Source organism: Ornithorhynchus anatinus, chromosome 9 (genome assembly GCF_004115215.2).
Source record: "Ornithorhynchus anatinus isolate Pmale09 chromosome 9, mOrnAna1.pri.v4, whole genome shotgun sequence".
NCBI classification, from domain to species: Eukaryota; Metazoa; Chordata; class Mammalia; order Monotremata; family Ornithorhynchidae; genus Ornithorhynchus; species Ornithorhynchus anatinus.
Genome location: NC_041736.1, coordinates 54,548,592 through 54,620,680, shown reverse-complemented (window position 1 = coordinate 54,620,680; position 72,089 = coordinate 54,548,592). Strand labels below are relative to the sequence as shown.

General features: G+C 45.3%; 1 long non-coding RNA gene across 2 annotated transcripts; it reads right to left on the bottom strand.

The window, feature by feature from the left end:
• Positions 1-12,965: 12,965 nt before the first annotated feature.
• On the bottom strand, positions 12,966-68,390 carry LOC114814314. Of its 2 annotated transcripts, none has more exons than XR_003762089.2 (3): positions 68,180-68,390; positions 34,151-34,271; positions 12,966-13,273 (listed from the first exon to the last, which is right to left on the bottom strand). It is a non-coding gene; the product is annotated as an uncharacterized LOC114814314 (long non-coding RNA). The 2 variants fall into 2 exon arrangements; XR_003762090.2 differs by lacking the exon at positions 12,966-13,273 and adding an exon at positions 32,845-32,990.
• Between the last annotated feature and the right edge of the window lie 3,699 nt (positions 68,391-72,089).

Sequence of the window (72,089 nt, the reverse complement as noted above, 5' to 3'; positions counted from 1 at the left end):
CGATAAATGCAACCCAAGAGAAATCCAAGAGTAACAGGCATTGAGAAGTCAGTCTTACATAGTGAGGGCTAAGTACCACTGCCAACTCTCCTAAACTGGGGTGCCCCAGGCAGAAAAGCTCTCCGAACTAACGGAGGGGACCCCGAAAAGGGAAGCGGAAGTACTGACTGCTGAGAATTCAATTCAACCGTATTTTCTGAGCATTTACTGGGTGCAGAACACCGTATTAAGTGCTTGGGAGGGTATAATAGAACAATAAACAGACTCACTCCCTGTCCACGATGGGCTTACAGTCTAGAGGGAGCCAGGATGGTGGGGAGCCAGACGGGCGAGAGGTGGGAAGAGACGGGGCCGGCTTTTGAGCAATGGCAACCGGCAGCTCTTAACGCAAAGAAACCAGCTCTGCAAGAAATATCGCCGGTTGCTAACTAGCTGATAGACGCCAGTGAGGGGAGAGCTGAGGGTCACACAGCACCAGGGTGGTGACACTGTGTCGCCTTTGGCTCTGAAGAAAGGGGTGGGGGTGGGGTAGGGCGAGAGGGTCGAGCCAGGCAGACAGAGGTAGAGAATGAATGAGACTTTAGTCTCACTTCTTCACTGTGGTATTGCCATTTTATGTCCCTTCTTACCAGATGCTTGTACAAAGGAAACCAGAAGTCAAATTCTGGGCGTGGCCCAGTGTTACGTCGGGACTGACGATCCATAAGCGATAATCAGCTTCCTCACCATCTGGATGCCCCCGTATTTTGATGGTTGTGTAAGCCCTCGTAAAAAGAAAACATGCAACTAAATCTCATACCTAGAATCTTTTGGGTAGGACTATAATAAGCTAGAGCAGTTTTTTCACACTTAGTGCTTGACACACAGTAAGTGCTTATTATTTTTATCAATACTATTAATAGAATGGTGGCATGAACCCATGGGGGAAAGGAACTATGTCTGTTCTGCTTATATTATAGCTACCCCAGTGTTTAGCAAAGTGTCTGGCGCAAAGTAAGATTTAGCAAATACGACTAGCAGTGGTAGTGGTAATAAAGTAGTATTTTTCTGATTCCCAGTCAGCTGAATTTACACCCTCTTCAAAATCTGGGAGAATCCAACATAATAAATGACCAACTTGTTATATTATACTCTTCCCGGCTCTTAGTACAATGTTCTGCGCACAGTAAGCGCTCAATAAATATGACGGATTGATTGATAATACATAGCTCATCACAAATGGGCAGAGAGTTATAGTGAGAAAAATGAGTGTCCACTGGCTTTTGGGCCATCCCTTTGGGCAGCAGGGCTTCCTCCCTCCCCCCCCTCGACACCAGAGGACAATGACGGGCTTGTCTCTGGGCCCTGAATAGCCCATGAAATTGGAAACCAGGAGCACCACTGTCCCCAGTGACCCAGGCCCTGCCTGGTGTCAGGCTAGAGAGAAGAGAGGCTGGATATCCGGGGCCAGGATAGGACAAGGCTCTGTCACTTTGGCTAATGGGTTGCTCGACCTGTTTTCCCAGTATGAAAAGCTGATTCTGCCTCATTCCTTACCCGCTTCTAAGGCACTCGGTTAGCTCTCCCCCTCCTAACTTACCTAGCTCATCTCATGCTGCAACCTGACCTGTACATTTCACTCAATTATAATAATAATAATAATATTGCTGTCCTCTAAGGACAAAATGGCCACCTAGTGGATTGAGTGCTTGAAGTCAAAGGGATGTACCATGGCCTCTAGTGGTCCTCCGATTAGAGAAGGGGTGTGGCCTAGAGCACAGGCCTGGGAATCAGAGGGCCTGGGTTCTAATCCCAGATCTGCCATTTGTCTGCTGTGTAACATTTGGCAAGTCATTTAACTTGTCTATGCCTCAATTGCCTCACCTGCAAAATGGGGATGAAAACTCTGAGCCCCATGAGGGACATAGTCTGTGTCCAAACTGATTAGTTAATATCTACCCCAGCGCTTAGTACAGTGTCTGACACATAAGTGCTTAACCAATACCATAAACCAAAAAATGAAAACACCTAGGTTCTAATCCCAGCTCCACCACTCGTTGCTGTGTGACCTTGGTCAAGTCACATCACTTCTCTGAGCCTCAGTTTCCTCATCTGTAAAATGAGGATTCAGTACCTGTTCTCTCTCCCACTTAGACTGTGGACCCCATGTGGATCAAGGTCTATGTACCTCCGAAATATCTTGTATCTACCCCGGTGCCTAGTGCAGTGTTTGCACATAAAAAGTGTTTACTAAATATCACTCTTCCACAATAATCTTGTTAGAACATTATGTAGAGCTTGGTCTGTTTTTCGACGATATCTGTTTCCCATTTATCAGGACACGGACATAAGGGAGAAAAAAAGCTGGAGTTCCCATCATTACTGAGCTTCCCCCAGTTTAAGCATCAAATAACAGCACATCCTACATCCACCACTTCAGCCCAAGCCTAGGTAACCTCTGATCCTCACCCTGCCAATGGATGCTGTTCCAGGTCTGTTGCTTCCCCCAGTTTAAGCATCAAATAACAGCACATTTTACATCCACCACTTCAACCCAAGCCTAGGTAACCTCTGATCCTCACCCTGCCAATGGATGCTGTTCCAGGTCTGTTGCTGAGGTAACAGAGATTGGACACTTCTTCCAAAAGACCTAAGGATCCACTGCCTGGATGTTAGGATGCTTGGAACTTGCATAAAAATACAGGGATAAAAGGGGTCACTTTATTCATCCCCTGCCTTCAGAAAAGCAGCCAAGCACCAGTTTATTCTTAAAGAAGTCCTACTGCTTTGGAGAGCATCACTGAATATTCATAGCACAATAGTAAGTCCTAGGGAATAATATTATTATTAATATCATTATTAATAGCATTTAGGAAAAGCTTACTTTGTGCTACATACTAGTGTAAATATAAGGTTAGCAGATTGGACACAGTCCCTGTCCCTCACAGAGCACAGAATCTATCAGATTTTCATCTGACAGATCAGGAGATTGAGACTCAGAGAGGTTAGGTGGAATGCCCAAGGTCACACAGCAGGCTAGTTCCTAAGCTGGAACTCGAACCCAGGCTTCCTGACTCCCTGTCCTGGGCTCTTTCCACCAAGCTAAGCTGCCTCTCTGAGGCACATTATATAAGAGCCCCAATCTTTAAACATTTCAGAATCTCAACCACCACCGCCAGTGAAACAGACACTGGCCACCCCCAACTCAAACTTCTCACTCTAGGCTTCGAGGCTCTCCATCACCTTGCCCCCTCCTACCTCTCCTCCCTTATCTCTTTCCACTGCCCACCCCGTACGCTCCACTCCTCTGCCGCCCACCTCCTCACCGTCCCCCGTTCTCGCCTCTCCCGCCGTCGACCCCTGGGCCACGTCCTCCCACGGTCCTGGAACGCCCTCCCTCCTCACCTCCGCCAAACTGATTCTCTTCCCCTCTTTAAAACCCTACTTAAAGCTCACCTCCTCCAAGAGGCCCTCCCAGATTGAGCTCCCCTTTTCCCTCTGCTCCCTCTACCCCCCACTTCACCTCTCCACCGCTAAACCCTCTTTTCCCCCCTTTCCCTCTGCTCCTCTCCCTCTCCCTTCCCATCCCCTCAGCACTGTACTCGTCCGCTCAACTGTATATATTTTCATTACCCTGTTTATTTTGTTAATGAGATGTACATCACCTTGATTCTATTTGCTATTGTCTTAATGAGATGTGCATCCCCTTGAGTCTATTTATTGCTATTGTTCTTGTCTGTCCGTCTCCCCCGATTAGACTGTAAGCCCGTCATAGGGCAGGGACTGTCTCTATCTGTTACCGATTTGTTCATTCCAAGTGCTTAGTACAATGCTCTGCACATAGTAAGCGCTCAATAAATACTATTGAATGAATGAGTGAATGAATTTCTCAGTGGTATTTCTTCATACAGAGTGAAACCCAGTTCCTTTCTGGTCATTGTCTTGGACAGGATTTGACCTTCTGCATCTCCTTTCTACAGGCTGGGATGGCACCAGAGTGATCCAGCCTCCTTGAGGGTGAAAGGCCGCTAAATTGGTAAAGCGCCCAGTCTTTATGGACAAAAGAAGGAAGAAAAAAAAACCCTCTCATTATCACACTCCCATTTCCAAAGAAAATGGCCAGAAATAGGTCTGAAGAGCTCACAGCGCTTACTGTATGTAAATACTGTTTTCAGAGTCCTTCCCAGAAAGTTTGCTTTCATATTGTTTTCATTGATGATTTTTTTTTTTCAACTCCCTCTCGGGTATCCCTGGTGATTTCGCAATCTTAGTATGATGCATTGCCGTGGAGTGGATTACAATGTCATAAATAAAAAAAAATTGTGAAATCAAAAGGTCACTTGCATAACTGTCATGGCAAGCAGCGGGAAAATGATTTACAGAACGTAGGGGCTGGAATTCAGCTGTGAGGGATTCCTCTGGCAGTTAATAGAATTAATTCTCCACGGCACACCAGAGTCAGAAACAGGAGACCCGATTAAGAACGAGTCCGATCCAGGACAAGTAAAGGCCGGTTCCGTCGTCCACGGCCGACATCGACCCAGAAGGGACCAAGCCCCCGTTCTGGGCAGGCAATTGGTCAGTTGTATTTATTGAACGCTTACTATGAGTACGAGCGGTATATAAAGTTCTTGGGAGAGTACAATATAACAATAGACATGTTTCCTGACCACAACAAGCTTACAGTCTGTGGCAGCAGGGGGACAAACAATAATATCAATAAATCAATTACAGATATATACGTAAGTGCTGTGGGGCTGGGAGGAGGCGCGAAAAAAGGGAGCAAGTCAAGGCGACACAGAAGGGAATTGAAGAAAAGGAAAAGAGGGCTTAGTTAGGGAAGGCTTCTTGGAAGAGATGTACCTTCAGTAAGGAGAATAATTGTCTGTCAGATGTGAGGAGGGAGGGCGTTCCAGACCAGAAGCAAGATGTAGGTGAGAGGTCAATGGCAAGGTAGACGAGATCGAGGTGCAGTGAGGTTGGCATTAGAGGAGCAAAGTGTGCGGACTGGGTTGGAGTAAGAGAGCAGCAAGCTGAGGTAGGAGGGGGCAAGGTGATTGACCGTTTTCAAGCCACCTGGACACAGGCCTCACCGCCAAGGCCAGGCCAGAGGCCAGAAGGAAGAACCTAACGCGGTAAGAGCTCTGATAAACCGGGCTCTTAAGCACGGCTCCTGCCTCCCGCCTGCCTTCAGAGCCGCTCACCTCAGTGATAATGGGCCTCTGTGGGGCCAGACCGAGCAGAAAGCCACTTAGAAATGGCCCTTCCCCTTTCTCCGCTCAAAGGAACACAAGGTCTATTCTCGGTCTTCAGGTTTTGCCAAATCAATCTACACTGTGACTTCCGGGGGCGGGATCCACCAAGCTTCTCTGAGGCTCTGTGCCATTTAAGAGCCATCTTTTGGGGATGGAAGGGTGCTCAACCTGGCCTCAACCGGTTGGCAGAGGGCAAGAAAACACTGCGTGCCGACCGCAAAGGGTCTTAAAGACTGTAGCCTTTTTGGACACTGACGAGACCGAGATCTTTCGACAGCCCCCCTCATCGAGAGGTCCGACCCTTTACCGAGTATGCGTCCGTGCGCACAAAGGGGAGGGTGCGTGTGTGCTCAGTGTATACCCTCACGGGTGCCTGGGTGATGCATGCCTACAACACGCGTGCACAACTTTCAGGCAAGATTGACATCGAATTGCAGGCCTGGCCCTTGCTTCCTCAGCACCCCCAGATCCTCTCCCTCCCTCCTCCCCTCACCAATCCTGAATGGCAATTAGGAGAAGGTTAACTGAGTGTCTTTCTCCCAGGAATCCTCGGCCTCTTTTCAAAATAACAGCGTTAGCAAAAGAAAATCCCAGATTAGGCTAACAGGTAGAAGCGTGGGGCAGCGCTGGGAGCTGTGGCTGGAAGTGGGGAACTGGGGAGAGCCATCCCAGCAGGAGACTAATTCTCATCATTCCGAAGCTGCAGCTGAGACCCATTTGACTGACAGCCAGCCGAGAGCTGAAAGAGAAGCTCATATCCCACAACTGCTGGCATGCAGACTTGAAAGAGATTTATTTCAGGATAATTAGCTGGGAGTATTAAAGGTGGCGGGAAAGATCTGCAATTACTGTTTAGCAAACAGAAAGGAGACACACACACACACACACATACTCACACTCATACACACTCACAACACGCTCACAAAATGACAAGACCCAAATATTTTTTCCATTTGAAAGTTGCTAAATGATGGAAAAAAGTTCAAAGCAACTTTACTGTATTTGACCACCCAAAAGGGGTGGTGCAGGGAGAGAGAAAAAAACAAAACAAAATCAGAGATAAAGAGTAGAGGCTTGATAATCAGGTTGAGGGCCAAGCTATTCTTTCTGAGTTGGGGACGGGGGTGTTCATGAATTCCAACCCATTCTTCACCCCACCTCAAGTCCCTAGAACTTGTGTACGCTTCTACTTGTAGAAGCGGCATGGTGTAGAGGATAGAACATGGGGCTGGGAGTCATAAAGAAGCAGCATGGCTCAGTGGAAAGAGCACGGGCTTGGGAGTCAGAGGACATGGGTTCGAATCCTGGCTCTGCCACTTGGCAGCTGGGTGACTGTGGACAGGTCACTTAACTTCTCTGTGCCTCAGATCCCTCATCTGTAAAATGGGGATTAAGACTGTGAGCCTTGTGTGGGACAACCTGATTACCCTGTATCTACCTCAGCACTTAGAACAGTGCTCTGCACATAGTAAGCACTTAACAAATACCAACATTATTATCATTATAAAGTCACGGGTTCTAATCCAGCATCTGCCGCTTGTACGGTACAGTGGCTGGCACATAGTAAGGACTTAACAAATAATAATATTGAGTAATTACGGTATTTAAGTGCTTACTATGTGCTTAACGCTGCTCTAAGTGCCGGGGTAGATCCAAGGTAATCTAGTTTGACAGAGTCCCTGTCCCAAATGGGGCTCATGGTCTTAATTCCCATTTTACAGATGAGGTAACTGAGGCCCAGAGAAGTTAAGTGACTTGCCCAAGGTCCCACAGCAGACAAGTGGCAGAGCCGGGATTAGACCCACATCCTCTGACTCTCAAGCCTGTGTTCTTGCTACTAGGCCATGCTGCTTCCCTAATTATTATTATTATTACAAGTTCAATGTCTCCCCTTCCTTCTATCTGTAATTTATTTTATCTGTCTCACCCTCTAGACTGTCAACTCCTTGTGGGTAGGGAACGTGTATACCAGCTCTGTGATAGCGTTCTCTCCCAAGGGCTTAGTACAGTGTTCGGCACACAGTAAGCATCCAAAAAGTATTATTGTTGGATGTCTCTCAACTCTATTATTCTCTACTCTCCCAAGCGCTCAGTTTAGTGCTCTACCCACAGGAAGCGCTCAGTAAATATCATGGATTGTTTGACACTAAACAAGAACTTTTTGCTCCTCTTTGCCTCTTCTTTTTGGACCCTCCACAAGGCTATCGGTGGGTATTACCCCATTTGAAAAGAATCTGGGGCTTCAAGCATCAAAGCCTCAAAGCTGTGGGGTTTTCATACTCAGCCTGAAGGCCCGCAAATGAGCAAACTGGTGATTCATTCTTTGTTTGTGTCCACCTCCTGCTTAGGCAAAATGACAAATAAAGCTTGGGAGGCTATAGACACAGTAGGTTGGCTTTTCTCCACCCTCAAGTCACTTACAATCAGTCGGGAAGCCTATAATCTCTTTGGAGAATGGAATTCCAAGCTGCAGTCTTAGGATGTGTGTCTTGGAAGGCCTGCAGAGTGCAGAACAGTGTATAGAGAGCACTTGGGAGACAGCATTAGGTGTTAGAAGGCAGGGTCCCCATCCTCAAGGAGTGACAGGACGAGAACTCCGCCGTGTGCCTTTCTCCCTCCGTTCCCCGGTGCCTGGTTGCGAGCTCCACGGACAGTAGCTTCTCCGTCAAAGCTGCTGCCATGCAGCACTGAAGATTTGGACTGGACATCTGACTGCCAACGGCTTCATTAATGACAGGATTGGTTCTTGAATATTTCTCTGGTTCCAGAGATAGCTCGTGAATACAGTGTGGGCAGTGTCAAAATGCTGTAGCGACAGATGCCAAACAGGACTCGTGACAGCCCCCGTTTCTACTTCCTCTCCACTTTCTAAAACCGGCTATTCAGAGGCAACATTCTCAATCAGTCCAGGCCCTGACGTGATTTCATTCTGGGAACGTTTGGTTGAAGGAAGCACCTCCAAACGCCCTATCCCCGAGATAAAGAGAGAAGCAATCAATAGCATTTAGTGAATGCTTGTGAGCCCCATGTAGGACAGAGACTATGTCCAAGGCGATTATTTTGTACCTACCCCAGCACTAATTACAGTGCTTGACACAGAGTAAGTGCTGAATAAATACCACAACTATTATTTCTCCAGAGGACTGTACTAAGTGCTTAGGAAGGTGCAATAGAGTGCGTGGATACAGCCTCCGGCCTCATGGTTATCATAATCTCCAGAGGGAAGGGGACGCTGAATTAAACTACAGGTAAGGGGAAGTCCCCAAGTATAAAGATCTGCACCTAAGTACTACGTGGGGAAGCGGTGAGGTATCAAAGTGTTTAGGGGGGTGAAGACTCGAGGGTATAGGTGGTACAGTAGTTGGGGAGTGGGGGAATTGCACAGGGAAATGAGAGGTTAGTCAGGTCTTCCCCATAGAGAAGATGTGATTTTAGTTAGGCTTTGAAGATCGGGAGAGAGAAAGTGGTCTACATGGCCGATGGTGGAAATAAAGGGTTCGAGGGTCGTCTCCCTCTTTTGTTTCTGATCCTTACAATATTCATTCGGTCGTATTTACTGAGTGCTTACTGTGTGCAGAGCACTATACTAAGCACTTTGGGGAAGGAGGCAAACAATAGTGATAGAAATCAATCAATCATATTTATTGAGCAGTTTCCGTGCACAGAGCACTGTACTAAGCACTTGGAAGAGTACATTGTAACAGACACAATCCCTGCCGACAATAACTTTACAGTCTAGAGGGGGAAATGTACTAGACTGCAAGCTTCTTGAGCATAAGAGCTCACACCTTCTCATACTGGACTCTCTCAAGATCTTAGTACATTTCTCTGTTCACTGTAAGTGCTCAGTACAAATGATTGACTGACTGATTGATGAATGGATGGACAAAAATACAATATTGAGTCCCAAAAGGACTCAATTCCCCCAGAATATTTTTTTTCCATAGTAATGTTGAGGAGCAGCATGGCATAGTGGATAGAGCACAGGCCTGGGAGTCAGAAGGTCTTGGACTCTAATCTCAGCTCCACCATTTGTCTGTTGTGTGACTTTGGACAAGTCACTTTACTTCTCAGTCCCTCAGTTACTTCACGTGTAAAATGCGGATTGAGACTGTGAGTCCAATGTGGGACAGGGACTTGTCCAATCTGATTTGCTTGTATCCCCCCAGCGCTTAGTACAGTGACTGGGCACATAATAAGTGTTTAACAAATAATAATAATTATTATTATCATGCAAGGGAGCAGGGTCCTATGCCTCTGGAAAGAAGGGAGTGGGGTAGGTCAGCAATGAACAGTACAGTCACCTAAGAGAATAAACATGTAGACAAGGGTAAGGGAACTGGAAGGAGGCCATTCTGGAAAGACCCAACCTGTCCTTGACACCATCGATGAGCTGTTGCGTGACTCTTCATACTCAGACTTCTCTCCAGTCGGGTCCTCCCTCCAGACATAGAGCAGAACAGCCACAATTCAAGGGTACTTCCTTCCAGAGAAAATAATGCTGGCTTTACCTATTCTGGGAATTAGATAAGGAAGTCAACTTTTTATTTCTGAGAAAAACTGAGACACGGAGAGGGTAGGTGACCTGACTAAGGTCACAAAATGGGTCAAGAGACAAACCAAGAATAATATTAAGCCTTCAACCAACTGCACTCATTCTTCCTAGGCTTCAGTAACTTGAAATAGCCAATCCAGAAAGTGAACTTAGTGGTAAGGGTAAGAGGCTGAAGAGAACTGACTTCCAGGCAAGAAAGTACTGATAGTTGCTTTAGTGCATAACTCCAAATTAAAGTGTAAGAGAGAGAGAGAGAGAGAGAGTGTGTGTGACCAGTCAGCCATCTTCTAAGTACTGATTTTGAGACACCAATTAACTTTTCTCTCTATCCCTGCCAGGTCCATATGATTCCCTGACAATTCAAAGAAAAATCTGCATTTTCATAGTCCAAGACACACTGGTGACTCTGGAGGAAACAGATTGGAGGTTGAAAATGTCAACAACCAAAGTAAGGGAAATCATGAGTAAAGGCATAGAATTCTCTATTTATCAAGTCACTCACGCCACACCCTCCACTTCGAAAATTGGTTTACATCATCCCCTGCATGTATAATGTATATATTTTTCACATATACAGGTTAGCAGCTTTTATCGATCCTATAAATTGCATAGATTATACAAAGTCTTTATGTTTGTGCATATTTTACAAACACATGAGCCATAGATGCAGAAACTCTTCATGCATATAATTATATTCAATTGTACACTTATTTTTATTACTCAGTTTGTAAATATTTTCACCCCTAGATTTCACAGTAGAGTGTAAGATCCTTGTGGGCAGGGAATGTATCACTGATTCATTTTATATTTTTCCAAGAATTTAGTATAGCGCATTGCACACAGTGGTGCTCAATAAATGATATTACTATTACTTATTCAGTGCCATCTGTGTGTGGAATACTCTACTAAGTGCTTGGGAGAGTAGAACAGCTTAGTAGACTCCTTGTCCCCAAGGAGTTTTCAATCTGAGGAGGGAGATAGACACTAAAATAAATTACAGAGCAGAGGAAGTCATAAAAATATGTACACAAGTACTGGAGGAGGAAGTGAATACCGAATACCAAAGCCCTTAGTACCACGACTACCGAGGATAGAAGAAATCCTGAGAAATCACTCCTCCATCTGCCTCCCTTCATGCAGGACTGAGCTTAAACTGTTGCAAAAATAACCAACAAATCTGCCATATTTTGAAAGCTGACCAGGAAAGTGGTTGTTCCGCTAGATAGTAAGTTCCTTGAGAGCAGAGATCATGTCTACTATCTTCATTTTACTCCCCCAAGCACTTAGTATAGTGCTTTATACACAGTAAGTGCTCAATAGATACCAATGATTGATTGGAAGGAGATTAATAAACTCCAGTGCAATGGGAAACCACCTCAGAAGTGATAACTTCTTATCCATCTCTCAGTAAGAATGCCCCACCAAGCTAAATCCACATCTTCATGTCTGTCCAAGGTAAGGACTGGAAACCACTCTTTCTTTCAATCAGCTGATCGATCGACCAATCAATTACATTTATTGAGCATCGTTGCATTCAAAGCACTGTATTAGACCTTTAGGAGAGCACAATAGAGGAAGATCTGTCCGCAAGGAATTATCTGTCTAGCAGGGAAGCCAGAAGTAAAATAAATGACAAACAGGAGGAACTGCTCAACTACTAGCATATGCAAAATGATGAAAACCCATTTTAAAGAAAGAGAAGAGGGGCTTTCAGAGGTCACCTTTTCCACTCCCTCACCCCCACAGAAGACTGAAGCCACACAGACCAACTCTATAGTGGATACTCAGCTTTACTCTTCTACCCAAGGCCCACAACTTCATTAATCAATCTAATCGATAGTATCTATTGAGGGCCAACTAGGGCCAACAAATGAAATGGTTACAGCCTAATGGGGGAGGGAGTCAGATACAAACCAATCCCAAATAGTGGAAGGGAGAGGAACCAGGCTAGAGCTGCTGATAGGAGAAGTGTGGAAGGTTACAGAGATAAATGAATAAACACATGTTAATGTCAATCGTGATTTGACAAGAGTGTTAAGGGTAGGAGAATAAATATAAATGTTGGGTGTGGATGTTGGGTGAATCTGGCCTGGGTGGGTAGAGCTAAATTAGGGAAGGCTTCCTGGAGGAGTTGGGGTTCCAGGAGGGCCTTGAATTGAGGAGAGCAGCGGTCCAGCAGATTTGAAGGGGGAGGGAATTCCAGGCAGAATTCCATGAGCAGGAGGTCGGAGGTGGGAGAATTGAGAACCAGACTCACTGAGATGCTGTGGAGGAACAAAGAGTGCGAGTTGGGGGGCAGTGGGAGGAGAGAGCAGATGGGTTCGCTTATGGCACGCCTTAAAGCCATTGGTCAGGAGTTTCTGCTTGGCGAACAGCTAACCTGCTTTTCAACAATATAATTGATTGATTGATTGACTGATTGATTGATTGATTGATTAATAGATCAACCTGAGGATGGAGAACCTACAGCCAGTCTTGGAAAATCATCCATGGCCAGGATATTCTTTCTTTGATATAACCTGAATCCCTACCACTGTATATTAAGTCCAATTCCTTGTGCACTGTTCTCAGGAGCAATGGAAAACAGCTGTTCAGCGTCAGCTATTGCTTCTGCAGGTAACATTTTTTGATAAGTCATTTCCCAGGTCGAATGTGCAGCTCTACTTCTGCCCACGCAGAGTGATCTTCGGGCATCTGTTCAGAGGGGCGTAAACTGAGCCAGAATACCCCTTTGCCCGGCTCTTTGAAAATGAGCCTTTAAATTTATGTCTTCTGCCCTATGAGAATCTATAGAAACCATATGGGAAATTTGCGTTTGTTTAGATTGCCTCGCTCTATGGCGTCCCGTGCCGAGACGCATATAGAATTTCAAAGATCACTCAAAGCAAATTTCTGCAGCACAGTCTGCGGAAGAGATTGGTCTGAGTGTTTCCATTTCTCCCAGTAGAGGGACCATACGGGGATGAAAACCTCTTCTCTGGTTAACCTGGAATCACCACATGAAAGAACATCACGGAAACCTGAAGATAGGGGTCAGCACGAAGGGGCGTGGTGTTGCCAAAAGAATGTCTGACTGGAAAATTGTGACGGTCAGATGTGGGGAAGAGAAACCAAACGGGATTAGGAAGTTCAGGGGTGTAGAATATCAGTACGATAACGATAATAAGGGAGAGTCATCACATCGACTATCGTTTTTATTCATAGAGTGTGCTCGTGGTTGGTGCCAAAGGAATGTGCAGAGAGTTTATACTGTGGAAACAGGTTGTAAATATTCCTGTGAGCTTCGCCTCCTTAAACATCAATCCATTTATTAGTTGACTGGTAAAATATCCAGGCCCTAGTTTTCAAGAGAGGATAAGGATATCTTTTCACTGTCAGGCTCAGAGGTTTGAGGTAACAGGGCAGTTCCTTCTCAACCAGCTTCGTTATATTGGCCAGCCACTTCCGTTGGATTCCAGTTGCCCTCCATTCTGAAACCAAGTGCCTGCTGAATAAAAGCTCTGGTTTAACAGGAGTTAAAACCATTATGATACTGGTTTCCTTTAACTGCCAAGATTCCGAGTTTTTAACACAGTCCCATAATCAATTCCTAAATAGTACTTATTGAGCACCTACTAATTCTAATGTCTGTCTCCCTTTTCACACTGTAAGTTACTTTTGGGCAAGGAACATGTTTTCCCATTCTACTGGATGGCAATCTCCCAAGCGCTTAGTACAGTGATCTGCATGCAGAAAGCACTCAATAAATGCCACTGATGAGCCACTGTGTACAGAGCATTGCCCTAAGTGCTTGGGAAAGTACGACAGCTCGAGAAGCTGGTGTGAGTGAGCAAGGGTCTCCTTTCTGTCTGCTGACTTCTTTGCCCCCCCTCCCCATTTTGACCCCCCATTCTCCATCCCGACCCACTGACATGGCTCTTTGAAGGACAGGGGCCTGGGAATCCTAGGATCTCTGTTCTAATCCCTGCTCTGACCCTTTCCGGCTGTGTGACCTAGGGCAAGTCACTTAACCTCTCTGGGTTTCAATTTCTCCAATCTGCAAAATGGGGATTCAACCCCTGTTCTCCCTCCCACTTAGAATTCATTCATTAAATCATATTTATTGAGCACTTACTGTGTGCAGAGCACTGTACTAAGTGCTTGAAAAATACAATAAGCAATAAAGAGAGACAATCCCTGCCCGGGTTCCCTGTGGGACAGAGACTGTTTCCTACCTAATTATCCTGTTTCCACCCCTGCTTTTATTACAGCATGGGGCACACATTAAGCACTTAACAAATGACATAAACATTACACCAAGAGTTAGAAGGCATGCTTCCTGTCCTCAGGGAGCCTACAGTCTAACGGATGATGAAGAAATGCTGAGGCTTCTTGCAGGAATAGCTTCTGCTTTAAATATTTCCCAATGAACTGTTCCCTGAGACAGATTTGGGGCCTGTTTGCATCCCCAACAGAATTTGGAACAGTTTTTCCTGATGCTACACGGCACATCTTTCTTCTCCTTCCCCCTCCTCTCTCTTTTCCCTGGCCTCTTCAGGAAGGCAAACGGCACCCTCATCAACCTTGCTACTGTATTTAAAAATTGCAGCTGACTGCCATAGTAAATTCACGTCATGTTTTTTATGATAGATAATATTTCAGAAGCACAGTTCTGAATAGAACCAAAAAAGAAAAATCTGTTTAGAAAAACAAGTTCTGTTCCCAGCTCAACTACTTGGGTCTCAGATGTTCCTCGTACAGAATATCACTCTGAGTTTGGGCCTGGATTTCTAGCAGGAAGGATTTTTCTCTAGATATGATGACAGATCATTTTCCACAGAGAAGATGCTTTCAACGTATACCCGGGGCATCCTGGTGTCGGTTAATGGCCGCAACTTTAAATCTAATTAAGTGATCGAGTATCCAAAGCAGCTTCAGGACAGCATTTTGTGTCCTGTCAAACACAGGTTAAGTGGAAATTGCAGAAAAAGAGCCCATTAGCCTCGTTGAAATTCACACTCATCCTGTTATTAGATGCTGCCTGACTTGATCATCTTCATAATGTATCAAAACTCCAAAAGGATCATCTGCTTTTAAAAGCCCCCCACCCAATTCCTCACCTCCCAAGTCCCCAAATTCATTTTCACCACTTACTCCTCTAATAATAATAATGGTGGAATTTGTTAAGCACATACTATGAGTCAAGCACTATTCTAAGCACTGGGGTGGATACAAGTAAATCGGGTAGGAAACAATCCCTGCCCCTCATGGGGCTCACAGTCTCAATCCCCGTTTTACAGATGAGGTAAGTGAGGCCCAGAGAAGTGAAGTGACTTGCCCAAGGTCACACAGCAGACATGAGGCAGAGCCAGGATTAGAACCCCTGACCTTCTAACTCCCAGGGCCGTGCTGTATCCCCTGTGCCATGCTGCAAAGTCTAGGCAAAGAGGCTGATGCTGGGAGCTGGGAGCAGACTAAACAACCATGAGACTTTTCTACCTGGAAACTGTTCCCTTTGATTCGAGGATGAATGTCACCACTCGGTAAACAAAAGAGATGATTAAAAAATGCCTGCATTTTTTTTTCCTAGAGGGTTCTCACAGCGCCTCGGGCCTCTCCAGACTCCATTAGGAGTTCCAGAAGGATACGAAAACGCAAGTACGTGCTCATGGTGGGTTTTGTTTTATAAAGCCTGGGCCATTAAAAGAAAACAGAGCATCCAGCCCAGGTGTCCCCGCTTGGCAAAATAATGGTTGCAGATTGATATGATCTAGAGGTAAGGGACATTAACCATCCACAAGCTTTCCTCAGGCACCATGCCAAGGTAACTCCAGAGAAGGCTTGCAGAGAGAGACCAGGACTATTTTGCTATCCCAGACACCTCGCGACAAGGGCTCTTATTACTGGCCTGGGCTGCGAAGCAGGTGCTCTGACACGTTACAACAGAATAAATAAGGAACTGAATGGACAGGCAAGATGGACCTTTTGCATTATTGATTTCATCCGGCCAGCTGACGAAACCGCGGGCCCTCTTTGTATTTATTTCCACAAGGTACATCTTTTTCCAAACTGAATTGTCTTTGATTTAAGAGCCACGGTTTTTTTGTTTTGTTTTGTTTTGGTTTGGGGTTTTTTTTTTGTTGTTGTTTTTTTTTATTCTTTCCCCGAAGAAACTGAATCCCATCTAGGCACAGCTGTCAGGCTGACTGGTCTCTGCTACCTACTGAGGCAAGCTTTTGTGCCACAGAACTGAAGACAAGGACAGCGCTGTGAACATAATTTTTGATCATCCCTGTTTAAATATGCTACCCGTCAATCAAAGAAGTTTGAAGCACATTATAATTACAAAATATATCTCTGCTATATAATCAGTATTGTTTGTTATAGTGGATTGAACTGTGAGAACTATTTCAATATGTAATCCACAGAACTTGCCCATGACGGGTTTATATGTATATTTAGAAAATGCATTGTGAATAAAGAGGCAGATAAAATGGGACCAAATGGATTGGAGTTGAGTTTCTATGCCTTTAAAGCCTTACAAAACACATACTTGGAAAATGTTCTTCATGGGGACCTTTTCCTCCACGCCACGTCGTCAGAAGTTTTGGATGATCTAACGGTCCAAAGTCCTTTTCGGCCACTCCTTAGCTGCAGAATCTCCAGGTCTGCAGCTGTGGGTCTTTCTGCAGGGGCGGTGGGGGTCTTGGCGATGCTTATTAAGCCAGGCCACCACTGACCCTCCCTCTGTGGTGAAATCTCACTAGCACAAGCCCGGCTGTCTCTCCTCAGCCGCATTCCCTCATTTGAGGGTGGGGTTAGGGACGGTGTAGGAGGGTGTATGTGTGTCTGTTTGTGTGTCTGTTGGGGGTGTGTGTGTGTGTGTGTGTGTGTGTGTGTGTGTGTGTGTGTGTGTGTGTTCCCAATAGAGTTCCCCAGGATTGTGAAAAATACCGTGACCAGTGTTCATCTGCTCCAAACCGGAGCACAATGTGAAGGAGACTGTGGGACCGCACGCTATGGAGCCCCTTGGCCAGTATTTGACAAGGAAATCCCTCTGTTTCTGCCCCCTTCTGTTGGCTGGGGAACACTGGCACAAATGCCAACTCTGTTTGAATTTGGTTATTGCCCATCGCATCCAATTTTCAATTTCCGTTTCTGTTCCGTGAAGCCCTCATCCCTGCCCAAAATCCCCGGGGTCGGGCAGGAAGGGGCTCAGACCTTGGCTTTCCTTCCAGCCCCCAGAGTGCGACTGGTAAAGGGCAAGGATTTTGTTCAGGAAGATGTCCTTGGCTTCAGTCCACTTCCCCCTCATAGTATCATAGCCATGTGGGCCGCTGGACGAGAGATCGAGATGGAAGAAAACAGACCTGGAGCCGTGTGGGCGCTGAACCATCGGCTCTTATTCTGTACAATTAGAACTTGGCTGGACAGCCAGTCTGAAAAGGAAGAGCGAACCAGGGCTCAGATAACTGAAAGTCTCCAACTAAATTCTGATGATGTTGATGATGGTTTATGTACTAAACACTATGCGCCAAGCACTGTGCTAACTGCTAAGGTAAATACAAGGTAATCAGACGGCTCACAGTCTAAGGGGGAGTGAGGAACAGGTATTTTATCCCCTTTACAGATGAGAAAACTGAGGCACAGAGAGAGTTAAGTGACTTGCCCTAAATCACACAGCAGACAAGGGTGGAGCCAGGATTAGTCGCGGTCTCCTCTACCCTGGTCCCATGATCTTTCCACAGTTTTTGTGGGCTGTTCTGGGACTTACTGGAAAAACATACAAAAGTCCTTACTCCCATTCCTAGGGAACTTTCTACTAGGTTATGCTGCTTCCCTGGGACCCACTAGACTGTAGCTCATTGTGCACGAGGAACATGCGCACCAACTCTGTTGCACTGTACTCTCTCAAACACTTAGTATATAGTCCTCTGCCTATAGTAAGTGCTCACTCAATACATACCAATGATTGCTTATGGCTCATTCTGGGAGCTGGTACCTAGGTAGGCTTCAGTTTGTCTGCCTGTAAAAAACTGAGCATTCCCTACCCTCAGAAGGGATTGCCAGCTCTTAGGGAATCTTCCAACAACACACAGTTTGGCTCTGACCCCCACAGGACTCAACAACCGTGGCTTTCATTCAGTCTTACTGTCTGCTTAATATCACAGTTGGACACTCTCTGGGGTCTGGATGCTGAACTGTGTCATCTCAGAGACACAATCCCACCAAAGAAGAACAGAGGGGCCATGGCAGTCTCTAACCTTCAACATTCGAGCAGCAGTGTTCCCACTCAGGTTGGTCCACCGAAGGGAGCATTCAGAGGAAAGTCACTAGCATTTTAATAAAAATTGACTCTCCCTCTTCCTATCCCTTTCTCACACGCCTCATTCGTCTCCCAATCCGCTACACCAAAGCTTTCCTCCTCTTCAAGGTTCTTCTAGAAATGAATGTTCTCTGATTAAGCTTCTCCTTCCTGGTTCATGACAATCCAACTCCAGCCATTCACCACAGCACACTTACAGCTTGTTCTTGACTTAGATTAATTTCCACTGATTTATCTAGTCATCGTTCCCCATTCTTGCTTTCAACAGCCGAAGCATCTGTGAATGTCTTGCGTCTGTCAATCTCCCCATTAGACTCACAGCTCCTTGAGGGCAGGGACTCTTACTTCATGATTATCCCAGGAGCTTAGTTCATGTTAGTGCTCTGCCCACCTTAGGTGCCCATTAAGCACTACTGATTGATAAATCATCATCTGCATCCTCTAACTCCACAAAGAAGGCCACTCCCTGGCCAAATACGAAGTCTGTATAACCCGTACTGCCAGGCTTACAAGTATTTGCCCGTCATTCATTCTTAGTCACAGCAGGCAGGTAGATGTCATCTTTGGGTGACCTTTCGATAGTGACCTAGATGGATTGGGAGGATCCCATAGCCGGGGGAGGAGGGAAGGAGCAAGGGGAGAGATCCAGTTGCAAAAAAAAGCCATCAAATGTCACTTCTGGGAAAATCTGAAGTAAGTGGCCTAGTGGGAAGAGCCCAGGCATGGAAGTTACAGGACCTGGATTCTAATCCCAGCTCCACTACGTGTCTGTTGTGTGACCTTGGGCAAGTCACTTAACTGTTTTTTGCCTCAGTTACCTCACTTGTAAAATAGGGATTAAGACAATGAGCTCTATGTGGGACAGGGACTGGGTGCAATCTGACTATCTTGAATCTACCCCAGTCCTTAGTATGGTGTCTGGGATATAGTATACGCTTGACAAATACCATAAAAAAAAAAACAGCCAAAAGCAAGGGGCCATCTTGGATCTCAAGACCAGCATTGGAGTGGATACAGAGAGGGCCTTCCCTGCCCGAGCCCTTCCTCTGCCTTCGCCCATGTTGTGGAAGGGACAATGAAATATTCATTCCATCTGCTCTCCGGTGACACGAGCAGGATCCTGTCACACGATATTTTAATGAACGCACAACAAGCAGCTCAGCCTGGGTGTGAAGCTGTCCCTCTCGTCCCCACCTGATTTCCTTTCCGTTCTCACAGCTTGGAGAGGTGCTGAGGTGGACCAGTGTTGTGGCTCCCAGGTGACCCAGTGATCTCTGGGGAGGATTCTCCCACTTCAGGAAGAAAGACACATGTGCTAGGTTTTTCCTTGCTCCGGGCCTCGCTAGAGTGAGCTGTTCTTCAACATGTGCTGTCACTCCAGGACTAATAAAAAGTGAAAGTCTAATTGTATTAGCAATTTCCCATCATATTATATTAATATGTATCATATTGGTATCCATTTTCACTAATGTGACATGAAAGGCAGTAATATGATTACTTTTTTAGTGAAAACAAATGCTAATATAATTAAATGTTGGCCACATTGGTTTGAAGATCTGCCTACCTACAGGTATTTTCAACTTTTTTTCTTTTAAACCTAGTAACTTGGCTGGGGGATGAAGAGGAAGAATGGTGTCAATCAGTCCGAGGCAATAAGGATCTTAAATCTGCCGGGCATAGTCCTGGTCAAAGCCCATCAGCATTTCTGTGAGGGGAAGTGAAGAGTGTGATTCAGACCACCGAGAGGTGGGTCATTTCATGATGTTCTCAGCCCCCGACCTTTGAGAATGTACCATAGGCATCTGCTCCATGGGGCCGAACTGCCTTCTACCACCAGAGATTTTGGAGCTAGCTTCTCAGGCTGGCTCATCTCAGGTCTTTGACTAGATCTGGGAATTTCCACCAGGGATGGAGAGGTTCAAAATGGTGGCTTTCTTTGACCTCGGTCCCCTCCCATCCCCGCTGAAATCCCTGGAGTCTATAGAACACATTATGTCCTGACTCTATTTTGTCCTGTCCCAAGATCACTGACCATCGCAGCCAACATCCAAGGAAAAGAGCCAAGAATGCCAGGGCAAAAGGGATGTCCATGATATTTCTCTTTGAGTGATTCACATGGGGGTCTTAACAACTGGTCCCCACCCATCTCTCCTCAGGAAGTGGAGCAAACAATAAAGAGGGACTGTTGAGAACACCGAATATTTTGGTAGGCTGTTTCTCTCCCTATCCCCTTCCCCACCCTGTCTTGTCCCTTTTTCCAGGCAAGATCAGAGACAAACGTCCGAGAACAACTTCCGAGAACAGTGAAAACAAGGAGTCGTCGTCTCCTGAGTCATCTCTCTGGCAATAGCTCTGAACATCCAACAAGCAGCTCGTCACCATCAGCCACCCAAAAGGTTCAAACCAGTCACCAAGAAAAATTCTCAAGCTTCCGACTCACTGAGGGAGAGGACACGGTCTTAAACTGACTCAGAGGTGAGTGAGGCTGGATAAAAGGAAGAACTTCCCTAGCAATACCTTTCCACAGGGAGCAGAAAAAAAAGGAATGTTCTCAGAGATGCCTGACAGGAGGTGGATTCCTTTCAACCCTTTGTTTCTGTGACTTGGTGTAACCCAAGCAGTGCTAATTATCACCTTTAAATTAGCTCACTGCTGCATTCCCCCTAATCTCTGAACACATATTTCCACAATTTCTTGCACTCTTCGCTCCTTCCCTTCCCAATGGCACCCTGTGCCTAATCTCTCCCTTCCTGCCTGCCTCTTAGCATTGGCCTTGGAAACCCAGCTCAACATTAAAAATGGGTGGAAAATGGTCAGGACTTCATGCCACATGAACATAGAGGTGGCACATGGAGAGAGCATTGCTCTGGCCATTAAGGAGATCTGAGTTCTAGTTCTAAGTCCGCCTGCAGCTGGCTAATATCGGTGAAGACCACTCATGCGCTTTACAACAAACTGCACCCCTGCCTACCTACTCATTCGTGGCACACCATACTTCAGAGCAGACCAGAGAAGCCACTAGCTCAAAAACCAATTTCGCTGGACAGTACCTCAGCACCAAAACTCCACCACTGCCTTCTTTTTTTTCCTGTTTTGAAGAGTGATTGATTGCCCCAAGGTGGTGAGCAATTCACATTAGGGATTAGAGAGAACAAGTTGACACAGGGCAAGCCACTAGCACTATAATGCATCCATTCCTCAGCTCAAATCCTCAGTCCCGGTGTCCAGCGCTCATAGAATTTCCCACATTACTATGGGATGGAACTTGAGACAATAAAGGTTTTCTAGTAAGGATCCTGTTTTAGCTCACAGATTAAGTTGTATGGGAGGGTTTTGGGTTGTGCAATGATTTCCTCTGATTTTTTTATTTTTGCTTTCATCACAGGCAATTATGCTATTACTCTTACTCTGTAAAACCATCTCTGGGAAAATTAAGAATGAAGAGAAGAAGAATATGAGTGGTACCTGTTAAGCACTTACTATGTGCCAAGAAATGCAATAGATACAATACAATCAGAGCAGAAATAGTCCAAACACAAGGATTTATATTAGCTGGAAATAAGGAGTGGATGTGACCTCATGAGTAGTCTCCCAACCAGGCTGGAAGATGATAAAGAGCCAAATCAAAGGGACTTGAATTTGCCAGAGAGGAAAAACGAACTGCCCCGGCTGTGCCACGTGGTCCAGGTACACCAGGCTTCGACCCAGAGCGGGTTGAGGCATTCAGAAATGTGATGGGGAATCCTCCCCTCTGAGTGCCGCTATTATAAATCAAAACCAGTTATGTAAAGTGTAAAATTCTCATTTGAAAATCACTCTCTGAATAATTCGATCATTGACTTTCACATCAAACAAGCAGTCCAGCCACCCACCCACACGTGCACAGTTCAGCCTTGCACTCAGCCCTAAACTCTCTTTAATTATCAGCGTTAACCTATCACATTATATTTTCATTCCACTATCATTCTGGAGGAGGAGCCCGTGGCGATGATAAATCAGATTGAACGGGGAGTCTTTTGGCCATCCTCCTGCCTCTCCTCAGTTTCCCTGGGCCTGGCTGGGCCCCAGAAAAGAACGAGGGTGGATAAGAGGCATCCCCTGTGCAGGATATTTCAGTCGAGACAGTTTGCAAAATCAAGACTCGTCCTCTAGACTGTAAGCTTGTTATGGGCAAGGACTATGTTTATTATTGTATTGTAGTTTCCCAACCACTTAGTACAGTGCTCTGCACATAGTAAGCTCTCAATAAATACGATTGACTAACTGACCTGAAAGCCTCCCTAAACCTCAGTAGAATCCTCTGCACAAAGTGCCCGAGAAATACTTTGCTTGATAGAAAGAAAATATACATATCCCCTTTTCCTTATTCTTCCTATATGTGAAAGATTTAAATGTCTGTCTCCCAGTTAGAATACGAACTCCTCAAGAGCAGGGATTTTGCCTCCTAACTCTGCTGCACTCTCCCAAGCACTGAGTATTCAGCGTACTGCAGGTGCTTATAAATATATAATAAAAAAAATGTATTGCTATTAATATCTGCATCTCCCTCTAAACTGTAAGCTCGTTGTAGGAAAGGAATGTTTCTGTTTATTGATATATTGTATTCTTCCAAGCACTTAGTACAGTGCTTTGCACACAGTAAGCGCTCAATAAATACGATTGAATGAGTGAAAGAATAAATACTCATGGTAGTAGTGGTATTTATCAAAGCACTTACTCCTGACATTTGTTGATTACAACCTGTCAATTTGTTGCCATTCTGATCATTTGCTGGACACTTAGAAAGAAATGACTCCTTGAAGAAGTTGCCTTGTCCTCCAGAGGAAATGCTACTGTAATCTTGAAGGGGGAGTGGGTATGGGGGAGAATCTTCTATCAAATTGTCCTCCAGAGTCTCCTGCTGCTCCCCTCACCCAGAACCATTCTGTGTTTTGGGGGGCTGCGACTTAAGACCCTAAAATGAGTCCTTGTTTCTCCGGGGAGGGATATCTGAGGTAAGATTGGGGTTTCCGTGGTCTAGGTTGGCAACCCCACTGCTAATATGTCCCCTTTGGATGCTTTGTGCCTCAGTTTCCCCATCTATATAATGGAGCCACTTCCGGCCTTTCGAATACCCTACACCAGGTGGGCTGGGACTTCCCAGAGGGACCAGGATTTGGGGCTTCAGCTCAGATCTCGGCCTAAGTCCCGATGGAAGCACTTCTAGCAGGGAGGGGAGAGCAGAGAGATGGAGACTGTGTGAGAGAGAGAGGGAGAAAGGGAGGGAGGGAGAGGGAGGGAGGGAGGGAGAAGGCGGGGGGAGCCTTGGGAATGGAGAGACGGAGCAATTGCTGTCTTTGCCCTGGACTGTGTGATTAAGTGACTAGCTTTTCTTTCTCCCAGAGTCAGGCTCCAGTCAAAGACCTTGGGGAACATTTTAAAGAAAAGTTATTCCTTTGTTTTTAATTGTAATTAAGCTGGTATTTTATAATTTTTAAATGGAGCAATTTATATGTCACTTGCATGATGGGCTGTGTACCCTACACCAGAGGGAGAGAATGTAAGTTTAAGGGGACTGTGGTAGATTATTTTGTGATTAGGGAGGGCATTTATGCAATTGCAAGGAGAATGGGGAGGCTGGGATATTTCAAGCCTTCATTAAACATGCCAGAAGTTGAACGTATTTACTCAGAGCCAAAGTTTATGCACTTTAAGATTTCATTCATTATTTTTCTATACTTTGACAAAATGTTTAAGTTAGTTTCGCATTTTATTTGTCTTCTGAGTTCCCTAAGTTAGGGAAATTAGTATTGTGTGTGCGGTTTGATTTAATTAGCAATTGGGGAAATGGGCCTGCCATGTTTCACGGAGGCTTGGGGAAATTGTCAATTAGCATTGTGTTAATTGGTGTCTGCCATCCTTGCTTTTTAGTTTTTAACCCCTTTTACCTTGTTCCCTCTTTCGATGTGCAAAATCTGGCTGTTTATTATTCTTTAAATAAAGGATTAATTGCTTAAATCCCTGCTTGGGTTCTCTGGGCTCCTGTTCCCTGTTTGGTGATTGGGTGCCGGACTGAGTTCCTGAAATTTCCTGATTGCTTCCCCCAGCCCGGAACAAGGGGGCCGCATCCCATCGCCCCCGGCCTGACAATGACTTCCACTGATTTTCATGGCTCACAGCAAATAGGTGTTCCAGCAGATGCCAGCTCTCATCTCCAGCATTGGTCGTTCCCCGGTAGCGGCAGCGAGGATGAAACCCAGCGAAGCTCCTTTTGAGGAGAGGCCCCTGCTTCCCTGCCCCAGCCTGCCCCAAATGAAACATAGTAGCACTTCAACAAATACCCATCATAATAACAATAATAAATATCAATAGAATAGCATTTAAGTATTCATTATGAGCCAAGTACTCTACAAAGCACTGAGGTAAATACAAGATAAGCAGATCAAACACAGTCTCACACTCTAAAGTGACAGGAGAACAGGTGTTTCAACACCATTTTACAAATGAGAAAACTGAGGCACAGAGAAGTTTAGTGACTTGCCCAAGGTCGCATAACAGGAGAATGATGATGATGATGATGATGATGACAGCAGAAGGACCCACATCCATATCAGGGGTAGAGAGATTGGCAAATCTGGGCTCAGAGTTGGAACTGCATTATTCCCAGGGCTTCAGAGCCCAGCTCCATACTGTGACAAAATTAATTGTCTCCCACCTCCCAGAACCATCTTTTTTTGGTTTTTTGGTTTTTTTATGGTGATTAAGTACTCACTAAATGTTTCGAACACTGATCTCAGTACTGGGGTAGGTACAGGCTAATTAGATCAGACACAGTCCCTGTCCTGAAAAGGGCTCACAATCTAAGTATGAGGGAGAACAGGCATTTAATCCCCATTTTACAGTTGAGGAAACTAAGGCATAGAAAAGTTAAAAGTGACTTGCCCAAGGTCACAAAGAAAAAAAACGGGCAGAGCCGGGATTAAAACCCAAGTCCCCTGATTCCCAGATCCATGCTCTTTCCACTAGTAATAATAACAATAATTGTGGTAATTTTTAAGTGCTTAGAAGCAGCGTGGCTCAGTGGAAAGAGCACGGGCTTTGGAGTCAGAGGTCATGGGTTCGAATCCTGGCTCGGCCACTAGTCAGCTGTGTGACTTTGGGCAAGTCACTTTTCTTCTAGGTGCCTCAGTGACCTCATCTGTAAAATGGGGATTAAGACTGTGAGCCCCACGTGGGACAACCTGATTCCCCTGTATCTACCCCAGCGCTTAGAACAGTGCTCCGCACATAGTAAGCGCTGAACAAATACCAACATTACTATTATTATTATTAAGTGCTTGTTATGTGCCAGGCACTGTACTAAACGCTGGGGTGGATACAAGAAAATTGGGTTGGACACAGTTCCTGTCCCATGTGGGGTTCACAGTCTCAATCCCTATTTTACAGATGAGGTATATGAGGCATAGAGAAGTTAGGTGACTTGTCCAAGGTCACACAGCAGACAAGTGGTGGAGCTGGGATTGGAACCTATGACATTCTGACTTTCAGGCCCTTGCTGTATCCACTTCGCCATGCTGCTTCTCTTACTAGGAGACACTGCTTCTCAATTCCCTGCAATCTTTCAGGACCCCAGACTCCATTTGCATCCAGATGCCACCCAACTTCCCGACCCCTATAAGGGTTCAAATCCTGTCTCCGCCATTTGCTGTGTGACCTTGGGCAAGTCATATGACTTCTCTGTGCCTCAGTTCCTTCATCTGCAAAATGGGGATTAAGACTGTGAGCCCCATGTAAAATATTGACTGTGTCCAACCTGATTAGCTTGTATCTACCCCAGCACTTAGTACGGTGCCTGGCTCCTAATACGTGCTTAACAAATACTATGAAAAAACATAGTAAGCACTTTATATGTACTAAAATTATTATTATTGTTTCTTAGATTGCTAACCCTCTGAAGGCCAGGGACCGTGTTTCCTTTCTCCCCCATGTGTTCTTTCCTACAGTATAATTCTCTTCTCCACACCCGGTAAGCACTCAGTTAGTATCTTAAATTACTATAACATTGCCAGGGACTAAGAGGAATCAATCAATGATATTTTCTGAGTACTTACTGTGATCCAAGCACGTACTAAATGCTTGGGAGAGAACAATACAAGAGTTGGCAGATTCTGTTTCCTGCCCACCATGAGCTTAAAGTCTAGAAAAGTCCTCTATTTACCCCTGGACCGGGCCAGGATTGTTCATGGGAGAGGAGCTTTTTATCTGATGTCTTCAGGAGTCTGATTCAGTCAATCAAATGATTATATTTATCGAGTGTTTACTATGTGCATAGTAGTGTATTGTTTGGGAAAGTACATTATAACAGATTTGGTAGATACATTCCCTTCCGCTCTCAGGGTCACACCTGGAGAGTTTCCAGTACTCTACCAGTCTCGACTATGGGAGAGAGAGTCGAGCAAGAGGCCTACCCATTCCAGTCCTAGGTTGGCCAGTGGCTAGCGAGTGGATGGCAATCTGCTAATAGTCAAAACTCACCTGTGCTGGGCAGCAGCGGCATGAGAGAGAGTGGGGGGTGGAAGCTCAAGTTGACTGCATGGAAGAAGGCAATGGTAAATCACTTCTGTATATTTACCAAGAAAACTCTACGGATACACTTCTAGAACGATTGGAGATGGAGGTGGGGGGTTCTGGGAGAGATGCATCCCTAGCGTCGCTATGGGTCAGAGACAACTCAACAGCATAAGACAGGACAGATACATTCCCTGTCCACCATGAGCTTATATACCTCCATCCTAGTCTGTGACTTCATTTAAATAGTAAGCTCCTTGTGGGCAGGGAATCTGTTGCCGACTTGTTCATCCCAAGCGCTTAGTACAGTGCTCTGCACATAGTAAGCACTCAATAAATACTATTGAATGATTGTTTATCACTGCATTGCTTAGTACAGTACTCTGCACACAGTAAGCCCTCAATAAATACTATCAACTGACCAACTAGGTGTCTTTCCTCTTGAGCTTCCATTTAGCATGCAATCTGTAAAGTGATAATATTCCAAGGGTTAAGTTTCCTGTAGCGCCTAGATGGCAGACGGAACTCTGGCAGATTCCCCCGCCTTTTTGAAAACACGGTTTAAGTTTTCTCTTTAGAAACATTAACCTAAACAAGGCTGCCTGAATTTTATTTTCCTGAAATCACTCTGAACACATTTTATCGCTCCTCTAACAGCATCTCTCGGCCCATGGTCCCAATCTGCCCAAGAAACAAAACGAACTGAGAGCTCTAATTGTAGCTCTGCTGGCTGAAAACCGGGCTCCTGGGATCTCCAGTCTGCCCTAACCCCCACCCATTTCTTCTTTTTCAATCCCTTTCCTTTTCTTGTGGGTATGGGGAATTTGCTGCTCTCAGCTAGGGCAGAGAGGTAAGGGATCTGTTCTTTAAAATGAAGCCAGCCATGTAAATGCCTTGAATTTATACGGTTCCTTAATTTCTAGAACCTTTCTTATTGGTTACCTCGTTTCATCCTAACATCCCTGGGAGGGAGAAAAAGACTGCCAGTGTTACCCCCTTCCAATGTTGAGGAAACTGGGGTCAGATGGAGGTTAAGTGACTTGTCCAAGAACAATGGTAGAGCCAGAACCAGAACCCAGGTCTTTTGACTCCCACCAGACCACACTGTCATATTGTTTTTTATTAATAATGGGAGTTTGTAACACCATTCCTCATTTATCTACCTTCCTCTTCCCACTCTGAGAATGTGATTATGAAGAAATGAGGAGAAGTGTGGAGATAAGACTGCAGGTATTCCGGGACAACCGCAAAAGTCTCAGAATTCTGTACAACATAAACCGAGCATGTACTAATCATAACCTAGCCTGGACTGGGACATCCAAACATTGAAAATGAGCAAGAGCAGTTAAGGAAGGGTATAAGGAAAGGAGGAACTTGTTTAACCAAAACACCCCAATTCTGAGACTTTTTCTATATTTTTCCCATAATGGCCCAAGACAGCCCACGAGAAACACTGGGGTTGTAAGATCTGCCTGTACTAGTAGTAAGACACTGAGACTTGGAGTCAGGAGAACCGGGTTCTAGTCCTAGCTCTGCCTATTGCATTCTGGGTGATCTGGGGCATGGCACTTAATTTCTTTGTACCTCAGTTTCTTCATCTGTAAAACTGGGATAGAACACCTATTTTCCCTCCCTCTTAAGGCTGGGAGTCCTGTGCAGGACTGGGTCTGTGTCCAATCAAAACAGATCTTTCCAAAGTTAAAAACGTGATAAGCATCATCAATAACGACATTCATTCAGTAGCTCCTGGATATAGAGGTGTAGTACTGGGAACTGGTACACATAAAGTGAAAGGAAATGAAAGAATTCCTCCACCCAAGGAGCTCATAATCTTATGAGAAATCCAGGAGAATAACAACAATCACATTCACAGTGGGTGAAGGAATAAGAGCAGAGTTTAAAGGGAAAAAAAAATGAACGATTTAGGAATTATGGGCTACGGTGGTTGGTGAGCCGACAAGTCAGGGAAGCTGAGGGGTTAGTCAGGGAAGGCCTCATGGAGGAGGTGGCTATTTTAGAAGGGCTTTAAATATGAATTGGATATAGTTTGGCAGATTGGGTGCAGGCAAATTGAGCTAAGTGACTATCAGCACAACACAACAATAAGATAAATAAATAATAATGACACTTATAAAGCACTTGCGATGTTAAATACTGGGGTAGATAAAAATTAATCAGATCAGACTATGTCCCGGTTCCACCCCGAGCTTATAGTCTAAGAGTAGGAGATAACAGATATTTTATCCCCATTTTACAGAAATAATGTTGGTATTTGTTAAGCACTTACTATGTGCCAAGCACTGTCCTAAGCGCTGGAGTAGATACAGGGTGATCATGTTGTCCCTCCTGAGGCTCACAGTCTTCATCCCCATTTTACAAATGAGGGAACTGAGGCACAAAGAAGCTAAGTGACTTGCCCAAAGTCACATAGCTGACAGGGGCAGGAGCCGGGATTAGAACCCATGACCCCTGCCTCCTAAACCTGTGCTCTTCCCACTGAGTCATGCGACTGAGGCATAGAGAAGTTAAATGACTGTCCAAAGTCACATAGAAGGTCAGGGGCAGAGCTAAGACTCGATCTAGGGTCTCCTGACTTCCAATCCTATGGTACGTGTGCTTCTGTAGAGTGCATTCGGGAAACAGATTACTGGGATTAATGAAGTTAGCTGGGAGCAGCCCATTCAACTCAATCAATCAGTAGTATTTGACGAGGATCTACTGAGCACTAAGTACTGTTATTAAGTGCTTGGGAGAGTATTCCTGCCCTCAAGAAGCCTACAATTTAATGGGTGACAAACAGCAAAAGCAAGAGGAGAAATTAGGATACAGCAAGATGTAATACCAACCTACCCAGAACTCCTTTCTCTAGGTTTCTTAGGCTGTCATGTGGTTAAATCTCAAAACACCCCCTGGCCTCTTAATAATAGATAATAATTGTGGTGCTTGTTAAGTGCTTCCTGGGTACCAAGCACTGGGTTGCTAATAATAATAATTATGGTATTAACTTTTACTATGTGCTCTGCACTGTACTAAGCAATGAGGTAGATAAGATCAGATTGTACACTGTCCCTATCTCACATGGATGTTAGTTATATTAATGTCTGATTCGCCCTCTAGACTGTAAGCTCCCTCCAGACTGTAAGCTCGTTGCGGGCAGGGAACACATCTTTTTATGATTGTATTGTACTCTCTCAAGCGCTTAGTACAGTGGTCTTCACACTGTAAGTGCTCAATAAATATGATTGAATGAATGTACAAAAATGAAGAAATTGTAAGCTCGTTGTGGGCAGGAAACGTATGTACCATCTCTGTTGTACTCTCCCAAGCACTTAGTACAGTGCTCTGCACACAGTAAGCACTGAATAAATCCCGATGATGATGATGATGATGACTCGAGGCTCAAAAGTGGGAGGAAGAACAGGCTTGAATCTCCATTTTACATATGAGGAAACTGAGGCACAAAACAGTTTAGTGACTTGCCCAAGGTCACACAGCGGGCAAGTGGCAGAACTGGAATTAGAATCCAGGTTCTCTGACTTCCAGACCCATGGACTTCCCAGACGCCCTCCTCTTCCTCCTCCTCCTCCTCCCAGTTCATCTCAGGACTGTGTTTTGACCTGTCCTTCAGCTGCTCTCCAGTCCTCGATGTTGCCCAGGGTGGGTTTGGGGCCAGAGGCCTGACGAGACTGAGCCGGTGGGAATCTAGATGTCCAAAGGATGCTTCCAGTGTCCAGAGGAGGAGGCGGAAAAAGAAGGAGAGGGAAAAGAAGAGGAGAAAGCGGGGAGGAGAGGAAGAGATCAAGAAAGAGGAGGAGACACAGGCATTAAGGAGGGAAGAGTTTTTAAATGCTTCCAGTGCCTTGGGAGAAATCTTCAAATGGCAGAACAGGCTACACCTTGCAGCCTTTTGAAGCATTTAAGCAAGCAGTGGGGATTGTTTGTTCCACCCCTCTTTCAACGCTCCACCTCTAAGGCCACCAGTCCACTTTTCCTGCACACAGTGACTAACTTGTGGACAGGCCCTGAGCCATCTCCTGGAAATCTCTTCCGGAATATTACGGCAGAGAAACATTCCTTACTTTCCTGTGCGATCTGAAGACATTATCCGAGGGTTATTTTTGTTTGGTATTTTTGAGAAGTGGGGTTGTTGGAGGATTCCTCTCGGACATGTTCGGATTTGAATTAATTAGAATTCCTGTACAGTTCTCTTCGGTTATAATTATAGCTTAATTTGATTGCTTAATAGCTCTGGTTTTCGTAATGTTTAGCACCTGTTGTAAATTGCTTAAGATAAATCACCTTCTACCATGTTTACACCCAACTTTTGCATCTTCTTTGCTGCTTGCAGGCTCCGGATGGAAGCTGGCTATTCTGCTCACAGGTTCCTTTGTAACATGCCTTCCTGAGAGAGTAGGATTAGCAGTAAAAGCACTTGGGAAGCACTGGGTGCGCTTGGGCACTAGGGAAGTACAATCCAAGCAAACACATTCCCTGCCCACAAGGAGCTTAGCCTGGAACAGAGGAGGAAAACAAAAATATTTAAACTCAAAGCTCCTTAAGGACAGGAATTGTGTCATCCACCAACTTTGTGTATTGTACTCTTCCAGTAAGCCCTCAGAAAATGGCTCTGAGTGATTGACCAAAAGGAAATCACTGCATGCACAACTGAATGAATGCCTAAGAACTGAGGAAGGGGTACAAACAAGTTCTAGAGACAGCTGATTTAACCAGAGAAGTGACTTTCATCGAAATGCATCTTGACAATGGCAATTTGGGGGGAAAAAACCCCAAGAAGAGCAAGAAAAAAAAACCCCAAATATTTCAGCCCCAGTGAACTGCGAGAACGCTGACCTGTGGTATTCTGCAGACTTCCACTTATGGGTCACCTTTTTTTTTTCACCTTTCCAATGCACAAGACAGAGGGTTTTTCATCCTTTCTTTCCAGGATTTTTAGACAGGAGTGGGAAGCCTGCATCATTAATTGATTTCTTCCATACATTGTGCTATGATACAATTTTTCAAGGCTCTGCATAATTGTGTTCTCCGTGGCAGTGTTCTGTGTTCTGTCCTTGTCATATTGTCATTGAAGGCTGTTTCCACCCTCTGTAATTGGAGATGTTCTACTTTTGGACAAAGGTGTGGGAGCAGCTCAGGGGAACAGCACTGACATTTACTTCATCAATTTATTTTTATTGTTCCTACATTTATTGCAGCTATAACAGCCCTTTAATAGTTATATCTCCTCCCTGTAGGGTATTCTGGTATTTGAAATTTTTTTAACTCATTTGTTCTCATAGATAACAGTAAAGTGCATTTCACGCTAACCTTTAGGTTTCAATCTCCTCTCTTCCTTTGGCTGTGAAGCAGTTGCAGCTTTAAACTTTTACTGCTTTGCCAGCCTAAAGGCCACCTCCCGCCAAGTCCATTGTGCACTAGACGCTCCACAAATTAGTGGTCCTGAAATTTCTAGGGAGGTGAATCCTCGACCGGGAGCGCGGCTCTTCCTGGCGTTCAAAACTGGCCGCCCTTTTAATGGGGGTGGGCAAGGGTGGGCGGGGAGAAAGCTGGGATCGAGAGGCTGGAGAAATGTAAGTTTGTGGTAAATATCGACAGCTGTCTCTAATTTTACACGCTCCACTCAACCAAGGCGTGGCCTAGTGGATAGAGCACGGGCTTGGGAGTGAGAAGGACCTGGATTCCAATCCCCTCTCTGTCATTTGTCTGCGGTGTGACCCTAGGCAAGTCACTTTACTTCTCTGTGCCTCAGTTACTTAATGTGTGAAATGGGGAGTAAAACTGAGAGCCCCAGGTGGGACAGCAACCGTGTCCAACCTGATTAAGTTGTAGTTACCCCAGTGCTTAATACAGTGTCTGGCACATAGTGCTTAACAAACACAATTTAAAAAAAATTGAGGATGGTGAGATGATTAAATCTTTATAAATGGGAAACAGCACACTTGACCAGTGATGACGCTGCTCCAGGAGTGGATGGTGAATGGATGGATGAATGGATGGATGGATGGATGGATGGATGGATGGATGGATGGATGGAAGGAAAATGGGCTTCTTTTGGGGTACTTGGCCTTCTCCCTCACATCCCCTCACCCAAAGAAATAATAATAGTTGTGGTATTTGTGAAGCACTTCCTTTGTGGCCAGCACCGTCCTAAGCACTAGGGTAGGTAGAAGACAATCCACCTGAAGTAGTGTTTTTTCTTCTCTTTTTTTTATGATATTTGTCAAGTGTTCTTCCAGTCTTCTGCTGCACTCGGGACTCTTTCAGGGATCAGGCCATACTTGCTCTTCCTCACGGCATTTACACTGTGCATCCAGTGGGTGCTCAAGAAATACTGCTGACCAATTGATTCGAGTAACAAGAAAAATGCAAGCAAATTCAGAAACTAGGAAGGTCGGGGGCTTGGGGAGGAATCTATGATTCTTTTTCCAAGAAGAGACCTCTGGAGGTCATCGGACCCCATCCCCTGCCTCCCACCCAACATCTACATCTGCCTAGGCCCAGGAAGGCATTTCCCAGCCACGGGGGTGTTGAGCCACGTGCAGCCTCCCTTGGGATGGGTTGGATTTTTTCCCTGGGCATCAGTCGCTATCCCTGGGGAGGGATCCGGCTTCGGGGGAGACGCCAGCAGGGCGCTGATCCAGCGTGAGGGATTTTGTGATTCCCCCATGGCGGGCTTGGCCTCCCAGCCACACACTAGTTGCTCTCCAGGTTCTGACTCACTCTCTTCGCTCGCTCAACAGCCCCGAGGGGAGGCTTGCTGAGGCAAACGGGTGGGCTTGTTGCAGCTTGAGCATTTAAGGGCTCAGAGAACACGCCCAGTGCACTGTGGGGGCCTGGGGGACTACCCATTTGCTACCCTCCCAGGCCGGTGGCTGCTGCCCTCTGAGAGGGAGCCCCACGGGGGGACCGAGACTTGGCCGGAACATTTTGTTTGGCTCTACCCCAGCACTGAGCACAGTGCTTGGCACACAAAGAGTGCCGATCAATACCAGTCAGCGTCATCCTCCCCGCACCAGTCAATTTTGCAGAAATGACTGTAATAACCAGGCTAATTAATAATAATTGTGTTTGTTAAGTCCTTAGTATGTGTCAAGCACACTACACTAAGCGCTGGGGTTGATAGGAGACAATCAAGTCGGAAACAGTCCCTGGCCCACATGAGGTTCTCGGTCTAAATAGGTGGGAGAATTAGAAATGGATCCTCATTTTTCAGACAAGGAAATGGAAGCACACAGAAGTGACTTTCTTTGGATCACACACCAAGCAATCCGCATAGACAGGATTTGAACCAGGTCCTTCCAAAGGCAGGACTGGCAGACCCGACTTTTAGAGGAACAATCCAACAAATCAAGAGAAAATCCTGTGCCTGGAGAATGCTGGTCAACCGTGCCTGCTGGGGAGATTCAAACTCCAAGAGACCATGGGGGCCGGGGGAGATACAGCAATGCTACCGAGAGTGCAGAGAACCAGTGCTGACATTCACAAACTCACTCTGATGGGTCATCTCCAGAAGCGGGGCGAGAGGCTTTAGCTGCTTCCTCCCAGGATTTCACTAGGATTTGGAGCTTTCTAGAAAGGGAGGTTGTTTCACCAGCAGTCAGACTCAAAGGCTCTAAAGGAGGAAAGGGAGAATCAACCAATCAGTTGTAACGATTTAGTGCACACTGTGCGAAGAGCACTGTACTAAAGGCTTGGAAGGGTACAACGCAACAGAGCTGGTAGACACATTCCGTGCCCTCAAGGAGCACCAGCCGATGGACAGAAGCAAGGACTAGACCCAAGGACTGGATCCAACTCTGCTAAGAGAGTGCAGTGGGTCTTTGGGAGACTGTAAGCCCATCAGAGGGCAGGGACTGTCTCTATCTGTTACCAATTTGTACATTCCAAGCGCTTAGTACAGTGCTCTGCACTTAGTAAGCGCTCAGTAAATACTATTGAATGAATGAATGAATGAATGAATGAATGAATGGAAAGTCACTTAATCTCTCTGTGTTCTGTTTTCCCAGCTGGAAAATAGGAAGAAGACTTTTGTTCCTCACCCTTCGAAGAGCTCCTAAGTGGGTGAAAGGAGATGGTTTGAGTTCTTCAGAAGACCCTATAAAATCTGAGGTACCGGTATCGATGTTGTATTGGTATTACCACCACTAGATTGAAAGCTCCACATTAGATGTGAACTCCTTAAGAGCGGGGATCAGGTCTACCGAAATTCTTGTTGTACTCTCCCAAGTGCTTAGTACAGAGTAGGTGCTCAGTGAGGAGAAGCACAATGGCTTAGCGTATAGAGCACGGGACTGGGAGTCAGAAGAAACTGGGCCCTAATCCTGGCTCCACCACTTGTCTGCTGCGTGACCTTGGGCAGTATGTCTCCCTGCCTCTAGACCGTAAGCTTGTTGTGGGCAGGGAATATGTCTGTTTATTGTTACATTGTACTCTCCCAAGTGCTTAGTACAATGTTCTGCAAATAGTATGTGCTCAATAAATATGAGTGAATGAGTGAATGAACTGAACTTCTCTGTACCTCAGTTGCCGCATCTGACAAATGGGAATTAAGATGGGGAGCCCCATGTGGGACATGGACTGTGTCCAAACTGATTTGCTTGTATCTATCCCAGTGCTTAGTACTATGCCTGGCACAGAGTGAGTGCTTAGCAGATACCATTAAAAAATAAATAAAAATCAATTAAATACCACTGATCAATTGTTGAATAAATACAATTGAATGAATGACTAGATCATTTCTCAGGAACTGGGTAAGATATGAGGATATTAATAAGGAATTGGGTAAGATATGAGGATATTAATAAGCTTTCAGGTTGAGGGAGAAATGAGTTTGGAGGAACTGAAAAGCATTGGGAAGATTTGTGTTTTTCCCATCAAGCAATTGTAATTTTTGAGCTCCCACTGAGCGCTAGACAGTATATTAATTGCTTGGGGGAGTACAACCATAAGAAGACACAGGTTTCCTGCCCTCAAAGAAGCTTACAATTTCCAAATGACTGCTTGGGCTTCATAAAATATGAGAGCAATTCTGCGCCTCTCTGTGGAAGGTTCACTTCTGATTTTGAAAGCAGAGTAAACACAGCTCTAGTTCAGATTTGAAACCCATTACTCAACATTCGATCACCATTAATTCCTCTAGACTGTAAGCTTCTTATGGACAGGGAAGGTGTCTACCAACTCTATTGTATTGTACGTTCCCAGTTGCTCAGTACAGTGCTCTGCACCCACCAAGTGCTGAACAAATCCCATCGATTGATTGATTGGAGGAGGCAACAGAAACGAGGCAGGACCCCAGATCTCACACAAATCCGTACCGCCTCAGCATGAACGTCTTTAAATCAATTTCTCCACCTACTCCACATTTCTCTGTGCAATTTTTTAATCTATAATTTATGAAAGATGTCACTGGATAGGGCCTTCACTCTGCCTGGCTGGAACTTCTTCTAAAGTGCTTCCCAGTGGGCGGCCTGACTCCTCTTTGATTACCATGTGATTAGTTTGTTCAGCTGATGGCCTTTCTTCTCTAAGATACTCATTGTGTCTTCTGCCTCCTATGCAGTTCTGAAGAATTTAAATGAGCCATTTTATTTCTCCCTACAAGCCCAAATCGACCAGATCCAGCCACACCCCTTCTGCTTTCCCCATTTAGTGCAGCTAATAAAAAGTTGTGTGAATTTGGAGGACTCCAGCTAAGGAAGGATGAGTGTATGCAGCTTCTGACTCTGTCCTCGTACCATCCAAGAGTCTAAATGCTGCTAGAGCAGGAAAGCCAGGACGGGGATGGCGAGGGATGTACTGTGGCCAAGTGGATAGAGCACGGGCCTGGGAGTCAGAAGGACCTGGGTTTTAATCCCGGCTCCATGGTTTATCTGCTGCTTGACCTTGAGCAATTCACTTCATATGGCCGTGCTTCAGTTCCCTCATCTGTAAAATGGGATTAAGACCATGAGTGCCATGTGGAACAGAGACTGTGTCCAACCTGATTTGCTCGTATCCTCCCCGGCGTTTAGTACAGTGCTTGGCACATAGTAAGAGCTTAACAAATATCACAATTATTAGCATTATCATTATTACTATTATTATTATGTCTCTCAGCTCAGGGAGATTAGATCTTGGCACTTGGGAAGTAACACCACCCACTTTGGCCAGAAAGGGACCCACTGAATCAAAATGCAAAGTGAGAAGCCGTGTGGCCTAGTAGAAACAACATAAGCCTGGGAGTCAGAGGACCTGGGCTCTAATCCTGGCTCTTCAAATGCCTGTTCTGTGACTTGCATCCCTGAGCCTCACATTCCTCATCTACAAAAAGGGGATTCAATATTGATTTTACCTCTCCTTTAAGCTGTGAGCCCCATATGGGACAGGAACTATGTTGGATCAGATCGTGCTGTATCTACCCCAGTGCTGAGCACAGTGGTTGGCACATAGTAAACATTTAAATGTCAATGTTATTATCATTAAATCTTGAAGAAACCTTGGCTGTTTCAGAGAAAGGAAAGAAATAAGCTAAATCAGCCCCTTTCCCCCAACCATTCAAAACTTCTCGTCTTCCTACCAAAACCCTGCCCTCCCCATCACTGTAGACAACATCTCCTGCTCCCTGTCTCAGAAGCCCATGACCTGGACAGTATCCTCAATTTGTCTCCCTATTCATCCCACATATTCAATCTGTCACCCAATCCTGTTGGTTCGACCTTCACGACCCCTCTGAACAAACAAACCCCTGTCCTTTCCTCTCCATCCATGTTTCTGCACTCCTTGAGAACGTCCAGTGGTTGCCCATCCACCTCCACATCAAACAGAAAGTGCTTACCATTGGTTTTAAAGCACTCAATCACCTTGCCCCTCATCTTACCTCACTGATTTCTTACTACAACCCAGCACACTCCTCTAATGCCAACCTACTCACTTTATCTTGATCTTGTCTATCTTGAATCTGGCTATTTGCCCTCTCTCTGGCTAGGAACTCCTTCCCCCTTTAACAGACCACCAATCTCCACATTTTCAAAGTCATCCTAAAATCCCATCTCCCCCAAGAAGTCTTAGTCCTCACTTCTCCTTCTGCATCACCTTGCACTTCAGTCTGTGCCCTTTAAGCACGGGATATTCACCCTATCTTCAATCCCATAGGTACATATCTGTAATTTATTTAAATGTCTGTCTCTGAGGTACTCTCAAGCGTTTAGTACGGTGCTCTGCATAAAGTACTCAATAAATACCATTGAGTGAGCACTGGGTGAACTAAGAGAGCCATCCTGAGCTAGAACAGGGATGGGAGATATCAAGGAGGTGGTTTGTGGGGAACGATAATGGCACAGTTCCCTCGGCAGACCTAAGAGTCCAGGGCCAAGAACTTGGCGGCCGGAGACAATGACGGTCTTGAAGATGGGACTCCAAAGGGATTCCTCCCTCCCAAGTCCAAGGCAAATTCCCCTTGGAGCCTCAGATTCCCCATCAATCAATCAATCAATCAATGGTATTTATTTCGTACTTATGGTATGCAGAGCACTATTTTCATATTTGTTAAGTGCTTACTTTGGACTGTGTCCAAACTGATTTTCTTGTATCCACCCCAGCGCTTAGTACAGTGTCTGACATATAGTAAGTACTTAAAAATACCATTATTATTATTTTTATTATTATTACTGTTATACAAGCCAATCGGGTTGGGAACGGCCCGTTACCCACATGGAGCTCATAATCTTACTCCCCGTTTTACAGAAGAGGTAACTGAGGCCTAGAGAAATTACATGACTTGCCCAAGGTCACACAGCAGAAAAGTGGCAGAGCCAGGATTAGAACCCAGGTGCTTCTGACTCCCAGGCCCATGCTCTGTCCACTAAGCCACATTGCTTCTCACTGATCTAAGTGCTTAACAGAGTACAATATAATAGAGTTGGCAGATGTGTTGCCTGACCACAAAGAGCTTACCGTCCTGAGGGGGAGACAGACATTAATATAAATAAATATATTATATATATGACCACAAGAGTTGGTTCTGATAGTGCTGGCTGCTGTTGCCCCAGAAGGTGGCACTGGGCAGATGGCTGGGCATTTGGGGGCAGCCACCCGCACTCCTTTAGAGGGGCCTGGGCTCCAAGCGGGAGCAGAGACTTGCACCCGGGACAGTGAGTGAGAGCTTGGGGTTCAGAGGGCTGTGGGCAGAGGAAGAAGCTCATCCTGGGCCGACCCTCTCATACGACACTCCAATCTGCACTTCGCTTTAGTCGGTCAAGATTGTTCACTGAGATTTAAGCCTCAATTCTCTCCCTGAGGAGACATCTCTCCTGTCTCCCCAATCCCCGTTATAAATAATACTAATAATTATGGTATCTGTTAAGCGCTTACTATGTGCCAAGTACTGTTCTAAACGCTGGGGTAGATATGAGGTAATCAGGTTTCATTCATTCATTCATTCAATAGTATTTATTGAGCGCTTACTATGTGCAGAGCACTGTACTAAGCGCTTGGGATGAACAAGTCGGCAACAGATAGAGACAGTCCCTGCCGTTTGACGGGCTTACAGTCTAATCGGGGGAGACGGACAGACAAGAACGATGGCACTAAACAGCGTCAAGGGGAAGAACATCTCGTAAAAACAATGGCAAATAAATAGAATCAAGGCGATGTACAATTCATTAACAAAATAAATAGGGTAACGAAAATATATACAGTTGAGCGGACGAGTACAGTGCTGTGGGGAGGGGAAGGGAGAGGTGGAGGAGCAGAGGGAAAAGGGGAAAATGAGGCTTTAGCTGCGGAGAGGTAAAGGGGGGATGGCAGAGGGAGTAGAGGGGGAAGAGGAGCTCAGTCTGGGAACGCCTCTAGGAGGAGGTGATTTTTAAGTAAGGTTTTGAAGAGGGAAAGAGAATCAGTTTGGCGGAGGTGAGGAGGGAGGGCGTTCCAGGACCGCGGGAGGACGTGACCCAGGGGTCGACGGGAGGATAGGCGAGACCGAGGGACGGCGAGGAGGTGGGCGGCAGAGGAGCGGAGCGTGCGGGGTGGGCGGTAGAAAGAGAGAAGGGAGGAGAGGTAGGAAGGGGCAAGGTGATGGAGAGCCTTGAAGCCTAGAGTGAGGAGTTTTTGGTTGGAGCGGAGGTCGATAGGCAACCACTGGAGTTGTTTAAGAAGGGGAGTGACATGCCCAGATCGTTTCTGCAGGAAGATGAGCCGGGCAGCGGAGTGAAGAATAGACCGGAACGGGGCGAGAGAGGAGGAAGGGAGGTCAGAGAGAAGGCTGACACAGTAGTCTAGCCGGGATATAACGAGAGCCCGTAATAGTAAGGTAGCCGTTTGGGTGGAGAGGAAAGGGCGGATCTTGGCGATATTGTAGAGGTGAAACCGGCAGGTCTCGGTAACGGATAGGATGTGTGGGGTGAACGAGAGGGACGCGTCAAGGATGACACCGAGATTGCGGGCCTGCGGGACGGGAAGGATGGTCGTGCCATCCACGGTGATGGAGAAGTCTGGGAGCGGACCGGGCTTGGGAGGGAAGATGAGGAGCTCAGTCTTGCTCATGTTGAGTTTTAGGTGGCGGGCCGACATCCAGGTGGAGACGTCCCGGAGGCAGGAGGAGATGCGAGCCTGAAGGGAGGGGGAGAGGACAGGGGCGGAGATGTAGATCTGCGTGTCATCTGCGTAGAGATGGTAGTCAAGGCCGTGAGAGCGGATGACCCTTGAGGAACTCCCTCGATCTCGTCATCTCCTACTGCTGCACTATCTCCTCACTCACCAACTCTGAAATCCCTCTCTCTGACCATAACCTTCTCACCTGCCTCATCTCTCACACTCCCTCCCCCTGCAAATCTTCGCTACTGCCCCACAGAGACCTCCGCTCTCTCGATCCCATCCGTCTTTCCAATAGCATCTCGCCTCACCTTGCCGCCCTGTCCTCTCTTCCCACTCTCGACGATCAGGTCTCCGCTCTCAACTCCACCCTCTCTACTCATCTCGACTCTCTCGCCCCCCTTTCCCTCCGCCGCTCTCGCTCCACTAACCCACAGCCCTGGATCACCTCCTCCGTCCGCCTCCTACGCTCCTATGCTCGAGCTGCTGAGCGCTGCTGGCGAAAGTCCAAGCACCAAGCCGACCTCACACACTTCAAATTTATCCTTTCCTGCCTTAGGTTTCCCCACGTGGGGCTCACGGTCTTAACCCCCATTTTTCTGATGAGGTAACTGAGGCAAAGAGAAGTGAAGTGGCTTGCCCAAGATCACACAGCAGACGAGTGGCAGAGCTGGGATTAGAACCCACGTCCTCTGACTCCCAAGCCCGTGCTCTTTCCACTAAGCCAGGCTGCCTCTCTGGTAGCAAATGATAAGCTCCCCCCAGCCTGTAAACTCACTGTGGGAAGGGAACATGTCTACCAACTCTATTATATTCTACTCTCTTAACGCTTAGTACAGTGTTCTGCACATAGTAACGACTCAATAAATACAATCAATTGAGCTCTCAGCACCTCGTGGAATAAAATATCAGAACAGTTTGAACTTGGAATCACTGAGGACCATGTATTTCATTCAATTGCAAGCTCCCGGAGGGCACAGAACGTGTGGTTCTTTTTGTAATTTTATATAGCTATAATTTTATTTATCTGTATTGATGTCTGTCTCCCGCTTTTAGAACGTGAGCTCATTGTAGGCAGGGATTGTCAGTGTTTATTGTTGCATTGTTCTCTCTGGAAAGGTATTCAGAAAGAGAACTTGGCAAGACTTAGAACAGTCCATGCTCTGGGTCATGGGTGACCCAGTCGTTGCCAGAAGACGTTACAGTTACCCTCCCCTCGTGGACAGCCTGTGACTAAGTCCCCCACCAGCCAACCCCAGTGCCCTCTGTTTCATGGTGAGATTCAGATCTCGTGCAGATCTGACCCATTTCCAAATGAGTTCCTACTTCCCAGAGCTCAACATCTGCAAAAGTGCCTTGAACATCGGAAAACTTTTATTCAAAAGTCTTCTAAGTGGCAAATGTAAAGGACTGAGAGGGAAAGAAATGGCACACTTTAGTCCATTAGACGCTAAACTCCTTGAGGGCAGGGACCATATCTACAAATGATATTGTACTTTCCCAAGTGCTTAGTACAGGGCTCTGCACACAATAAGTGACCAATAAATTCCAGTGATTGATCCACCAGTAAGAGGTTGGTTTCTCTCCAAGAGGCAGGCAGAAGGAACACACTCCGGGCTGGATCAGGACTTCAGGTCGGCCCCACCCCTTGACCCAGCTCCGTCTCCCCCAGAACAGCCATCCAACCTCCTTCAGCTTTCCGATTCCCTCTCCGAGGTGAACCCAAGACAAAACAGCCCGAAGGGACCCTTCCCATCTCACATCTCATAAACACAAACAGCTCAGTAAGGAATGCCCCCAGATCTGCTGCTAATTCTTTTTCAAAGGTTTCCTCCACAAACATAATGACAATCACCGCCACCGTCAGATTTATATCAAGGTGCTATTTCACACTCACATCAGCACCACCCATGTAGAGAAAACAGACACACACACACACACACACAGGAAAACATGAAAGTCGCAGGCAGTACTGAGAATGCTGATTATAAGTCATCTGACAGATATAATTACAGGAATTGCTCCCTCTCCCCAAACTGTTATTTATTTCTGTAGCTCTGACCCCTTTGCCGGGTTCTCCCGCCAAAAGCTGGCTTTGCTAACTGAAAGCAAATCCAAGCCAAATTCTACGCGTCCTCTCGGCCCGACGCCAGGAAATGTGTCGATTTTCGTGAGCTGGGGTGATTTTGCCCAAAGTCTGCAATGTGTCTGGACATGAACGGCTTTTCCCTTGGTGAGCCTAGCCCTGACCAACCAGGAAGTTAGAGACGGAACGAGAAAGATTCCGCCCCTGAAAATAATTCGCTTTCATTATACAAGGACTTTCCTGTAGGTCCTTTTCTGTCTAGATTCATCAGTTCCCTTTTTCCCCCATCTTACCTGACTTTTAATCTTCTAAATAATAATAATAATGAGAGTGGTATTTATTAAGGGCCTACTGTGTGCCAGGCACTGTACTAAGCTGAATTGTTTCTATCGTTCACTAGTAATTTCTCCGCTTCTAATATCTTTGCTAAAGCTTAATTCAGCTTTATCATAGAAATAACAATCAAACTGTGCATCAATTTTTTTTTAAATGGCAGGGAACAGTCTTGGATTCACTAGCAGATTGGTTCTGGCTAGGAAGGGGGGAAGGGGTCACTGAGAGAAGGAAAAGAAAAGAAAAATAAACAGTGACCTTCATCCAACAAAACAGCATTTGTTAGACAATCAGCATTTCCAGCTGGAGTGAGAACTCCCATTATTGTAATTTTGTTCTGTCCTTTTTGAGGGGGTCTTCATCCCACCCTCTGGATACCTGCAGATGAAGCAGAGGAGCCTAGTGGAAAGATGCAAAGACCAAGGGCTTGGGCGTCAGGAGTTCCAAGATCTAATCCCGGCTTCACCTCTTACTTGCTGTGTAACCTTGACCAAGTCACTTAACATCTCTGTTCCTCAATTTCCTCATCCATAAAATGGGGATTCAATACCTATTCTTCCTCCCCTTAAGATTGTAAACTCCTTGTGGGACAGGGACTGTGTACCATCTGCATTTATTATATCTACCTCAGCGATAACTATTTATTTATATTTATGTCTGCCTGACCCTATAGACTGTAAGCTCATTGTGGACAGGGAATGTGTCTGTCACATTGCTCTCCCAAGTGCTTAGTACAGTGCTTTGTACACAGTAAACACTCAAAAAAAATAGACTTACTACTACAGTGCTTGCCGTATAATAAGCAATTTAAAAATACCACGATTATTATTACAATATATTATTAATGGAGAAGCAGCGTGGTTCAGTGGAAAGAGCCCAGGCTTGGGAGTCAGAGATCATGAGTTCTATTCCCGGCTCTGCCACTTGTCAGCTGTGTGACTGTGGGCAAGTCACTTCACTTCTCTGTGCCTCAGTTACCTCTCTGGAAAATGGGGATTAAAACCGTGAGCCTCATGTGGGACAACCTGATTATCCCGTATACCCCAGCACTTAGAACAGTGGCCTGCACATAGTAAGCGCTTAACAAATACCATCATTATTATTATTATTATTATTATTATTAATGGGGATGATGTTTGCAGTTAAATAGAAATTCAGGGTTTTAAGGACCACACTCTTCCAATCCTTGATAAGATTTACAACTTGGTGAAACCCCATAGTCTCTCAATTCTTCACTTTTCCATTTCATTCTTCACTGAGGAAATCAATAAACTTCAATGCAAAGGATGCAATTATTTTCTGGCCATGTGTGAATTTCTTAACAAGCTAGTAGGTCTGGCCTCAAGAGCACAGATCATCAGAGGTGCTTGGTTTCTAGATGGTGGAAATAGAGTTTCACCATACTCACAAACACCCATCTGCTCCAGGTGCTTTCGGGACCAAACTGTGAAATTTGGGCCCGAGAGACTTTGGTGGAATGTGCATTTACTGACCAGACTTGTTAAAGAACCAAGAACTGATCAAATTCATTCAAGGGAGTGAGAAAGCAACAAAGGAGAGAAAGAGTGAAAGAGCGAGAAAGAAACTGGATGCAAGAAAGAGAGAGAAAGGCAAGAAAGCAAGTGATGAAAAAAAGGAATATCATGTTTTTCCCAGGTCCAGTGTCTACCTCCAGGGGGCTGGGGAAATGAAGATATGACAGAGGTTTGCAAGTGAAAATAAAGAAAAGAGAAAGAGAGAAAAAGATCCTCAAGTTCACCCAATGAATCGGGAAGATGATGATGCCTAAAGCTTACATGATGAAGACAGTGAGTGGATAGCATGCCAAAAGGTTAGATTGCCAAGCTGAACGATGGAAAGAAAGAGCTAGAGGGGCAGAGGATGAAAATGAAGAGGGAGAATTAGACAGGGAGCAATGTGGATTAGAGGAAAGAACGTAGGCCTGGCAGTCAGAGGCTGTAGGTTCTAATTCTGGCTCTATCACTTGCCAACTGTGTGAACTTGGACAAGTCACTTAACTTTTCTGTCTCAGTTTCCTCATCTGTAAAATGGAGATTCAATTCCTTTTCTCTTTCCTACTTGGACTGTGAGCCCCATGCAAGATAGGGACTATGTCCAATCTGATTAACCCCAGTCCTTAGGACAGTGTTTGACAATAGAAAGTGCTTACATACAATAAGAGGGAGAACTTAGGAAAAGGGATTGAGGAGAGACAGAGAGCTCAACCAAGCTGTTCACTAGGCTGGCTTGTTTGGTGTGTGTTGTGTTTTTTCCAAATCTCTCCCACTGAAAGCCTCACCTTGCCCTGCAGCAAATGAAACCAAGCTACAGCCCTGCCATTGTGACAGCATTAATACATAGTGGTCTATGTAATTTGTTCCACCTTTCTTAAAGCCATAGCACCCTTTCAGTCCAAATAAGGCTCAAAGTCCATTTCACAGTTCCAGAATGAGGTCACAGACACCATCAACCAGAGAACACAGAACCTGAGCCCTGGGAATGGGGAGAAGAGTGGAGAGGGAAGGGAGGTCGAAGGAAAAACCAGGGAGAAAAGGAGAAGGCCTTCACCAACTTTGAGTTGAGGAAGATGGAAAAATAAAAACGAAAAGTATGTTCAATTGGATTCCTTCAAGCAGTTAATATCCACAAAGAGAAAAATTGAAACGTGATCCAAAGAAAATGCTTTGTAAAATTTGCTTGGTTTCCATACTGGGATAGATTGCCGCCCCATGACCAAAGTCGATTCTTCAGAGCAAACCGGAGTTTTTGCACTCCATGGAAATCTCCAGAAAACATATATGTACTATCTGTACACTATACACCTTCTTTCTCCTCCTCCCTTTTTCCCTTTCTCTCATTTGTCAGGCACAAATATAATTTCTTTTTAAGAAAAAGAAAAAAATGCTTCACAAAACCACTTCAAGGAAACTGGCTTTTCTATCTCCAAAACCATCTGCCGGGGTAGAGGTTGGTTTCAATGGACAAGATATTTCTATCAGGCCTCATTTTTTGGTTTTCAATTAAGGAATTTTTTTTTACTACTATAAAATCTTTGGAGATTTGAAAACCACTTTAAGAAAAAACCCAAAGAAACCCGTCTTAGGATATTAGTCACTGAGACCAGGAGTGAGGAGCTCCAGCTATAAACTGATAGCAACTCTGTCTCTAAAACAGGAAAAAAAAGACTAACAAACTACTTTGAATTTTAACAACTAGAAATAATGCTGGCAAACTAGTTTCCTTTCCTTAAAATGCAATAAAAAGATTCAAATTGACTCCCAATGGTTACTTCCCAATAAAGAAGGTGGCTAGGGATTTCAAGCAAAGGCAAGGATGAGCCACTGGAGAAAAACAGTTAGCTGTGAAGGAATAAAAATATGAGCTGGAAATAAATTTAAAATCACAGGAGAACAGATTTGGTATGCACTGGACCTCTCATATTTCATCAGTGAATGAAACGAAATGCAAATGAATGGTGGGGGCAGGAGGGAGAGGAGGGGAAACAACAGAGAATTGGGGAGGGGTTATCCTAGAAAAAAACGATAGAAGAAATGGAAAAAAAATCCTAGTGGCTAAGTGCCTGTTCCCCAAATCAGGACATTTCCATTTACAGGGAATAACAACTGTCCTCTTATCTCCCCTTTGAATCTTGCAATCACCTTTTCACACACTATTAAGGAATTTGCCTTCCCAGCTGTCCAAAACCCCTTTCCGGTTTGAATTTTCCTCATTCAATTTCTCTCTCTTATTGTCCCTCATTTTAACAAAGCGTGATCCACCATCCAAAAGCCAGGAGGCCATTTGCATTTAGACAAGAGGAAGTCCCTTCACCTGCCATGGAAACTGCTTGCCGAGAGGGCACACACCCGGATGGATAGGGAAGGAATGGCGAAAACCGAAAAGAGGCCTTCAGTGTCTAAGTCGGACTCCTTGGACTGTACAGAAGTCCAAGGAGCATTTGGACTATACAGGCTATACTTCTGTATAGTAAATTCAACTGTAATTCCCTGACTTTCTGCTTTGACAGACTCTCTCCAGAGAGATTGGAACCTAGAATGCCCCCACCATGAATAGTTCAATCAATCAATAGCATTGATTGAGCACTTACTGTGTGCTGAGCACCATACCAAGTTCTTGGGAGGGTACAATACAACGGAAACATGAACCTTCTCCCTTGAGACCCCAGTCCTGGAAGTCTCCTCTCCCACAGTTTTAACCCCCATTTTAAGGTGGAGGTAACTAAGGCAAAGAGAAGTTAAATGTCTTGCCCAAGATTATATAGCAGACAAGTGGCAGAGCCAGGACTAGAACTCCCAGGCCTGTGCTCTTTCTCCTGCAGAGTTTCTTCCATTATTATTGACCTACTTACCCATAACTCCCTCAGTCACCACTGTTCAATCTCTAACCCCAAAATAGTAACCTTTCTCCAAATTCAGAAGCAGGATGGCCAGGTGAATAGACCACAGATCTCAGAGTCAGAAAAACCTGTGTTCTAATCCCGGCTCCCCCATTTGTCTGCGTGATGACCTCGCATAAGTCACTTAACTTCTCTGTGCCTCAGTTATCTCATCTGTAAAATGGAGATAAAGATTGTGAACCCCATGTGGGACATGGACTGTGTCCAACTTGATTAGTTTGCATCTACTCCATCGCTTAGTATATTGCCAGACACATAGTTAGCTCATAACAAATACCATAAAAATAATAGTAAATATCAAGCGACTCATCACTATTTTCCAGAACCCTACCCAGTGAACAACTGAGACTCTGAATTAGGAACCATCTCTTGCAAACAGTCACCAGCCCAAATGGCTGAGCCTGGGATAATCAATGTCTGGCTCAGGGATGGAATTCCCTTTTTAACTTCCCAATACAAATTAAGGAGAATTTATTCTAAACAGCATTTATTGACCACCCACTGAACATGATGCACTGTTCTAAGCACTTGGGAAATGCCAAAGAAATGACACGTTTCCTGCCCCCAAAGAGCTTATACTTTAATGGAGTTGGGGAGACATAAAAATATTAAAAATAGAGAAATGAAAATTAAATTATTGAATGTACAATTGAATAAACAGATAGGCCAAAGTCCTGAGGGATTATAAATAGGTGCATAAATTCTAGAAATGGCGGATTATTTTTTACTACTTCAGGTGCTAAGAATTAATCGCAGAAGACATGTTGGAGGAGAAGGGATTTCAGAATGATTTTGAAAATGTGGAGGGCTGTGATCTATCAGGTTAGGGGAGGGAGAGGATGAGTTCCAACCCTGGGGAACAACATGAGTGATTTATGGGTGGTAGAACAGAGTTTATTTATTTATATTAATGCCTGTCTTTCCCTCCAGACTGTAAGCTCCTTCTGGGCAAGGAATGTATCTACTCTGTTGAACTATACTCTGCCAGAGGAAACAGTGTTGTCTAGTGGATAGAGCCCAGGCTTGGGAATCAGGGGACCTGGGTATATAACCAGCTCCACCACTTGCCTGCTGTGTGACTTTGGGCAAGTGGCTTCACTTCTCTGTGCCCCAATTTCCACAACTGTAAAATGGAAATTCAATACATGTTCTCCCTCTACTTAGACTGTGAGCCCTATGTGGGACAGGGACTGTGACTGACCTGATTGATTTCTTATCTAATAATAATGTTGGTATTTGTTAAGCGTTTACTATGTGCAGAGCACTGTTCTAAGCGCTGGGGGAGATACAGGGTAATCAGGTCGTCCCATGTGAGGCTCACAGTTAATCCCCATTTTACAGACGAGGTAACTGAGGCACAGAGAAGTTAAGTGACTTGCCCACAGTCACACAGCTGAGGAGCGGCAGAGCTGGGACTCGACCTCAGCGCTTAGTACAGTGACACATAGTAAGTGCTTAACAAGTTCTATTTTTTAAAAAAACTTGCTTAGTACAGTACCCTGTCTACAGTACGAGCTCAATAAATACCAATAATTGAGAGAGTCAAGAGCAAAGTACAGTTAGGTTAGCTTGAGAGAACAAAGAGAGCCAGTTGGGAGCTCTGAATGAAGAGAATAGACATATCACGCAATTTACTTCCGTGTGTGTCTTCCCCACCAGATTGTTAGCCTACTGAGGGCAGGGATCATGTATACTAGCTCTACTGTGCTCTTCCAAGCATCTATTTTACTTCAGGCAGTAAGATCTCAATAAATATTATTGATTGGTTGATTGATTTGGATGAGTTGGTAGAGAGCCTTGAAGCCGACTGTGAGGAGTTTAATCAAGATATGGAAGGACAAGGGAAGAGAGTTTTGCAGGGTAGGAATGCCATTTTATTTAATTTTATTTATTTGTATTGATGTCTGTCACTCCCCCTGTTGACTGTGAGCTCGTTGTGGACAGGGAGTGTCACTGTTTATTGTTGATCGTACTTTCCCAAGTGCTTAGTACAGTGCTGTGCACACAGTAAGCGCTTAATATGACAATGAATGAATGAATGTGCCAAGCAACATCGCAAGAAGATGATCTATGCAAAGGCATCACTCAATTAATCAGTGGTATTTATTGAGTGCTATCTGTGTGCAGAACACTGTACTAAGTGCTTGGGAGAGTACGATGCGGCCAAGTTGGTAGACACACTCCCTGCCCATGACCAGTTTACAATCTGGGAGGGGGGAGAGACATTAATGCAAATAATTTATAATACATAATTTATAGAAATATCCATGAATGCTGTGGGGCCAAGGATAAACTGGAAAGGGAAGAGAAGGCAGGGAAACTAATAAGGAGGCTGATATGATAGTCTAGCGATGGTATAATCACAACTTGTATCACTGTGGAAAGGAAGGGATGGAACTGGGAGATTTGTGTAGGAAGAACCTTCAGGATCTGGCCATTGTCTACATGTGAGAGTTGATGGACAGCAAGGAGTCATGGAAGTTAAGGGCTTCTAGGACCGAAAGGATGGGGGTGATATCAACTGAGATAAAGTGAGGATGCCCAAGGCACCCTCCACAAAGTATGTTTATAACAATCTCATCTCATCTCTATTGCAAAATCCACCTCCAGAGCTCCTGACAAGCAATCTTTCCTGCTACACAACTCCTTTCGGGGAGAACTCTTGCCTGACTTCTTAATTCTAATTTTAAAAAGATCCCATATCTTCTCTCTGGCCTGGAACTCCCTCTCCCTCCATATAAGCCAGACCACCACTCTCCCCAGTGTGAGTGAGAACTCCCTCCCTCCTATGTTTCCTTCCCCTCTCCCTCTCTATCCCTTCCTCTTGCCTTCCCTTCTTCCATTTCTCTCCAACCACCAAGTTATCACTCTCTCCAAATTCTGAACTATTTCTTCCACTTTTGCTTCTTGGTCTTCTGCATACATTGCCACTGACAACTCTGGTAACTTTGCCAGCAACCTCCTTCCTTTCTTTTCTCATCTCTAAGGGTCTCTCATCATCACATCAAGGATTGTCTTCTCCACAGGGCCTGTTCCCCTCTTGCTCACAGAGATCATATCCTTCTGTCTCAAAGCCCTGTGCTTTCTGGACCCACCTCTCTCTCTCCCTCCTTGCCTGATCATCACTTTCCCCTCTCTATTCTCTCCCAAATTTCACCCCGACAAAGTGCCACTCATCAATCAAATCAACAGACTTTATTGAGCACCTTCTCGGGGCCTAGAACAACAGAAGAAAAATGTGTCTCCTGTCCTCAAAGAGCTTGCAATCTAACGGGAGACTCAAGCAAATCGGGTGGGACACAATCCCTGTCCCACATGGAGCTCGCAGTCCTAATCCCCATTTTACAGATGAGGTAGCTGAGGCACAGAGAAGTTAAGTGACTTGCCCCAGGTCACACAGCAGATAAGTGACGGAGTCAGGATTAGAACCCTGGTCCTTTCATTTCCAAGCTCATGCTCTGCTTCCAGATCCATCACCTTGCTATACCGGGGTTGTCTCAGTCTTCTGGGACAGAGTCAGTCAGAATAATAACGATTATAATAATAATATTTGTCGAGCACTTACTATCTGCTAAGCACTGAAGTAAGTAGAAAATCATCGGATCAGACACAGTCCCTCTCTCACACAGAGCTCATTAGGAGTGAAGAGTTTCCACTTCTGCCACTGACTTCCTCTCACTCCCCCGCCCCCGACTGCAAGCTCATTATGGCCAGGGAACATGTCTCCTAATTACATTGTTTCATACTCTCTCAAGCACTCAGTACAGTGTTCTGCACATAGAAAGCGCTCCATAAATACTTCTGATCGATTGATTGACTCACTGGGCATATGTGGGCCAACCACACACCTCCTGAGCCTCCCTTCCATCCGTTAGTGGAGAGGTCATTGGGCTGCTTAGCTACTCGATGCCCAAGATTGCCAAGAATTTTACAGAGAGAAAGTTATAGCAATAGCTGGTGAGAATCATTGGTTACAATAGTAATGACAATAACCCAGACTTGCATTATTAAAGGAGAAACTGTCTTTTCTCTGGCCCCTTACCTGGTTCTTGTCCAAAATCCAGTTAAAATTTGGTTTATGGACTATTTCACATCTTAGCTCTTAACCACATCTTCTCAACTGGAACTTCTCACCAACAACCCCACCAACCCCTCTGTCTTGAATGTTGCCCCTATCTTTAACTCCGTATCTCCTTGGATTCATAAGGATTTTTCTATCTCACCCCTTGTCTGCTTGCCTGCTCTCGCAAGGCCGTAATTTTCCACTGCCAACTCCTAGTTAAAAAGCTTTTGCTCTGTCACTCTCTTTGATTCGAGACCATAACTTTGTTTGGCATTCTGACCTCTTCAGAGCACCATCAACCCCTTATATCTCCTGTTGGCTCCTTACAGAACTTTTCAGTGGGAGAGCCCTGATCTAAAATGTGTACTTTGATATTTCTCTCTCCTTCACCTTGCTTATTCTGCCCAACAACTCCTGATTTTTTTTCTTCCAGCAAGAGTTCAAATATCAATTAGTTCATTGTATGTCACTTTTGCCTCCCACACACATTTCCACAATAAATTTGCTCCCATTTCTCAGAAGTCTTTTCTGGCATTCTCTCTACCCCCCAGTGGGCAAAAACCATCACATCCTAGTCTTCCCCTGGTCTTTCCATTAAGAAATGGAAGCCTCAGTTCTCCTCTGGGCTATTTTCCCTCTCTAAAACCTCCCTGAAAAATATCTCGTCCTGTAGCTGAGAAGTAAAACTCTCTGTAAATCCAGTTCCAGACTCTCGCAGTAAAGAGACCCACGCACACATAAATGATTTTACCATAGGAAATTACATTTGGGGCTTCATGACAGAAAGCAGATTAATCAGTCATATTTATTGAGTGGTTTTGGTGTGCGGAGCACTGTACTAAGCACTTGAGAAAGGACAGTATAACAGACTTGATAGACATGTTCCCTGCCCATAAGCAGCTTACAGTCAAAATTGACTAGTCAAGTCAGTTCAAGTCTTACTGTATTTCAGCCCTTAAACTGGACTCTCAGTCTGTAGAATGAAGCGGGGGCTGGGGGGGAGGGAATATGTGTGTGTGAGTGTGAGTCTGATTCTTCGCTAGGTCCTCTAACCAACACATGTTTCCAGGCCCTTGACTTTTTTAATTTTTATGTTACTTGTTAAGCACTTACTGTGTCTCTGGACTACATAAAGTGCTGGAGTAGATACAAGCTAATCAGTCTCAAAAAAGCCCATATCCCACAGTCTTCATCCCCATTTTACAAACAAGGTACCTGGCACAGGTAAGTTAAGTGACATGCCCAAGGTCACGCACCAGATGAGTGACAGAGCCAGGATTAGAACCCAGGTCCTCTGACTTCCAGGCCCCTGGTCTTTCCACTAGTCCACACTGCTTCTTCAGGGCATCATTTCCCAACCTCGAGCAAACCACAGGGTCACCCTCACTTTGGTTCCTCCCAGCTTTCCGCCGTGAGATTCAGTGCAGGCTTAGCTCTTCTGCCCTGATGCCGGCTAAGAGGGATGCCATTGTCGGCTATCTTTGTATGCTAGTCAAGAGTTTTGGGTCTTCCCCACAAGACTGCACACAGAGAGACTGTAATCAGTCAGTGTTGCTCTAGTAGGTCGAACTTTGCTCCCCATCTTTTGTGGAGTATAAAAATGATTAATTGCTTACATAGAAATTGATCTAACCACTGTTTTATGAAAAATGCAGGATTTCCATATCTTTAGGAGGGCTGTATGGAGAAGTTTAAATTTAGGGAACAAACTAATTGAATTTCTCTGTCTTTCCTGGCATTTTTAGATACTGATTAATGTGGAGTCCTGGGCATCGGAGAGGCCCGGAGGAATCAATAATAATATTAACCCTCGGGGAAAGGCTCGTAATGGGACAGACGGGGCCCCGGAAAAACGGTGCCAGGAACCTCCACCCACTTCCGCTGTCAGCGTAAAAGCGGGCAAGCTCACAAACCCAGGGGTGTCTCCCACCCCGTGACTATTTCCTTGAGCATCTCCCTTTGGACTCCACAGGTGCCCCCCTACTGTCAATAGTATTTACGGAGCACTTACTGTGTGTATAGAAGTGTGACCTAGTGGATAGATCACAGGCCTGGGAGTCAGAAGAATCTGTGTTTTAATCCGCCACTCATCTGCCACGTGACTTTCTTTCAATGGTATTTATTAAGCACTTACTGTGTGCAGAACATTGTACTAAGTGCTTGGAAAGTACAATTCAGCAACAAATAGAGACAATCCCTGCCCGCCACCTTGGACAAGTCACTTCATTTCTCTGTGCCTCAGTTACCTCACATGGAAAATGGGGAGTAAGACTGTGAGCCCCATTTGGGACGAGGAGTCCAACCTGATTACCTTGTATCTACCCCAGAGCTTAGAACAGCGCTTGGCACAGAGTAAGTGCTTAACAAATACATTAATTATTAGTATTACTAAGTGCTTGGCAAAATACAATAGGAGTGGGTAGAAACGTTCCCTGCCCACAACAAGCTTACAGTCTAGAAGACCCTCCACTGCCTGGTTGCCAGTGTCGGTCAACGGAAAATCTGATACGTCATCTTTTCTCTCAGCTCTCCATCTCAGTGGGGCAACTGCATAAGAGGAGAAAGGGGGATTGGGTGGCTTCCAAGCCCCCTGCTTCACCGACACCCTGGATGGGAAGGGTTAACCTCCCCCCCCCCTCCTTCCCAGAGTCCTGGCGGGTTACTGTGGCTGAGGAGAGGGCCACAAGCGATGATGTCACCGAGAGAGGGGTGCAGTGTGTCCTGCTAAACCATCTTTCACTCCAGTGGACTCGCCTTCACAGACAAATTGATTTGCAAAGGTTCAGGCTGGCAGCTCAGCCTGCTTTGCATACAGAACGCTCCCTTGTGACACAATAAAAAGTAGCCCGGCAAACAGAGGAACACAGCGGGGACTGGACGGTTCAAAGTCCAAACTCCACACCCCCTCACCCCAGTCTGGTTTGAAAGGTCACTGTGTGTCTGGGAAAATAGTCTCAGGATACAATCCTTTATTAAAGGTCACTATTTTTCAACGGCACTTAACACACACTTGCACACAAATTGAGGCTGGAAAAAAAAAAAACCTGGGGTCTGTCTCCCATTGTACATTGTGCTCGCAAGATTTATGTCTTGTGGTCACCAGCAATAAACACACACTGCTTCAGTATTAAAGTTCACATTAATCCACAGTTTTTCCCCCCCTTTTTAAATCAGCCTCTGTCTTTGCAAGGCAAACAGTGGCAAGCCAAGACTTTTCGTTAATCTCTTTTGTTTCTGCCTCCGTGCTGTATCATTACCTTCCCTCTTTAGAGATATTGTTTTTGTTTCACTGCCAGCCAAACTCTCCACGTATTGTTCGGCATTTTCTCTTTGACGGGCAACCATGTGGGTTCCTTGTGTTGCCCTAAACACCTTACTGTCCGTGTGTGATCAGTGTACAAAATTCAGTGTGTGTGTGTGTGTGTGTGTGTGTGTGTGTGTGAGAGAGAGAGAGAGAGAGAGAGAGAGAGAGAGAGAGAGAAAGAGGCGCTCACATAGGATGAGAAAGAAGTTCTTTTATGAGCTTCCTTGAGAATATGCATGGGGGCATTAAAATAATTAGGCCAGGCACCAGAAAACCATTAGGAAAAGAGTCATTCCCAATGTATCTGTTAGGTTTTAGATTTTCCTTGAGTAAATACTTCCAATCAAAATAAAAACAGCAATTGTATTTTTTTACCCCAGTAACTGCGGTTCACATTTGGCTCCCAACCCAAGATAACAATAGCGATCTCGGCATTCATAACAAAGGAGATTATAAGGAAGAGGGCCAGAGTTGCTGGATTAATTTACGCAAGAAGCAAAAGAAAATATTTAAGGGAAATTCTATGAATTTCAAATATCCAGCCAAATAGGCCATGCTGAGGATTTCCACTCTATTACGGAGTATACTTTTGTGAAGCTCCTGCCAGTGACATATTTCCAAACTAACCAAAGCACATTCATTTTTCTGATGAAAACAGCTGTGAAAATATACACGTGTAACTGTGAAAAATCCAGGGCTTATTGTAATACTTACAACAAAACCATGATGAAAGATCTTGTCAAAATCGGGCCTCGTCAAAGGTAAAATACAGAACTGATTCTGCGGGCCTTTCGAATATTTTGTCAGAAATACTTTAATCTTCTTCTCGGTCCATTCCACACCCCATCAGGATCTGACTTGTTCAGGGCCAGGTCTTCTCAGTGATACTTTCTGCACCTCTCTCTATAGTTAGTATTTGTCCTCTCATTAAGGATTGTAAATACCAGGCAGCAGAAGTGAGAAGATCAGCTCCACTCATACAAAGGTATATACAACAGCAACAAGGAAGAAAAAGAAATGAAATTACAGCCTGGAAGTGAAACTCTGACCCAGGAATGCCAGTAGGAAGGTGGACCGAGACCCTCAAGCTTGATTTCAAGTTTTTCTTTGTGTTAAGAAGAGCACGATGTGTGCCAGGTTTCTGATTCAAGTTGTAGATACCGATGACACTTCACAGGTCATATAAAGATATGAACCTCCCCCCAGCCCCTGCACCCCAGGTCATGTATGTCCTTTCTTCCTCTTATGTCTCTTTGCTTAAAAATCGCTTTCTGGAGAATGGGCCTCAGCTTCTTCTTTTGCTTCCCTTTTGCTCCCTCTTGATTTCAGTTCAGATGATAATGACTTCACTCTCTCTTCCAGAATCTGTTGTCCTGAAAAGGAGTGACTTGATGAATCACGTCATTATCAGATTGAAAGACACTATCGACCCCAAGGGAAAAGACAGGGCACATGTAGACAAAACTGGGTGGCTGCCTAGGGGAAATACCCCCAAATTATTTCTCAAACTCTTTAAAAAAAAAAATCACACCACAAAACCCTGTCCCCACCTTCACAGGATGTTATGAACTTAATCAGGATCAGGACTCATCTAGCTTTGGCCCTCAGGTGATTTGGTTTCAAAGAAGCACTGGGGGATTGGATGGTCAAGGGGGAGATGGCCTATTTATCCTGTTGTGTAGTCCAGACATGGTGAAGTTTCTCTCCTTAATACTAACCTGACAATAAGAATGATAGCATTCATTAAGCCTTTAAACACTGTACTAAGCACTGGGTAGATACAAGCTAATCAAGTTAGACACAGTCCCTATCCCAAATGGGACTCACAGTTTAATCCCCATTTTGCAGATGAGGTAATTGAGGCACAGAGAAGAGGAGTGAATTGCCCAAGGTGACAAAAACAGACAAGTGGAGGAGCCAGGATTAGAACCTGGATCTCTCTGACTAGCAGGCCCCTGCTCTATCCACTAGACCATGCTGCTTCACTTTCCCTCAGAGCTGTTAGGGGAAGGGTCTGGAGTCACACTGTAAACAAAAATACCTGCTGGAATTCCAGCTTATGGCCCCAAAGTGTTGAAAGTCATCCCGTTAATATGTGAAAAGCTTGGGACCTATCAGCCTGTTCTCATCTGTCTTGGCAAATGAGGCTTTTAGGACAGCTGAGAGGGGAGGTTCAGGAAGCGGTTAGGGAATTCTGCAAGAGGAAATAATTCTCCCAGTTCTCTCTACCTTCTTCTTCTCATGCCATTTCCCTTCCCAGCTTCCAAGTCATTCCACTCTCACCCAGACAGGGGAGAAGGAGAAATTCTTCTACTCCCCACCTGGCTTTGGTCTATGCTCCCTATTGCCTCCACTGTTTATAAATATTTTTTATGTCTGCTTCCCACAGTGCCGGATAAGCTCCTTGTGTTGGGGAAAGTGGCCTCACACTTTTTTATTATTATATTTCTTAATTTCTTACTATAAATCAGTGGTATTTATTGAGTACTTTCTATGTGCAGATCTCTGTACAAAGCACTTAGGAGAGTACAATACAACAGAATTAGCAGATATTCCCTGCCCATAATGAGTTTAAAGTCTAGAGGGGACTAAGTGTTCTAAGTGCTGGTGTAGATTTAGGTTAATCAGCTTGGACTTCCAGTCCAAGTAGGAGGGACCACAGGGATGGAATCCCCATTTTATAGATAAGGCACAGGGAAATAAAGTGGCTTTCCCAAGGTAATTGGCAGAAATGGAATTAGAACCCAGGTCCGCTGACTCCCAAGCCTCTGCTCTTTCCAATAGGCTTTGCTACTTCTGCTGTACTTAATAAAAATGATAATTATGGTATTTGTTAAGCACTTCCTATGTGTCAGGCACCTTACTAAACGCTGGGGTGGACACAAGCAAATCAGGTTGGACACAGTCGCCGTCCCAGGTGGGGCTCACAGTCTCAACCCTCATTTTACAGAACTGTGAATTGCACCATAGCTACACCATAGCTACCACTTCTTGTGCCCTTTTAGAATGGTTAACACAGTCTATATTAGTAGTAGTGATGCCAGGGTCGAGATCAGAGCTGATTCTCTGGCAGCAGGGGTTCTGAACTGAGTAGCCTACTAGCTCTCACCTGGCAACCACCTATCTGCTTTATGCCCCCCAGCTTCACTGGCATGAAATCTTGTCAGCGCCAGTTGCAGCAACTTGCCTCCATTTGCAAACATCCAGCTCAACAACCAAATGGTCTGCTAGGTGGCATTAACTGTGGGATTTGGTAAGCACTTACTCTGAGCAGATACAAGATAATCAGGCTGAAGACAGTCCTCTTCCCTCATGGGGGTCACAGTCTTAGTAGAAGGAGAAAGAGGTATCGAATCCCCATCTTACAGATGGGGAAACTAAGGAACAGAGAAGCTAAGTGACTTGTGGTCAACTTGCCACCACCACCCTTCTTCCATACTGTCTCTCTGCAAGCTCTTCCGGATACGGGCAATGGGAACCAATTCTGTTGCACTGCATTTTCCCAAATGCTTAGTACAGTGCTCTGCACACAGTAAGCACTCAATAACTATCACTGATTGATTGATTCCATTCAGACTACCAAAAAAAAAAATTTACCCCAGATATCAGAATCAGACTAGGTATGCTCTCCCAGCCCTTGGAAAACTATGTTCCACTCCAGCTCCATGCTGCTTCACACCTCCTCCACTAGATTCCTTCAACAAGTCACTTGCTTGAATGAAGGAAAAATCCCCTGCCAGACTGCAGTTAGTATCTCTTATTCTGCCTGTTTGGGCCTATACGGATTTTCATTCCATTCCCCAAGGGCTCCTATTCCTTTCCCCTCGATTGTAAAACACACTAGCCCTATCCAGTTACCTCGCAATTGGACAAACTTTCATTCTCCCTGCTCCCCCAACCACCCCCACGCCCACCAAAAAAAGAAAAGAATTTCCTCCCTCTATAACTGCAGGCCACCGCTGGCCTGCAATATAGTTATAGCCAAGACCTGCAGCCTAGCTGTGAACAGAGACCTCACGCAGACACCTTGTTCCTTAAAGCCAAAAACCTGGGATTTGGATTCCTTCAGACTTTTGCAGGGCAACTTTCAGGTTGGGGTGGACGAAGAGGTAGGCCTCGGGTATATGGTGTGTGTGTATACATGTGAATGCGTGCGTAGGCGTTCTTGTGGGGCCCCACTCACTGCGCACACATCTATATATGCGGGTTGACTAGAGGATGCCCTGTTTTCCTTCTTTCAATGGTTCAGGTGTCTGCCAGCCTGACAAGGAGTAAGGTAAGAGATCTCCATGTCGGGCTACTCTTTAGATCAATCAGTAGCATTTATTGAGTGCTTCCTGTATGCAGAGCACTGTACTAATTGCTTGGAAGAGTACAATATAACAGATTTGGCAGACACGTTCCCTGCCGCTTACAGTCTAGAGGGGAAGACAGGCATTAACTATCTCCCCACCCGGCTCCCGCAGAGCAAGATCATGCTGCAGTCTGGTCCCCCCAGCCCCTCATCCTTGCTCCTGTTTCCTCCCTGCACATGACCCGCCCCCTCCCCTCCCCGGATGACTGGGTCATGCACCTGAGCTGTGTTAGAAGAGTCATTACAATGGTTTTGACAGCCTTGCGACTGTAGTTTGGAAAGCTGCTGTCACAGAAATTACCAAGTTTCACAAACAGCTCTGCTTCTCTGCCCCGGGAGGAGATGACAGAACCCGGAGCAGGATGAGTTAACCACTCTGAGGGTCGAGGCAGGGGAAGAAGATGGGGCGGGGACGGCAGGGAGAGAAGGCAGGAGGAAGAGGGAGAGGGCGAGATATGCAAAGCACCAAATCCCTAAACTCCTGCACAAATCTTTGATGGCAGTGATCAATAGATTCTCAGACCACGCTGACATAACCTTGTCATGCCTCAGCAAGGGTACAGTGGCTGAAAGGGCCCAGGAAACGGGAGAAGAAATATAAAGCCATCACATGCCTTTTCCTCTACTCTGTCTCCCCACACTCTTTTTCCTTTCACCTCCCACCACCCCATCTCCAGCCAGTGAGTGACCGGTAATGGTGTCTTGGCCTTGGAGAGTTTTCAAAAGGCTTCAGCTGTTCGGCTCCAATTTCCGATAGCGCCTGAGCCCTCTTGAGACCCCCGACACCGACAATCACCATCCAGTCGGCGATAAGAAGCTGAGAGTGGCTGCTTGCGGTACCAAAGAGACAGAAGGTGGCAAGGTAGCAGGGTGTCATCTTCAACCACTCGGAGCAGCAGCAGTGGGAACAGCAGCCTATACACATGCATTCGTGTATTTGTAAGCGTGTCTTTACGTGGGTCTTTCCTCCACCCCCTCTTAGCTTGGGGTCCCAGCAGCAGGGATACTGTAAGCTATTTCAGTTCCTCTGCTCTGGCTGGTCCAAATTGAGCCTAGCATTAAATATGGTCATAAAAGAAAATCAAATTAATTTTGGTAAAAGTGCCATGAAAAGGGTTAGACTCCTTGCTTTCGAAGAAATGTGGGTTTAGGCTTGCCAGCGTGTAAAAAGAGCCAGAAGGAGGGACTGACAGTAATAATAATAATAATAATATATGGTATTTTTAAGTGCTCACTATGCACCAGGCACCATACTAAGTGCTGGAGTAGCTACAAGCAAATCGGGTTGGACACAGTCCCTGTCCCACATAGGGTTCACAGTCTCATTCCCCATTTATAGAGGAGCTAATTGAGGCTCAGAGAAGTGAAGTGACTTGCCCAAGTTCACACAGCATACAAGTTGCAGAGCCAGTATTAGAACCTATGACCTTCTGACTCCCAGGCTCATGCACTATTAGGCCATGCTGTTTCTCTACTAGGCAGACAGCGGCTTTGTTCCCCCCTCACGGTACTTCCAAGGCACGGAATGTGACCAGAGTATGGAGAATGGCATTGCACTATTTTCGCAAGACACAGAGGGCAGTCCTACTGCCCGGGGAGGGGACCCCTGACTCAGAAGGGGGAGAGGAGGAGAGGGCAGCACCAGGCGGTGGGGTGCAGGGGGCGGTTTCAACCCCTTGACTGAAGGGTAGCAGAAGGGAATTTGTCTGGAAATGAAAGAAAACATCCCTCTCCCATCCACACACACAGAAACCCCAAGCCACAGCGGACCAAAACAGCCATGGAAATTTCCTGCTGGCCAAGCCCCTTGTCATGTTGGATGTTTCCTCATTCCACATCTAGCCACTTGCTAACATTTTCCAGTTACAGAGTTCCCTGGCAGCTCCTGGCCAGTCTAAACAAGGAATTCCCACCTCTCACACATCTTAAAAATCACTCCATAAACAATCAAAAAGTTTGAGAAATTTCCGTGGTCTAGGTTCTACCCCACACACACATGCCCGCAGACACACACACACACACACACACACGCAGAGACTCTAGAAAACCCCTCCTTGCTGAGTTGCACTAACAATCTAAGAATTTGGCCAAGATCAAGTGTGTCCACTAGCTACTGTCTAGACTCCTCTGAGGGGGAAATCCACTATGTCCATCAGAGCCATACAGACAGAGGAACTTTGGAAAACCTCACTAGTGCCATGAAGCTTCATCCACATCCCCTTACTCTCTAAAACTCAGCAACTTGGGAGGTGGAATTTTGTACTACTTGAAGGGAAGGTGCCTCGGGGATTGAGCGTGGCAGGATGGGAATAACGAATGAAGCCCAGGCCCAGATCAGCATAAAGTTGTCCAAGAGCCATTTTTCCCCCCTTTCAGGAGTGCAAAGTGCTGACTGTTAAAAGTGAACATATTCTTCTAAAAATCAGACTCAGGCAGGGATTTCTTCAGGCTTGTGCTCCAGAGGTTAAACCGTAGGATAATGATAATAATAATAATAGTATTTGTTAATGGCTTTCATGTGCCAAAACACTCTCCTAAGTGTGGGGGAAAGTACAACACAATCAGATCAGACACAGTGCCTTTCCCACACAAAGGAATCACCGTCTGAAACGGGGGAGAGAAAGAGTATTTATTCCCCATTTTGCAGATAAGGAAACTGAAGCATTAAGAAGTTAAATAATTTACCCAAAGTTACTCAGCAGGTTAGACTGTAAGCTCCTTATGGGCAGGGATCATATTTGGTAGATATGCCCTGTCCATAGTAAGTGCTCAATAAATACCAATGATTGCTTGATAAGTGCTGTAACTGGGTTTAGCACCCAGGTCTCCCAACTCTCAGGCCACCAGGTCTCCCAACTCTCTTTCCAGTAGGCCACGCTACTTCAACAGAGCAGGGAAAGAGCGTGCTTTTTTTATTTGGCAAAAGAGACAGGAGTGAATACTCTCCTCCTGTCAGATGGTAATGATGACTCAAACACGGGAAGGGCCAGCCTAGTGGATTTCAATCTCAGATCGATGTCCTGGCATAGAGATATTGGCAATCCCATGTCAAACCCAGTGTGAAGACAGGAAAGAATGGGCTCATGAGGAAGAGGAAGAGCGGGCTCATGAAGAAAGGGAAGAGCCGGCGCACAGAAGAGAGCAGAACCAGCGCACAAAAGAGAATTTTTAAACAGTCAGCCGGGAACCGAGAAAAACCGTAGACTGGGAAAAGGCTAAGACGACAGAAAAAGACTCCAAGAACTGAGTTTGTTTTGCGGATCGAATTGTTGTGGTTTTACAAATCCGATTTCAACTTGCCAACAAAGCAAAGTTTTTCCCTCAACTTGCTCCCCCGGTCTCTCGGGGTTTGCACGTCGGACAGCGCTGACATCATCAAGATGGGCGAGATCACCGCTGCTTTGATCCAAGGCAGGAGGCAAGGCCAGTCAGAACCGGGCCATGAGCCTGAATCGAAAAATTGCTTCCAGGGAAAGAAATAAAGTTCCCATCCCCTTGTTTCCTATTCCTTTTGCTCAGAGTGAAACCTTCTTTGGGCATTCCTATTGGATTTCTCAAATGCTTAGCAGTTCACTGCCCTCCATGAGAGTCCAATTAGCAGAACTCCTACTTTTCAACACGAAGGACTTGCTGGCCAAAGGCAATGCAGCATAAAGGGGGAGACTGCCAGGTGTGTGATGTGGTGCTCGTTAATACCTTTACTAAACGTTATGAAAGCCACATGGAAAGAGAATGAGAAGGGGACAGGGGACCTGGGTTCAAGTTCCACAGCAGCAATAGCCTGTTGTGTGACAACAGGCAAGTCACACGACCTCTCTGGGCCTCTTTTTTTGTCTATCTAATGAGCTACATCATAAGCCCTTTTGTGGGACAGGGGCTGTATCCAGGCATTTATCCCAGTGCTTAGCACAGAGTGAGGACTTAATAAATGCCATCATCGTTAGTATTATTATTTTGAAAAATCCAGATCCTTTTTACAAACTGCCACAGAAAAAAAAAAATCGCTGCCTTCTGCTGACTGGTTCCGTTACCGATTCCAGGGTGGACTGGAATGGCCACTGCTGCTTCTAATCCTGCTCCGGCCCTCCAGCCCCCGCCACCCCACAGATTCTGTCTCTGGGGTCTTGGGACCTCTCCAAACCACTGTGTGACAATGGGAAGCCATTTACTATTTGCAAATGTTCAAATTAACACTTACTCATGGCTCCCAGTCTGTAGGGAAATCTTAGTCTGAGAACCAAACTAATTACAGCTTTGGGGGTGAAAATAAATAGGAGCGTTCAGGCAGGGGCTCTGCTCCAGAACACGTGGGTTTCCCTGTCTCCATCTGGGCCTGTCGGGGAATCCGGAAACGGCGGGAGTAAGGCGGGAGTCTGAGGAGAAGGTCCTTAAGGCCCCAGTGGGGAGAAAGCATGTTTGGAAAATCCACCAATCACCCTTCACAGCTCATCTCTTGCCTCCTTAGGAAGCTTGATACAGATTCCTGGGACAATGATAGAAGTGATGGCCTTTATGGAGCACCTCCTGATTGCAATGCAGTGTACTGAGTGCTCAGAAAAGTACAACAGAAGCACAAGACACATTCCCTGCCCACATAGAATTCACACCCTGAGAGTCACCACTCACTCCAGTCCAGCCAATGGGGAAGGCTTTCCATATCAGCTCAAGTTCTCACTCAGTTTTATTGGGTTCTTGTTTCATTCTGAAGTTACCAGGATTTTTAATTCAAATCCGCTCTATTATTCGGGGTGGGTACTTCAGTGGTAACCGAATGCCCGCTTGCTTGGAAATAACAAAGGAGAACCACGTTGGATGTACAAAAGGCTTGGAGAACTAGTACCACTTTTCCGCACAATTGATAATGGCAATAAGGCCCATGGCTTTCTGCCACATCAGCACCTAAGAAGACAGCTACCCCCACATGGTTACAGTTGGAGAAATACTTTTTGAGCCTGCAGGGTTACTGAAGGAGTTTTCTGAATACGTGGAGACCACAACATATTTGGTATTCACAAAAATCAACAAAATTTTATGGCTTTTACTGCCCAAAAAATCCTTCAAACCACACACTCATAAATCCCATTTCTTACTCTTTGGTGTGATAGTGCTTCTATTTTGCCCAAACTCCATAGGGGTAGGTTGGAACATACCCACCTGTGGCCCTTGAAGTGACTAAGTGCCTTGTGAGGAGGCCTGGTCTCAAGGAGAGGGAACTGATCAGCTCTCTGGGAGCACATTCAACTCTTCCACCAACCCTGAGGCATTCGACATACTCCGGGCTTCATTGCCCCCATCTGCGAAATGGGAATAACAAAGTTTGCCTCTCACCCGTCTCTCCTCCACCAGGGCATGTTAGGCTTGGAAAGAACGTGCCCCTTAAATCCAAGTTACTGCAATCATCGGTCATCTCCAAAGGCACTTATCGAACATCTCTTGGATGCAGAGCACTTACTGAGTGCCTGAAATATACAGTAGAAGTAAAGACACCACCCCAGCACTCAAAGTGCTTACAGTCTGATGGGAGAGCTATTCTTGCTATCACTGTCACAGTTTAATTTCAGTCATGTTGATTAAGCAGTAGTGACCCCAGATGGACCTCTAATTAGCCAAAAGACATTCTCAATCCTAATCATTTAAATTCACACACACACACACACACACACACACACCCCTTTTGTGTCTACCAACTCTCTTGTATTGTCCTCACCCCCAGAACTTAGTACAGCGCCCTGTACCTAGTAAGTGTTCAACAAATACCACCAATCGATTGATTAGCCTGTAACAGAATGGGATCAGCCTCACATCAGTTCATCTATACTTCCATGGGCACATTTGCTCTAAGTTTATAAGGGGTTTGCTTTTCCCTTTAACCCATGACTCAGTACACATCTTGGTCCTTCCTTTCCCTGTCACTTCGTATTCCAGAGTTGACATATGGTTGAACTGATATCCTTCCTCTGTTTCCTTTCGTGTTACTAAATGTCCAGTAGTATTGCATAAAATCCCCCCACAGGAAAGGTCAAGCTAAGTTTCAAGCCTGAGGTCTGGGATTACATCAAATTTTTAACGTTTATCTGCCTCGAACATCAACCAAACACTTCCCAATTTTCGCCTAGTCACATGAAGAGAAAACTGAATAGTCTAGGCTGAAGCTTGCCCTGTTCTCCATTTTCCTCACTTAAATCCCAAGGTATTGACCCCAACTCACTTACTCCATTGACGGCTTCAGAAAAGTTGCCCAGGTCGAGCAGAGGTGGTGGCCGGTCCTCACGACCTTTGAGCGATAAGGGCTCCTCAGGAGAGTCAATCATTCTGTCAATCAATCGTAAGTGCTTACTGTGTGCAGAGTACTGTACTAAGTACTTGGGAGAGTACAATAGAATAATAATCAGACACATTCCTTGCCCACAATGAGTTTACTGTCTAGAGGGGGAGAGAGACATTAATATAAATAAATAAATTATAGCTAAGTGCATAAGTGCTGTGGAGCTGGGAGGAGGGATGAATAAAGGAAGCAGGTCAGGGAGACTCAGACGGGAGTGGGAGAAAAGGAAGGGAGGGCTTAGTCAGGAGGAGATGTGCCTTCTGTAAAAGGAGGGGGGAGTAACTGTCAGATAAGGGTAAAGTCCAGAGCAATCTGACTCCTGTCCAAGCCTTAGCTCAAGTTAAACTGGCCACATCCGAAAGAAAACACCAAAGTGTTGCCAGGTCTTGAGGCAGATGATGAGGGTGGAAAGGGGCGCTGAAGAAAGAATTCCATTCCAAGTCAAAAGCCAAGGCCACAGGTCCAGGAAATGGAGTGGAAATCCGATAATAATAATAATGATGGTATTTGTTAAGCGCTTACTATGTGCCAAGCACTGTTCTAAATGCTGGGGTAGATACAAGGTAATCAGGTGGTCCCACACTGGGCTCCCAATCTTAATCTCCATTTTACAGATGAGGTAATTGAGGCACAGAGAAGTGATTTGTCCAAAGTCACACAGCTGATAAGTGGTGGAGTTGGGATTAGAACGCACAACCTCTGACTCCCAAGCCCATGCTCTTTCACAAAACCATGGTGATCTGCCCCAGGAGCGACTCCCAAGTTCTAGAACCCGACCCGGGTTCCGACGGCCTGTTGGCTCTTTCCGTTTGGCTTTGTTTCATACCCTGGGCTTTTGGGCCCCAACTTCAATGTGGTTATTTACCCTTAACCGCTTTCTCAGGAGAACAATTCAAGTCTTTAAGATCTTACCTACATTTCACCAGAAGTCTTCTCATTAAGTAGCTAGTTACTCGAAATGTTCCCGAGGCCTAAAACATTCAGATTTACAGGAAACAGTTCACTGGGCTGTTGTTTTCCATGCCGAATCAGACCGTTGTTTACCGTGGGGACAGCTACCACTGAGATTAGTGAGGCAGGGAAAGGGGGCTGTATGTTGCTGAAGACAGAGCTTGGCAGAACGAGGTAGGGGAAGTCTCAGCCTTGAGGATAAACAAGATAACCTGACTCCTGAAGAACTTAAACTTCTCAGGAACCCTGAAGCCAAGACCAACCAAAGAGTCTCTGGCTGTTTTCCAAGTAAACTCCTTTGAGCCTCAGTTTCCTCAACTATAAAATAAGGATTAAATACCTGTTTTCCACCTCTTCCTTAGACTGTGAGCCCCATGTGGGACAGGGACTGTATCTGATCTTATTGATTGGATCTACCCCAGAGTTTACTACACTGTTTAGCGTGGGGCCCGTGTCTAATTTTCCCCTGAGCATTCTCTCCCAGAGCTTAGCACAGTGCTCTGCACACAATATGCCCTTAATACTATTACTACTAGCACATGTTTAACAAATACCACAAATGTTTCCATTATTAAAGTTGAATTTTCTACATCTGCTTCTTGATTAGAGTCACCAGACTACCTAGATATATTCAGACAAACTCCATATCAGACAGAAACTCCTTACCATTGGCTTTAAAGCAATCACCTTGACCCCTCCTATCTTACCCCACTGGTTTCTTACTACAACCCAGCCTGCACACTTCGCTCCTCTAACACCAACCTACTCACCATATCTCAGTCGCATCTCTCTCGCCATCTCGCCTCACCAGTGTCCTGCCGCTGGCCTGGAACTCCTTCCCACTTCATATCCAACAGACCATCACTCCCCACTTTCAAAGTCCATTTAAAATCACATCTATGACAAGAGGCCTTCCCCGACTAAACCTCATTTCCCTTACTACCTCTCCCTTCTGCATCAGACTTTCCCTTGGATTTGTACCCTTTGTTTACCCCACCTTCAGCCCTACAGCACTTAGGTACAAATATGTAATTAATTTTATATGTCTATCTCCCCTTCTAGATTGTAAGCTCCCTGTGGGAAGGGAACAGGTCTACCAACTCAGTCATATTGTACTCTCCCAAGTGCTTAGTACAGTGCTCTGCACATAGGAAGCACTTAATAAATGTGAGTGATTAAATTTGCACTATTATAGTGAGATGCTAATATGTATGCAATCCCAAAGAGCTGTTTGCCTAATGAAACGCCTCCCTGTGGATAGAAAATTCTGGGGTCTGGCTGTTCTAAAGCACTCCTACTAGAAGGTGTCGAATTCACTCCACCCCATCATTCCTTCTGCAGCTCTACTGGTCTACGCTTTTGTCAGTGGCCGATGGCGATGTGGCATTCCCTTTAAAATCTCAAACTGAGAGCAGCATAGTCACTTTAATCTTATCAGTCACAATTAAGCTTGCAAGCCCTTCAAAAAGAGAAGCCATGACTTCTCTCTTGTCTCCACTCCTTAAATCATGCTTTCCTTTGATATTCTTCATATACGATCAATGGTATTTACTATTCAGATGCAGAACATTATACTAAGGGCTTGGGAGAGTACAATTCGACAACATAACAGACATTCTCTGTCCACAACAAACTTGAGTGCTTACTGAAGACTGTAAGCTTCTTGTGGGCAAGGATCTCATAAAGTTCTGTCATAGTGTATTTTCCCTGGTCCTTAGTACAGTATTCTGTGAACAGTAAGCTCTCAATTAATACCATTGATCGACTGGAGCACCTAAAATCTACAACTCCAACTCTGGCCCCAGTTCTCTTCTACTGGGTTAAAGCGGGGATCTTCAAAAATCCCCACCCTCCTGTAATCGGATTCTAGGGGAAGGGGTCGGGGTGGGGGGCGCCAAAGGACTAGAGCTGCAGTGATTATCCCTCTTCACACTTCAAAATCCAGAACCAAGCAAGCAACAAGACCCAAAAAATACATGCTGACTCAAGGGCGAGCTGTGCAAGCCTTGAAAATCCGGAACACTGCTTCTCTCCGGCACGGCCGCCGGAACCAGAGAAGCCAAAGTGTAATTAGTTAATAGCAGAGCTCCTCCGTTAATGGAAAGGGCATTTGCAACTTACTTATGCAAACGCGATACTGTAGGGTTTGTCAAAAACCATCAATAGGATGTTGCAGCAACGGGGCACAGGTCACTCGTCAAGTGGCAGCAAAGACTTGTATTACTTAAATGTTGAACTGAGGAGCAGATATATTGACAATCTCCTTGCAAACCAGCAAGAATTTAGAAGAAGTCAGCCCCCCGCCAGATGGGCCCACCTTCTCACCAAAAATATCCACCTCACCCCAACATGGTGGGCTTTGAAAGCCAATCAGTGTCTGTGGAATTTTGGGGTTGGAGTGTTACATCATCATAGTATTCATTAAGCACTTACTTACAGTACTGTGGTATTCATTAAGCCCCGTGCATTGTCCTGAAACACTGGAATAGATGCAGTAGAATCAGATTGGATCCAGTGCCTTTCCCACATGGAGCTCACAGTCTAAAGGGGAGGGAGAACAGGTTTCTTAACCCCATTTTACAGATGAGACGGTGAGCCCAGAGAAGCTAAGTGACTTGTCCAAGGTGATATAGTAGAGAAAAGCAGCATAGTCTATTGGAAAGAGCAACAGCTTGGGAATCAGAGGACCTGGGCTCTAATCTCTGCTCTGCCACTTGTCTGCTGTGTGACCTTGGGCAATTCACTTAACTTCTCTGTTCCTCGGTTTCCTCACATGCAGAATGGGGACTCAATACCTGTTGTCCCTCCTACTTTGACTGTGAGCCCCGTTGTGGGGCAGGAACTGTGTCTAACCTAATTAGCTTGTATCTACTCTAGTTCTTAGAAGAGTGCTTGGCACCTAGTAAGTGCTTAAATACCACAATTATTAATCGTTATTATTATGCAGGCAAGTGGCAGAGCCGGGATTAGAACCCAGGTCCTCTGACTCCCAGACATGGCCTCCATCCCCACCTCCATGCTTCCTTCCCCTTTGTGACACCTGACTCCCCTTCACTCAGATCAACACAGGGTGACTCTACTGAGATTTCTACCTCCAGAAATACAGCATCAGGAGGAAAGAGACACAGTGACAACTGTTACAATTACAATTGTGCAGAGACAGTAATGAAAAACTTATATGTCTCATTGTCTAGAAGATTTCTAGTTAAATTGTATCACTGCTCTTGATAACCCGAGTTTGATGATTTGTTTTTCTGTCTTAACCAGACATCCTCACTGAGCCAGATCTAGTAAATGAGAAGTATGTAATCAATCAATTATCAATGATACTTATTGAGTGCTTACTATGTGCAGAGCAGCACTGTACTAAGCACTTGGGAGAGGACAGTACAGCAGACAGACATGCTCACAAGGATCTGAGTCTAGAGAGGGGAACAGAATATTAAAATAAAATAGAGACACTTACATAAGTGCTGCGGCACTGAGACTGGGGTGAATAAAAGGTACAGATCCAAGTGCCAGGGCAATGCAGAAGAGAGAGCAAGAAGGGGAGATGAGGGCTTAGGTGGGTAAGGCCTCTTGGGGGAGATGTGATTTTCCCAAGGCTTTGAATGTGGGGAAAATGGTAGTCTGCCAGATATGAAGGGGGCAGGGATTCCAGGAATGAAGGAGGACATGAGAAAGGGGTCAACAGTGAGAGAGATGACATTGAGGAACAGTGAGGTGACAGTGAGAGATGACATTGAAGCTGGTGTTAGAGGAGTAAAGTGGTTGGGTTGGGTAGTGGTGGAGAGATCAACGAGGTAAGGTAGGAAAGGCCGAGCTGATCGACTGCCTTAAAACCATTGGTGATGAGTTTCTGCTTGTTGTGGAGATGGATGGAGAAAAATTGAAGGCTTCTGAGGTGAGAAGAAATGTGCACAGAAGTATGGATTGGAGCGAGAGAGGCTGATGCAGAAATTCTGGCGGGATATTGAGATTATACCTTCATAGCAAGAGTCCTTAGCATTCAAATCACCAGAAAACCATCAAGAAGAGAGGATCAGGAGGGCCAGCCTCTCTCACATCAGATCTCTTTCAAGGCCTGAGAACTTTCCAATCAACCTAATTAACCTGTATTTACCCCACTTACTTAGAACATCTTGTATGACACAAAGTAAGCATTCAAAAATGCCATAAAAAAGCCCAAAAAAGCCCCAAATGGTGGTTTTTCACTCACAAGTTGGTACCTATGGAGAGGACTCCAGCTTTGGAGTTTCAGGAGCCTCTAACCAAAAAGCCTTCTGTGTTTAGTTTGTGAAAGACACTTCTCCAAAAGTGGAGGTTTCTGACCATGCTCTGAATCCCCACATGATGACTTTGATTATTCTTTTTAAAGAAGAGATGCCCGATCTGGGTTTTAGAGGTACATCCCTAGAGACAGATAGGGCCACGTGGCCCACTTGGAAAGAGAACAGGCATGGGAATCAGGAAATCTGGGTTCTAATCTCAGCTCTGCCACTGGGCTGCTTTGTGACCTTGGGTGAGTAACTGAAATTCTCTCAGTTTCTTCATCTATAAAATGGGGATTGAATTATCTGTTTTCTCTCTAAGTCTGTGATCTCCATGTGGGATAGAGATTGTGTTTGATCCAATGATCTTGGATTTATCTCTGCACTAAGAGCACATAATAAGTATTTAATAAATGCCATAATTATAGACAGACCTGGATCCTTGGGAATTTCTTCACACCTTAACTGAACCTATTCCTTCCAATTCTGCCTATAGATTTGACTCAAATGGGCTCCTACACTCCCGCATAGTCAGTTTCATTAGCTTAATCTTGACGTGAGACCCTGAAATTATTTTTTTTACTGCTGTACAATAATTTATGGAAATAATTTTCCTTTCAACCTTGCTGCACAATATGACAAATGATCCAGGGCTGTTGCTTATACATCTGTGACCAGCCCGCAGACATTTTCTCAGAGTCTAATTGGACTCCCTCTTTTCCGTTGGGTTTTTTTTTTTTTTTGGTACCAATGTCGGGGCTGGGTTAATAAAACTTAGATTTGACAGATAAGGTGACTTTCATCTCCTTTTCTGATCCTTCCTGACCCAGATGATATTGTTTTAAAAAACTCTAAATAAAGTCAGACTCCAGAATTAAATACCATACCCAGATCATTGACATCTGGCAGCTTCTGAGGCCACAGCATGGACTTCTGCTCGGACTTAAATACCCGAAGTAGATCTGGAACAGGGATGTGGCTCCTAAGTTAAAGTAGCCACTTTTAACCAATGTTTCAAGTCCTCAACCCTTCCCATCCAAATTCAAGGCAGTCATTGCACACACCTTTACAGTCCCACCCCTAATACCCTTCCCCATAATTTTATCTTGCATTTTTCTGATTCCTCCTGAAGTCTATATTACTGCATTCAAATTCGCACCTGGGTTTTTGTGTGACACTGAGTGGTTTTTTTAATAGTATTTACTAAGGACTTACTATGTCTCAAACACTGTTCTAAGCACTAGGGTAAGAAGCAAGTTTATCAGATTGGACACACTCCCTGTCTTAGATGGGGCTCACAGTCTAAGTAGGAAGAAAGAGGATTTAATCCCCATTTTACAGTTGAGAAAACTGAGACACAGAGAGGTTAAATGACTTGTCCAAGGTCACACAGCAAGCAATTGGCAGACTCCGAATTAGAACTCAGGTCCTCTGACTCCCAGGCCTGAGCTCTTTCCACTAGGCCATGCTACCTCTCCAGTTGTATGATTATAACTATGCTTACAAGCTTGTTATGGCTTGCGAGCTCATGTGTGAACACGTATGGGCAAGGTGGGAGGTGGACAAGGAAATGGGACAGTGAAAGCTCTTGACATTATTTTCTAGTATTTCATGAAATAGCCACCAGCATCTTCCTAACCTTGACCATCTGACCCCACTCCAAAGCTACGTCGAATCCTGCTCCGTCAGTATCGGGCCTCACTGGAGTCCGCAAGGTCCACAGAAGTGCAGGACTAGGCCCAAACCACCCCCACCCGCTC